Source organism: Biomphalaria glabrata, chromosome 7, assembly GCF_947242115.1.
Source record: "Biomphalaria glabrata chromosome 7, xgBioGlab47.1, whole genome shotgun sequence".
Classification (NCBI taxonomy): domain Eukaryota; kingdom Metazoa; phylum Mollusca; class Gastropoda; family Planorbidae; genus Biomphalaria; species Biomphalaria glabrata.
The window spans coordinates 24,520,434-24,592,117 of record NC_074717.1 but is presented as its reverse complement, the minus strand read 5'-3'; the positions used below and the strand labels follow the sequence as shown (position 1 = coordinate 24,592,117).

The 71,684-nt window shown below is 36.8% G+C and overlaps 2 protein-coding genes across 3 annotated transcripts; one reads left to right on the top strand and one right to left on the bottom strand.

Annotated features, from left to right (window-relative positions):
• Window positions 1–11,294: 11,294 nt before the first annotated feature.
• On the bottom strand, window positions 11,295–18,302 carry LOC106071552 (uncharacterized). Of its 2 annotated transcripts, XM_056034462.1 has the most exons (6): window positions 18,008–18,302; window positions 16,640–16,847; window positions 16,242–16,468; window positions 14,749–14,940; window positions 14,008–14,122; window positions 11,295–13,357 (listed from the first exon to the last, which is right to left on the bottom strand). In XM_056034462.1, exons 3-6 carry the CDS (start codon window positions 16,373–16,375, stop codon window positions 12,818–12,820), a joined length of 981 nt encoding a protein of 326 aa, XP_055890437.1. In that variant the 5' UTR covers window positions 16,376–16,468; window positions 16,640–16,847; window positions 18,008–18,302; the 3' UTR covers window positions 11,295–12,817. The 2 variants fall into 2 exon arrangements, with proteins under 2 accessions (XP_055890437.1, XP_055890436.1); XM_056034461.1 differs by lacking the exon at window positions 16,640–16,847.
• Window positions 18,303–29,029: 10,727 nt separating this feature from the next.
• LOC106071551 (uncharacterized) lies at window positions 29,030–39,477 on the top strand. Its single transcript, XM_056034463.1, has 4 exons — window positions 29,030–29,882; window positions 34,416–34,508; window positions 35,443–35,633; window positions 38,314–39,477. The coding sequence occupies exons 1-4, from the start codon at window positions 29,546–29,548 to the stop codon at window positions 38,392–38,394; spliced, it is 702 nt and encodes a 233-aa protein (XP_055890438.1). The 5' UTR covers window positions 29,030–29,545; the 3' UTR covers window positions 38,395–39,477.
• Window positions 39,478–71,684: the final 32,207 nt, after the last annotated feature.

Below are 71,684 nucleotides of genomic sequence, written 5' to 3'. Positions count from 1 at the left end.
GTTTTGGCGTCCCTATCGCTCCGGAGACCTGGATGGCTGATTTGACCTCCCTTCCCTCGATACGCCACTGGATAGGTATGGTATGACCTTCTTCAGTCATCTCGTGGAAACGTGATAAATGCCTGGACAGTAGCTTTGACCGGAGCTATGTCACCCACATAGCAGTTCTCTCCCTCCCTCTCTCTCTCTCTCTCCACGCAGCTGAAGTATTCAAACCAACTGCCGATACATCAGTGGCACCGCAGGTTCTGCCAGGGTGTAACACTATGTGCTGCAAACTGCCTAAGGGTCGCCAGCTCATGATTTTTGCTCAGGGTTGACTCCAGAAGCCTTTCCCATATTTGGGTATAGCTGAAAGGCAGCAGAGGTTCGAATTCAAAATTCTCCTTCTCCTAGGTAGGTAGCCAGCCACGGCTAACGAGACCCTCCTGGATAAGTATTTCAGTTGCAATAAGTATTATGATTTAAATAAGAAAGATGTTTGGAGTTAAGACTAGAGTTGTGATTAGTATTAAAGTATGGATAAATATCATGGTTGGGATAGGGATTACGCTTCAATGCATAACATAGCCTTTCATATATCCATATAAATAATGATGTAATAATAGTTGCTCGCTTGTTCTTACAGAAAAAACAACTAATTTTGGTGTGAAGGTCAATAAAACCATTCCGTTGTTACATATGCGAAAATTGTAGTTTCATTTTTTGTCATCATAGGTAGAGTCATGTATCAATCAGTCTGAGATAATATGTTTGAGATAATATATATAAACAATGACACGAGGAGGTCGGTTCTTTGACCAATTAGTAAAACTGTTCATGAATTAAGCAACCCAAAATAGTCTGAATGCTTTAGGATACAAGGCTAAATGAAGACTGAGATTTAGATTTTGACTGAGACTGATTTAGTAAAATAAACTTAAGTCTGACATCTAACTATAAAAAGTCTTCTAAATCTACAGGAAGCAGCTCTAGGATAAAAGAGCAAGGATAAAACAAAGTTAATGGATGTATTGTTGCTAGGGTTCATATAGTATTAATGTCCCTGTAGTATTAGGATCCATGTAGTATTAGGGTCCATGGAGTATTAGGGTCCAAAAGTATTATGGCCCATAGAGTATTTGGATCCATGGAGTTTGGTATTCATGCAAGAGAACATTAAATAACTTTCCATGCACGTTGGTGACGTCACCGTGGCTACAAAATAATTGGTCACGTAATCCTCGTGTTTTGTTGAGTGTGGCAAAGAGAGATTTCGGTCACGTGACCCGGAGGTCACAACACAAAAACTCCTGCGTCATAAATCTCTATTAAATTCCAGCGTCCCCGCAGCCTGGGACCCTTGTAGTGCAACACAAGTGATCTGGAAATCTAACTCTTTCCAACACGCTCACGTGCCCTCGCTCACGCTGGAATGAGTGAAGGGAGAGAAATGGAAAAGGAGGTGGGGGCGAGAAGAGATGGGAACCTTGGACTCTGGTCATAATAAAAAAAAAAAAAAAGAAATTGTGATAGTTTGGAGAAAAGGGGGGGGGGGAGATAAGAGTGGGCGGGAGAAGAGATCACATCGGCGTAAGGAGCCCAGGCCACGCGCCCGCTATTCATATCGTTTTGCCCTACTCGCGCTAAATGGGGCGCGTGCCGGGAGGGCGCGGTGGCGGACGAGCCGGGAGTGCTAGGTACTCCTAGCTGCACGCGAGTTGGCGTTTAACTAAGGCTGAGTCCATTATCATCAGTCAAGCTAGTTGTCCTCAAGTGCAAACCAAGCGTGAACAATCTTTTCTGTAATCCGCACTCACCCACACAGCGCCGCCGCCACTGCAAGGTGCCTTTCTACAGTTACCCCCCGCCCCATCTCCCCTTTCCCAGAGCAAAAGAAGAAAAAAAAACTTCCACAGCCGTCGCGCCTCCCTTCGTTGCACTATTACTGTTAAGACTGATTCGAACCCCCCAGCTTCCCATTTCCTAGTTCAAAGTTTATAGCCTATCCACTAAGAGCTAATCAATCACTGAGTTGGAATGGATTTGTTTTTAATATGAGATCGTTAGAGCTACCTTAGACCTTTAACTGGAGTCCTGATTGGTTGAATGCTACTGTACGTACGCTGGACAAGGTTGGTGATTCACGTGAGTAAGTATGCTGGACCACTGCTGGTCAATAGGATTGTCAAGTCCATAAATTCTCTTTATCCCAGAGGCCGTGTAAAAAACAAACAAAACAAACGAACAACCAAGACAATCTTTAATAAAGACGTTTTTAATGTAACAAAAACAATTCGATTAGCTACACTGTTACATGGATACACTGCTACATGGTTACATGGTTACACTGCTACATGGTTACACTGTTACATTGTTACATGGTTATATTGTTACATTGTTACACTGTTACATGGTTACACTGTTACATGGTTACACTGTTACATGGTTACACTGCTACATGGTAACACTGTTACACGGTTACATTGTTACATGGTTACATTGATACATGGTTACACTGTTACACGGTTACACTGCTACATGGTTACACTTTTACACGGTTACATTGTTACATGGTTACACTGATACATGGTTACACTGTTACACGGTTACATTGTTACATGGTTACATTGTTACATGGTTACACTGCTATATGGTTACACTGTTCCATGGTTACACTGTTACACGGTTACATTGTTACATGGTTACACTGTTACACGGTTACATTGTTACATGGTTACACTGTTACACGGTTACATTGTTACATGGTTATACTAATACATGGTTACACTGTTACACGGTTACATTGTTACATGGTTACACTGTTACATGGTTACACTGCTACATGGTTACACTGTTACACGGTTACACTGATACATAGTTACACTGATACATGGTTACACTGTTACATGGTTACATTGGATTAGGATTAAAGTTAGGATATCGTTGAAGTCTCATGAATGACTAGAGGATACAGAATGGTAGTTTGGGTTTATGTAGACTCTTACAAATCTTACTCCAACTGTCTCACTCTTTACCTATTTCCATGGTACACTGTTAAACCCCACCCCCTCCTGTAACACTGTCACACTTTTAGACTGTCAGACTTCAACATTATCACTCTGTCATACTGTTAACCCCTCCACCCCACCCCACCTGGTCAAACTGTCAAACAGGTCCTTGTACTGTGAGACTTTTACACTATCACGATTGTACACTGTTACATTATCGTACTGCTAGAGCCTCAGACATCTCTTTGATATAGTTAGACAGTTCAAGCAAAGTCGTGTACCAAGTTATTTTGTTGAGAGAAGACAGTGAAGAGAGAAACTCTCTAGAGAAAACTGATTTTGTTGTAAAAAAAAAAGTTCCCCTTTCAGCCTTTATATAAGGCAGATGATGTAAGTATCATCTGTTTCTGTGGCCCACGGTTAAACGAGGATGTCATGTGGCTAGCACAACGACTAACATTCTTTACTTTCCCCCAACTAATGTCAGGTACCCATTAGAGCAGGGTGGACTCAGAAGAGTCCAAGAATCCTGAGTTCTCAACAGGATTCAAACCCGGGATTCCCGGGCACTTTGACTAGCGGTTTGGTTATAGATTTATTTCTGCCAGCATTACGATGGCTTTGTTCGTTTGTTAATACACTCACAATGTTTGTGCATATAGAAATAGTTATATTTTATTTATTGCAACTAAAAACAAGATGTCAGTTTGTATGTAATAAAGGAAATACTTGTATTGTTTTTTATTATAATATATAATTAAAACATAAAAAAACTTAGCATATTTTCATTGGCAAAAAACAAACCCCATTTGGATAGCTGTTTGAGACAAACATCCTTAAAAAAGCTAAAAAGATTCTAGAAATAAAAAAAATCACCCTTTTGGCCAGGATTTTGTCATTTTACCAGCACAAAGGATATAGGGGACACCATAGCAAAGACAAACAGACACAAACACTCTTTTGTTCCCCTGGCAATCAAATTATTAAATACAAACAATCTTTCACATGTCAATTATGAGTGAGTCTGGTGTGAATGTGCATTTTGGTTTTTAATAGTTATAATGTTTTGTTTGGTGTAATGCACAAATTGTAAGACTAGTTTCCTTACGGACAATAAAGATTATTATTATTATTATAAATTCTAACAAGTTAAAGATTTTATTTGAATTTTTGTTTAAATTCACTGTCACATACCAATTTGATATTATTGGTCATAGTAATTATGCACCAAATAATGATTCTTTATCAAAACCAATTTTTATCTTTCAAGATTACAACCTCCTTCTAGACACTAAAATTTGCTACAAAAATTACATTTTAAAATGCGTCTAAAATGTTTACATTTGGTCTTTGATTATCTGAATATATTTTTTACGTGCAGCACAAAAAACAAATAGAGCATTCAGAGGACTAGAGAAAAGCAACAGTAAGTTATTATATATTTTCAACTCAAGTCTATGACAGTAGCGCCTATTCGGTAGTTGTCGTATTAACCCACCCTTTGTTCTTTTTAACAACCCCACACACACAGACAGACACACGCACACACACACATACCTATCGTTTGGTCCCTTGGATCAAAGTATTTTGTTCTCTTTCCTTCTCCGGTAATGGTTACTTGTATTTGGTACATCGTGTGGTAAGCGCTATGATGTAGTCATCCTCAATGCCCGCGGCCCCGCTCTCTGTCGGGAGGTTTGGTCTAAGATGTAGTCATCCTCAATGCCCGCGGCCCCGCTCTCTGTCGGGAGGTTTGGTCTAAGATGTAGTCATCCTCAATGCCCGCGGCCCCGCTCTCTGTCGGGAGGTTTGGGCCAAGATGTAGTCATCCTCAATGCCCGCTGCCCCGCTCTCTGTCGGGAGGTTTGGTCTAAGATGTAGTCATCCTCAATGCCCGCGACCCCGCTCTCTGTCGGGAGGTTTGGTCTAAGATGTAGTCATCCTCAATGCCCGCGGCCCCGCTCTCTGTCGGGAGGTTTGGTCTAAGATGTAGTCATCCTCAATGCCCGCGACCCCGCTCTCTGTCGGGAGGTTTGGTCTAAGATGTAGTCATCCTCAATGCCCGCGGCCCCGCTCTCTGTCGGGAGGTTTGGGCCAAAATGTAGTCATCCTCAATGCCCGCGGCCCGGCTCTCTGTCGGGAGGTTTGGTCTAAGATGTAGTCATCCTCAATGCCCGCGGCCCCGCTCTCTGTCGGGAGGTTTGGTCTAAGATGTAGTCATCCTCAATGCCCGCGACCCCGCTCTCTGTCGGGAGGTTTGGTCTAAGATGTAGTCATCCTCAATGCCCGCGACCCCGCTCTCTGTCGGGAGGTTTGGTCTAAGATGTAGTCATCCTCAATGCCCGCGGCCCCGCTCTCTGTCGGGAGGTTTGGTCTAAGATGTAGTCATCCTCAATGCCCGCGACCCCGCTCTCTGTCGGGAGGTTTGGTCTAAGATGTAGTCATCCTCAATGCCCGCTGCCCCGCTCTCTGTCGGGAGGTTTGGGCCAAAATGTAGTCATCCTCAATGCCCGCGGCCCGGCTCTCTGTCGGGAGGTTTGGGCCAAGATGTAGTCATCCTCAATGCCCGCGGCCCCGCTCTCTGTCGGGAGGTTTGGGCCAAGATGTAGTCATCCTCAATTCGGAATAAAATAATCGAAACGTAAAAGCCTAGGCCGACTCGTGTTTATACACAGTGTTACTGGCTTGTAAAATCTTTGACATATTTTGGATGTTCCTTCAGAGTTCCTCTAGTTCCTCCTAGTCAAAGCCTCCCGCAGGACGACGTGGGTCTCAGCGGGCAGGATATGAACTCTGGACCAACGAGACAATAGTCCAGCACACATAGCTCTTGACCAGGTTGCCATTAATTATTCAAGGACAACAATTCATTCTGTCTCAAATTCCATTAGAGTAATCAAGGTAGGCTTTAGGTTAACCTCTACTCCCCCTCCCCCCAAAGAAAGCAAAACTTTATTGACCAAATTCTACGATGGTATCCATGGTGGTCGACGCTCAATCACTCTTCACAATTAAAAAGCCGGTGGGCTCGATTAATAAACTAAATCTACGATACTTTAAGCAACAGTCTGAGAAACACTAAAGCAAATTTCAGTTACCAGATTCTAGGGGGTAAAATTCAACCCCTCCCTATAAAAACTAGATTCCATCTAAAGAAAAAATTGTTTTTCTTTTGTTTAAAATATGGTGCTCATTTGTTCACTTACTAAACAGCCTCCCGTGTTTGTTACTATTAATAGTTAATAGTTGTAAAAATGGTGTATTTTTATGTAAAACTGCTTGCATAGTTGATTTAAAAATTTAATTTTTCACTGTCAGAAAAGAAAAAAGTAGCCGTTGCATCAGAACTTTAAAAGGTCTAAAATATTATGATGTTGGATTTTCCTTATCTTTTCTAGTTTTCAAGATCTAAACGGGACGGACGGACAGACCACACAAAACCAATAGCATCTATTCCCCTTTCGGGGGCAGCTAATAATACGCCCATGCTGGAAAGAAATATGAAGTAATTTCTAGAAGATATATTGTGTTTCTTACTTACATTTTTAACATCGTTTCGTCATTACGCATCGACTAATGTGAAGGTCATACACTTGGATTGTGGGTTATGTTCACGCACCCAACATTAAAATTTCCTAAAAGTAATTGATTCAATATTCTAGCCCAGGGGTGGGCAAATTACGGTCCGCGGGCCACATGTGGCTGGCAGGAGTGTTTTATGCGGCCCGCGAACACCTACAGAAATCAGGGATGACCACAGATTATACATATGAAAAATGCAAATGTTATACAAATAAATAATTTTAAATATCTATATAAATAGATGAAACTTCTGATTCTTATCACTTATGATGAAGAGGCTAAAGAAACATTGTTCCAGCATGTCATTCGCAGAAGTTTAAAGACATTGAAGATTATTCTTATTAGCAATATTTTGAAACATTCACACAAAAAACGCAAAGTCAAGCCAGTATTTATTCAGTGCTATGAAGATCAGTGTTGAAAGTGTTGGGTTTGGCATGGAACAAGATGGTATGTGTAACAAGCCCGTGCTTTTGACTGAGAAAAAGTCTGTTTTAGTAAATTAAAGAACCATAAAATCTACACCAGAAAGTTTGCACACACTTGCATTGAATATTAAACATATTACTGAGCGAGTTATCTTAGTGATCGAACTTCACAGAGTTAAGGGCAGTTTCGAGAAGTACTTGAAGATTTGGAAACAAAACATTCCGATTTTCAGTGCCACAGTAGTATCCTCTGGCTTAGCATGGCTTAGCATGGGCAAGGTATTGAGAAGTATATGGTATCTGAAGGAAGAAATTATGTTTCTTGAAAGACATTGACTTTGACTTTGTTACTAATATTTCTAATGAAGAGTGGAAGACAGACTTCATGTTTTCCATGTGGAGTATTACAGTTAGTTGTTTGGACATGAAATGTAGGAACATGGGAACTCTTTTTAAACAAAACTTTCCAATTCCTCCAGGCAAGCAAGTGAAAACTGTTTTTGCCAATTTCCCTTTGTTGAAATGTGAAACTATTTCTAGTGTAATGGTAGAAAAGTTCAGACTTATTCAGATTCCTTGTTTGTGGAATTTGAAAGCAAATTTTAAGACGTCAGTTTTCAATCATGATTGACCATTTAGAGCAGCAGCTCCAGAGGAGTTAGGTCCATAGTTTCGGAACATTATGTACGAGTGTGAACAGGCAAATACTTCACATAAAGTACAACTGTACATGTGCACTTATGATGAAATGATGTCATCGAAAAGGACAATTACAAAAAAATGCGGCCCTCGATAGAAAAAGGTTGCCCACCTTTGTAATCTAACCGCATTGAGAGCACTAGATGACTAAACAAGTGAGTTATACGTATTAGACATATATTTTAGCCCTCACAATGTTGCTGTGTAAGCCTCCTGTCAATCAGTTCAACCTTTGGAGTGTTTGAAATATTCTTCATCGTAAAAAAATTCTTTTAGAATTATTTTGCAGGATATTCTAGTATTCGAATTCAAATGTGTGTTTTTGTGACGTGTAAGTATTAGCATCTAGCTCAGAATATTATGTCCTAATCAAACTTCTGCAGGACATCGAAACAACATCGCGAACAAGGGTAAGGTATCGAAGCCATCGCGCAAAAAAAAAAAAAAAACCAAAGTAAAAACAGTGTCAAGCAGTCATGCGTAATTAAATATGCAATTATTTTTTTTGATGGATTCATGTTTTGTTAGGGACAACGAGTAATTGTGCAAAGTTTCAACTTGATCCGAGACTGGGAAGTGGGAGACATAACGTGTACAAACATTTGTACCAGACACACAGACATAATCTATGTACAAATATATTCTTTCAATGTATAAAATGTCATCATCATGTACACTTCTATCTTTATGTTTGTTTAAGGTCGCCATGGTAACGTTTCCTCTAGTATCCTACGTTTATTTTTATCAGAATTATGTTGAAGAAAAAAGATTTGTTGGGTTGGGAGGGTTGTGTTCTTGGAGGAGGGGAGAGGCGGATGTATTAGAGAGACAAAAAGACAACAACGGAAGCATGGGAAATGTGACAGCACGACGCCAAGAGAGGGCCGCATGTACGGCTCTTGTGTTCGGGAGCGACACCCCCACACACGGACATCACGCCGCCCAGCGGAGCGCCCTTCTCCTAGCTAACGACGCGTAATTTTTTTGTCTTGTTTCATGCACTGGGGCCGGCGGGCGCCGCACGGCCTCCTCCTTGCCTCAAAGGCCCCGTGGGCTAGATAATGTTTGGGATATTCCCTTAACGAACCACCGTATTGTCGGCTACCACGGTGGTGATAATGAAAATAATGATAGCCTATTATCGCCCTACTTCTTGTTAATTTGACACAATTATTGCTGCCATAGGCGGAGTACGAGCTGGGGCAATTACAGCGCTCGTTCACCCATTTATGGCTGCAAGCCATACCTTTGTCATGAGCAAATAGCTGTGGATGGCTCCAGACGACCTGGAGGGTTGACAATCGGCGGTCAAGATGACCCGCTAATGATTCCATCTCCCAAACAATAAGTACAACATTTCCTCCATGTCCAGTGTTTTAACAACTAGAGAGAAATACGACAGACAGTACACCATTAGAAACATTTTAAAACTTTATCAAGTCCTTAACATTTATTGTGGAACATTTCCAATGAACTCTCTATTTGCTAAAATTAATGTTATTCTTTACAAATTAATTGGAAAATATCTAAAGAAAACAAATTATAACATTTGCTTAAAATGTAAAATAGAAATTAAAAAGTTCCATTAAAATTACCTCCATAAGTCGGTCCTTTAAACAATACGTTTATTTATATTACAAAATAGCACAAGCCACTTAATTTATGATGCAAATTTTATAAATATTAAGACGTGATTTATTATGGTGCCAGGGACATATGCTACTACATTTACATTTGTGATAGTCGTTTGGCCGACACCACCTGAGACTGTGGATCCACTGCTTATCGCCCGCTTTTTAACGATTTAAATTATTTTATTATAAGGGCTCGAGGATCGTTGTTACCGAGACCAATGGTTATACAAGGCCTAAACACTGACCTGCAACGTTACAGCCTGTGGGCAGCTTAGATCAATAGCTCGTTGCCACATCACAAGTCTGTACGCCGTGGAATCTCAAAAAAAAAGTTTCATTAACCACATCTATCTTGGTCATACTATGTACCAATCAGCAGAAGTTCATTAGAAAAAAGGTTAATACAAAAAGCAGGTTGCCTGATGACTGCCTGGGCTTATGGTACGAGCTCCGGACTGTCGTAACGATTATTTCGGATTTGAGCCCAGCCCATCGCCAAAGTTGCAAAAGTAAATAAATAACCATACTGTTGTTAAAATTTGGTAGACCTCAGATACAGTACAATAAAGTAATAGCAGTTTATGAATCATCTTAGAGAATTACTGTAATGTCGGCCTAATAGCAAATATTCTTGGTATTTTACTTCATGTGTTGCTGTATAGTTTTGAGATGTTCAGGTCAATAGGAATGTCTGACAAGGTACGAAAGCTTGGTGTGAGTTTTTTAACAATACTCTAATATAAAGACTTAAACCAGACTTAAATCTCTTCCAAGTTACTCTGCAAGAAACTATCCTCTACTTATTTAAGTATATCACTCAAGTAATAACAAATACTTGAAGTACAACAATTGAAAAAACTGGTTGCCCCCGCCCTTCGATATGTGTGGGTGTATTTAAACGGAATCTCAAAGCAGTGAAGACTGATGTTTACTACTGGGAAGACATAGCCCAGACAGTAACTCTGTTATGTTGAGAGACATGGTGACAAAGTAAGCTATGGACAACGAAAAACATGGCCTTAGGTCTGGAAGAAAAAACATGCCAAACGAAAGAGTGTCTCCTCTACCACCAAAGCGAAAGCCATCTTAACCTGTGCTATATGTGGACGTGAGTGTCTCTCCAGGGCTCCACAGCCACATGAAAAAGTGTTTTACGAGATGACCCATAATCGTTCTACGCTTGAAGGAGGTTAACAATAATTAGTTACAGACCTTCCGTCAGAAATAAATAATTTTTGTCCAGGTCCAAACCTTCTGAAGGATGTCAGTCAGGGGATGGGGCGGGGGCAGTTCGAACTTAGCTTCATCGCAACGTAAGTCCAAAGCGCATACCACACGAGTAGGCAGACATAAATATCCTTTAGAACACTAATTTTTCGACCAATTTAGTAATTGAGTGATTTGAACATAGAAATTGTGATTGATGAATTCTCTGCCCTAGAAGTATACATAATATTGGACAATTTTTATGATGCTATAGCATACTAGGAATCTGAAATTTTCTTTCTTTATAGCTATAACCTTTTGAAACAAAAATAATATGTGTATCACAACGAATAGTGATAGTCCAAACTATTATCTACAGCAGCAAAAGGTTTCCTAATTTTTTATAGACAATTTTGCATTGAGCGTTAAATTGCAATCATAACATTAGGATAAGTCAGTCGAGTTAACACAATTTTGGTCTTCCTTCAAAGTTTACGCGTTAGAGGGCAAAGGGATGCAACTGCTGAAAATAATTGCTTCTGTCTTTTTCTTCCCTTTTCAAGACCTAATATAACTTTTTATTTTTAAACTTCTCAGTGAATAAATGATGACAAAAGAATGTATTTGTAATTCATGAATATTTTACTACTTCTATTGCATAATACACATTATGTGCAATTTGTAACAGCCATATTTACACATACATTTTTAGTGATAAAATTTGTAGGTCTAGTATGAATAAGTATTGTATACAGTGTCGTTTTCACCCACAGTTTATTGAGAGCTGGATAATACCAAAAAATAAACACCTGTTACCTTTGACCTTTGACTATTTACTTTTTTTAAAATAGAGATTTGATAGTGAAAAAAATACGCACTCAAGATGACATCTATTCTTACTGTATATAAGTATGATAAACATTGTCTCAACCTTTGTGAAGTAGATATTGTAAGACATTGAGTCAGGACTGCACCAATCAAAAGTCTTCATCGTTGTATTGTCCCCTGTATGACAATCTCAATGTGATCAATGTCCGAAGCAAGAACAACATTTACAGAATATATAACAAGACAAATACCACCATTATTAAACTTCAACTCTAATTAAATAATAAACAAAAATAATAAACAAAAATGTTTTCCGTCTCTTGGAGCTCTGTCAGCTGCTAGAACAAACACATTTCTTGACTCGGCCATTGAGCAAGGTCAAACTGGTGTGGGATTATTTAGTGGTCAGTTCATTATATGGACATCTAGTGCTAACACTAGACCTGATGTTCTAATAGGGAACTTTTAAGATCTAGTCTATATCTTCTTCTAGATCTAGAATCTAAATGTGATTGTTATTAGATTGACATCAAACTATGAGCAACGCTTATAGACTTCAATAAACTTGAAACAACTTTCAATTGACTCAGTTATGGCATAACTACGGTAACACTGATAGCTACGCCATGTTGGCTCTAGACCTAGATAAAATTATCCAACCAAATTTACTTTTATTTGTTTTTTACTTTGAAAAATTATCACGGTCAAACTAGATTTGTTTTTCCCTTGTGGCTAACGAGCTAGTAATTCTTTTCTCAGCGATATACATCAATTATTACAATTCTAAGAACATTGTTAGAGGCGTTCTTGAGATCAGCTGTCCAGGTTTCTGGATCCAGATTTTTGGAAGGTTCCGTGAAGTTCTAGATTGAATGGAGGTATTTAAAAAAATATGAAAAACAAATATGCGGGTGCTGAGTGAATATTTGAAACCATTGTGTCACTGGACGGGAAGTCTAGAAGTAGCTATTATCTGGTGGCAGCTAAACAGAAAGGATCAATAAAGTTTGGAAGGTTTTCTCCAAATGACACTGTCCAAAAAGAGCCCACTTCGATAGGATCCGAGACAACTTCGATCCCAGCATCCCATATGTCAACATTGCTCTAAGGACAGCAAGGCGACAGTAGAGCACATCTTCAACGATTGCAAAGTGCTTAGAGACGATTTGAAAGAGATACAAGTCTTGAGAACGTTAGAACTGCTACATCCTTTAGAACTGATGCATCCCGAGGTCTTGCCCTGGACAGTGACAGGAAAACCCAGAAGGACACTGCCAGATACCTGGACCTTGCTACAAGAGAGTGAGCCTTAGTGAATGGAGACTTAAAAATGGTGGATGAAAGCTGCCTTTTATAAAAGAAAATATTTAAATATATGTAAATGTATGTATCACATGTCTTTAACTCATATAATCGAATTAGAATTGTAACAAATATATCACCAATGTTATTATATCACTGGGTGGTTGAGTTGCGCTTGGTTGATCCTATTTTTAGTTTTTAAATATCCAGACGAATATGTTCTTTCTTGATTTGTGTTCTTTTGTTGAAAAGTCACTATCGACTTCTCTGATGTAGTTACAGCAGCCGCCTCGCCCTCAGATTTGCTGGTTCTCGTGTCGCGTGGTAGCTGGGTTATGAACACAGAACCCATCGTCTTGGAACGTGATAGCCCTTGAGGTCTGTTGAACTCCTTAGCGGCCAATTTTTGAGGCGTGGGTTTGTGATGAAGGTGGCCTGCTTGAAGCTGGGCTATCTCCTGAGGGGTCAACCGCGTGGAGGGCTTGGCGATGCTCTTGAACTTGGGGGCCTCATCCAGCGCCTCGTCCCAGACGTTCTTCTTTTTCTTGCTCTCCGCGGTGAATGCCTCGATGGTTGTCAGGGTGGATGGGGTTTTGCTTCGGGAGCGAAGTGGCCTCATATAGCTGGGCAGTAGGGCTACTACAGGGTCGATCCCAAAGGATGACATGAAGGTAGCCCTGGTGACAGTCTGAAAAACAGATAGATATATTTGTATTGCTGGCTTAAATGCTGTTTAAATGTGTGACGATTAATTTTTACCTATTGCCATAAAACAGAACATTGATTTTAAAATATGAAGGTTTTTAAACATAACAGTGTTAGTGTTTCTGATGTAGCTAAGGGAAATGGTGGGCGGATGGTTTGGTTGTATAGGCTGAAGAGATTCTGATGAAACCAAAGGATGGTCTGTCGTAGTCTGTCTATGGCATTTTACGAGGAGTGATCTAGTGACTAAAGAGGCCAACCCTTGTTACATATCTGCGGTCACATCAGTAATCACCAGGCGCTTTTCTAACTATTTCTATTGCATAAGCCATCTGTAATCTAGGATCCTTCCTTTATGTTTGCTCTTCAGGTGGGCTTATCAAGTGCCTCTTTTACCCAATTGCTAGTGTCAACTTTGAAGAGCTTCATGTCGTGTTTGCTTATCAGTTGGTGTGTGAGAGTTGCAGACAGGAGACACAAGCGAGAGACGGACGTGATCTTGGATACATTATTTATTATTTTAACTTGTAATTTTGCATACAATTTATATTGAAGTTGAAAGATATGTATATGTATTGATAAATAAAAGTTCAGCTCTAGTGTAGAAAAAGAGAAGCGAATTGAAACCCTTACGTCCATTGTGGGAGCACGCTCGACTAATATCATCGGCTCTCTGGTCAGACACTGAGACTGTTGAAGAAATCTTTGTTTTGTCTGCTGCAGACTCTGTTCCCGCCTTGTCTGTTCTCTACATGTTAAAATGTGAGCGTTGTTTTATGTTCATTTGTCAGAAAAACCAAATTTCGTTAAACATACATACATAGATACAATATTCAAACATGCAGACAGAAAGGAACACAAATCTCAAAAACGTATCTACTAATAATGATATATACATACATTCTGAATATAAAAGTAACTGTACAATAACTATTATATATATATTTGAAAAGCTTCAGCAGATTTCATAAGAAATATTTTAATTCATCATGATCACGTGTTGTGTATCGGGACTGACAGCTATCAAGCGGCGGCACGTTTGACTGCCAAACATGATAGGGGTCAAAAGAAAACATTTTTTGAAAAAAAGGGGAGGGGAATCTTGTGATCTCATTTCCACCTGCCCTACATAGTTTTAATGTGGACTTTATCTCTCACAAAAACATCCACCTAGTTCTGAGTTTAGATGATTGTGGTGACAATATAATGTCTGCAGAATATTACTATAAGGACTTTATAAGGACAGTATAATAACTTCTATGACATTATAGTAATTCTGTAATGATAGTCTAATGACTGCAATGACAAGGCTATTTAACTAAACAGGACTTGTGACTGCGGCTAGAGCATTAGAAAAAATCAATGTCCACTGACCTTCCGATACGAGCCAGGCATGGCTTGAGACCTGGCTCATCTCGGAGGTGCACGTTCAATATACACTCGCCCATCTTTGAGTATTTGACATTTCGTGCTGTGGACACTGCCTTCTCCTTGTCCTTGGGGTTGAGTCTGTTGGTGTTCCGGATGGCTGTCCGCATCTCACTCATTACCAGGTGACGACGTTCTCTGGATAGAACAAAAGTCAAGTTCAACTGCTAAAGTAAATGTACATACACTGTGATACACATATCCTCTAGGCACTTGGTGAAAAAGGTAGGCCTTTGGTTTTAAAAAAAAAACAACAAATTCTTTTTACTGTCCTGGTTGAAATTATTGAAGTTTTAGAAGTAAGTAAAAGATAAAGTTAGACTTAGACTCCAGGCTTTGGGAGTAGCAATTTAAGGGAGGTAATGAGTATTACTAGAACCGTATACTATTTTCAGCATTTGTTTCCCTTCGCATAAGGTCGACATATTTTCAGATAAATGATTTTGGTCATTGAATTTTCCATGCTTTGATGTAATTTGGAATATAGAAGAACTAAGTCGAAACAAAAATACTTTCTAAAACATTTGTTGACACACTAGCAGCCAGCAGCAGCCGATCAAAAAGAAATTAGTTTTATTCATAAAAAGTGGTAACACACAAAAAATGTTTCTTTAAAATTTGGTCAAAAATAGAATAGATAAAGATCTATGTGTACTCGCGAGTTAGGTACTCTATGTGTACTCACGAGTTAGGTAATCTATGTGTACTCATGAGTTAGGTACTCTATGTGTACTCACGAGTTAGGTAATCTATGTGTACTCAGGAGTTAGGTACCCTATGTATACTCACGAGTTAGGTAATCTATGTGTACTCACGAGTTAGGTAATCTATGTGTACTCACGAGTTAGGTACTCTATGTGTACTCACGAGTTAGGTACTCTATGTGTACTCACGAGTTAGGTAATCTATGTGTACTCACGAGTTATGTACTCTATGTGTACTCACGAGTTAGGTAATCTATGTGTACTCAGGAGTTAGGTACCCTATGTATACTCACGAGTTAGGTAATCTATGTGTACTCACGAGTTAGGTAATCTATGTGTACTCACGAGTTAGGTACTCTATGTATACTCACGAGTTAGGTAATCTATGTGTACTCATCAGTTAGGTAATCTATGTGTACTCACAAGTTAGGTACTCTATGTGTACTCATGAGTTAAATAATCTATGTGTACTCACGAGTTAGGTAATCTAAGTGTACTCACGAGTTAGGTAATCTATGTGTACTCATGAGTTAGGTAATCTATGTGTACTCACAAGTTAGGTAATCTATGTGTACTCACGAGTTAGGTAATCTATCTGTACTCACGAGTTAGGTAATCTATGTGTACTCACGAGTTAGGTAATCTATGTGTACTCACGAGTTAGGTAATCTATCTGTACTCACGAGTTAGGTAATCTATGTGTACTCACGAGTTAGGTAATCTATGTGTACTCACGAGTTAGGTAATCTATGCCTCCAAGGAACAGGTTGAGTGTCTCTGTCATCATTCTTAATGAGTCCCAGTCTGTTGATGGCGAGTATGTCCTTAGGTGAGCAGAACTCTGCCAATATTGTCCTGACTTTGGTCATGGTGCGAGGTAAAAGTAAACACACACCTGGCCGCGGTTTGGGGGAGGTGGGCGTTAACTTGTACACTGAATATCACATTAGGGCGCCATGACCCTGTGTATGAGACAGAAATAAGAACAACATGAACAATACAAAACAAAAACAAAACAAAACAAAACAATTTATAATAAGTGTAATTGTATGAATTAGTTTGGATCTGTCGTGTAATTATATGTAGTATCAACCCAGATATAATAAATCTGTGAGATGAGAAATATTTTTTACCAATTATTTTGGTTTAGCTTTGACCATTCTTAATGCTCTCTGATCCTGTCACTTGTCTGGACCAGAGTGAACGGGGGAATGAAGAAATTGGTATCTTGGTGAATGTTGGAATGATCTTTTTTTTTTAAATGCTTACTCAGGTCTTAAGAGTCCTCAAGGAGATTAATTCAACTAATACCACCACATCTGTCAAGTGCGTTTTGTTTCCCTTGTTCAAGATACCAAACACAAAAAAATATAAATAGTTAATTTACGAATTCATTAAAAAACATTTTTTTCATTGATTCTCATGTTGTCAGGTAAAGAAATAGTAGTGCCAAATGTCAGCTTAATCCGAGATTTGGTGAAGTAGAAATCTCGTGCACAAACTTTTTACCAGACAGACAGACAGACAGACAGACATAGAGAGCTGATATAATTTGATATAAGCTTTGTTAAAAAAAAAGATTTGTATATTGTATGATTAATATTAGAGTACAATACTTATAGTAAAAACGAGGTTACGAGTAAGTTAGTGCTGGCTCAATATAGCATATTAAATTGTTAACAATGAGCCTTCTGTACAGATTTTAATTATTTCTGCCAATTACTAAACATATTATTTATTTCTGCTAAATAAAAATAAAATCTATGTATTATCTATTTCTTCACGTACGATCCATAGGGCACATGATGTAAAGGTCATCTGTTTCTGTGGCCCACGGTGAATAAGCGTGCCATGTAGCCAGCTCAACGACCAACCGTCTGTACTTTTCAGATACCCATTAAAGTGGGGCGGTCTCAGGGGCCCCATACAAATGCCAAAATTCAAAATCTTGGTCATCATAGTAATTGGGCCTACCGTCCTAAGTGCAAGCGCTTTGCTACAGCCACGACGCCCCAATGATGGAGATTTTTATGAAAAACTAGGCCTTGTCAAGGAAGTTCGATTAATTTGTATTGTTGTTTAAATTAATGTAAAGAATATTATTGTATCAAATTTCCCTTTTTCCAATATATAGTTGCCCAGGTTTTCTTTTAATAAGCCATAGTTTAGAATTTTGACAGTTTCGCTAAACAAAATTATTTTAACTTATGAACAGAAGAGTTTAGAATATTTGATTCCTATATCATTCAAAACCCATATTTTACATACACACTACCTTATTTTGTACAACGGATACAACAGAACAATACAACCCATTGATAGATTTTCCGCCATAAACGAATATCTCCAATATAAACATAGAAAATGGTCTGTGATAAATCCTTGTAAAAATAGTAACCTTTGAATGAACATTGACAACGATCCTCAATAACAACAACCAGTTGTAAATAGCAACATTTTTGTGCTTGATTTTCTATAGTAAAACATGTTATTGTACTTACCATGATATTGGGTGCTAGATCTGTCAAACTAATCCACGGAATTGAAGTCACTTCTCGTCACTCTCCACAAGATAACTTCCAGTACTTCACACAGAGAAAGGAAACACTGATACTCCTCTCTCTCTCTCTCTCTCTCTCTCTCTCTCTCTTATTTCCACCACGCAATCACCCACATGAGATACAGACCTAGATCTATACAAATCCAGTGTTTTGCCAAAGTTTATAACCGGCTCTATAGGAGCCACTTCTCTCCTCTCACACAATCACTGCAGACACACACACACACACACACTACCTGACTTTGAAAGGAAAGCAGGCACAATAGCCAGGAGTCCCAGGGACTAAATATAGCAGTGATTGCCAGGCGGGCTCTAAGAGATTATAAATCAAAGCCTGGCTATTAGCTGGAACGTTTACGGACGATTAAAGTCATTTCCTAGCACACAAATAGGAGTGGAATGATTTTTAAGAGGCCACCCGGCGTATATTTCAATTACTCGCTTACTGTAATCTAGATATGGTGAAAATATTAAGGACTTCTGATAACCCTTGTTACAAGAATACTGTTAAGATATGCTAACAGACCCAGGAGGTCTAACACCTTGGCAATGATGTAAGATATGCTAACAGACCCAGGAGGTCTAACACCTTGGCAATGATGTAAGATATGCTAACAGACCCAGGAGGTCTAACACCTTGGCAATGATGTAAGATATGCTAACAGACCCAGGAGGTCTAACACCTTGGCAATGATGTAAGATATGCTAACAGACCCAGGAGGTCTAACACCTTGGCAATGATGTAAGATATGCTAACAGACCCAGGAGGTCTAACACCTTGGCAATGATGTAAGATATGCTAACAGACCCAGGAGGTCTAACACCTTGGCAATGATGTAAGATATGCTAACAGACCCAGGAGGTCTAACACCTTGGCAATGATGTAAGATATGCTAACAGACCCAGGAGGTCTAACACCTTGGCAATGATGTAAGATATGCTAACAGACCCAGGAGGTCTAACACCTTGGCAATGATGTAAGATATGCTAACAGACCCAGGAGGTCTAACACCTTGGCAATGATGTAAGATATGCTAACAGACCCAGGAGGTCTAACACCTTGGCAATGATGTAAGATATGCTAACAGACCCAGGAGGTCTAACACCTTGGCAATGATGTAAGATATGCTAACAGACCCAGGAGGTCTAACACCTTGGCAATGATGTAAGATATGCTAACAGACCCAGGAGGTCTAACACCTTGGCAATGATGTAAGATATGCTAACAGACCCAGGAGGTCTAACACCTTGGCAATGATGCAAGCCAACTTCACGTGTAAAATTTAAATGCAAAAAATAAAAAAAATTGTTTGCTATCGTTGTAATGTCTTGTTATTTTGTATGTGTAATGTAAAGTTATAAGACACATTGGCTAAAATATAGTAAGGATATAGTATTTTCATCACTATCATTATTACAGAAATAAACTAAATTTTCATTTACTATTATTATTATTACAATTATTATTATTATTATTATGTTAGACACGAACGAGTATTCATTCATTCTGCCAGGGTCGAGTTTCGTTAAAGGGAAACAAAATTCATCGTAGTCCCTTTAACAGTTTCCACTGAGGAATTTTCTGGTGATGTGGCAGGTCTGCAGCAGTACCGCCCTCTGACAGGCAACGAGGATGTTCCTAGGAATGTTAAGTGCCTTGAAGATATCTGTAAGGTCAGTTGTTATTATCCCCTCGGTTGATATAACAATGGGGTATATTGTTATTTGGATAATTTCCATAGATGCTTAATCTCCAAGCCTAGGTTCCCATATTTTCTTTGTTTTTCTATCTCAGTTTTTCTTAAATTATGAGACAGTGGTACGACGATGTCGATAATGGTAGCGTTTTTCTGTTTTGTCGGTCAGAATTGACCTATCCCAGTACAGCAGATGGTCAGTAAACACGAAAATCTCTTGTTGCGAGTATTTATAATAAGAAGTATCCATACCGATCAAATTGTGTGTCAAAGCCAAGTGTTGGTGTATTAGCTTTGCAACTTGGTTATGGCGACCTAGGTAGGCAGATTCTGATAGGGTTGGACATCCTGCCATAATCTGTTCAATCGATTCTTCTTCTTCCTATTATTATTACAAAACTGTTTTCTCTCTTGAATTTAGATTGAGATTAAATTAATTTATTAAACTTATATTAAGCAGCTACATTTTTACTATATGCGTGTAAATTTGCATCTGTAGGTCTAATATGGTTGGGTTGGGGGGGGGGGCAGACAATTAAACACAATGTACAATCTAGCTGTGTGCTAACTATTAAAGAATGCTGTGTGTTGGCTAACGTGTGACATGCTCAGCTCCTGACATCATCTGACAATATCTAAACAAATTCTTAAATGATCAGACTTAAGGAAATGTTTAGGTCTCATGTGTAGACAGGAAGCCATATCCAATAGTTGTTAAATTAAGTAATATATTTTTACTTACAAAAAATAAATATTTATTTTATTTTCTAGATATTGTTACGTAAAGACATGACACCACACACGGACAAACCAAACAAAAATAGAAATGAAGTTAACTATTGTAACAAAATACGCACACTTCTAGCCATACCAAATACATCTTAGAGTCCAACATTGGGGTGAAAAACAAAATGTATTTCAAACTCAGCTCTAAAATCATTTTGAATTTTATATGTTTCGGTAACCCAAGACCTTCATAGCCTAAGCTTTGTAGAATTCATTCGCATTTGATACCTGCTCCAACCAGGAAACGCCGCTGTAAATCAATACATCCTTTGTAGATAGCGGCAGTGCCAATCGACAAATGGAGAAGAAATCAATAGTCGTTATTTTCTTCACTTGCTCCCCCCACTCGGTCCGCCCTTACCCCCACAACACGCCACTAACTCTTACATGTAAGGGTCTATAGTCTAAGTCATGTGACACGTGTGTCTGCTACACGCTAAATGACAAGTACACGGCCATAGGTTTGGTTGTCTCCATAGCATGACATTATTCTCCAATGATTGAATTACACTATACAATTACTAGAGTCTATATGGATTGTTATTTTTCATTGTACATGTTCTAAATTACTTAACGCTTTCTAAAACACTGGCACAATCTATTTAGTGATCTCCCTTTTTCAAGTATCTCCCCTTGTCTAAATTTATCTCGTGCAGTTCTATCACATTCATGTCCAGACGTGGCGAGCATACACACACACACAAAACTGTGGCCCGGACAAAAAGGGAGGACTATTTGAAACAGAAAAAAAAGCTCGTTGTATTTAACTATAAATCTATTGTTGACTATAAATCTATTGTTGACTATAAATATATAGTTGACTGTAAATATATAGTTTTGTTTGATATGCACAAATTGTAAGACAAATTTCCTTACGGACAATAAACATTATTATTATTATTATTATTATATTATAAATCTAAAGCTGACAATAAATCAGGTGAAAACTATTTAGTGCAAATGTTTGAAAAATGAAAACATAAAACATAACGTCATTTAGTATGACCTCTCGTTCGGTTTTAGCAAGAAACGTCTGCATCAAGATGAAGATATTTTATTAAATCTTTGCCAGTGTGATTTTAGAGTTTGTAAAAAAAAGTTTTACTTTTTTAGGATCTTCCTTCAGACTTGAAAATAATCTACTTCCTAGTCCAAACCTCCCGCAGGACGACGAGGGGAGGCAGCGGGCAGGGTATGAGCCCTGGACCATCGAGATAGTCTAGAGCGCACAACGCACGACCAGGTAAAACTTTCTTACGAGTAAAAGTCATTTGTGAAATAAGAGCCAACTACAAGACGTCTTTGTGAGCACGAGAATTGTTAGCACATGATAGAACCCACTGGGTACTGAAATCTGGATTAAATCAGGATATAATTTATACTCACCAAATATGAGAAATAAAAAATGTTTTGCATATGATAAATTACAAATTGAGATTTCTACATAAAAAAAAGGTTTTATGTAACTTACAATCCTACTTGCTAAATCAAATTACACAAATTGACTTTGACAAAAACTAAATAAATTAATAAAAAATACGTAGAATAAGTGCGATAACTAAGCATTCAGCTACATATGTTTACTATGTAAAGTTGTTTCCCTTGCATCATTATTATTATTTATTTTTTTACTTTTAAATATCAGAATAAAATAATACACCTCTTAAATCAAAGATACTTTACAAGACATTAGTTCTAATTACGAAAAAACAAATTACACAGCATTTGCGTTGATTTTGAACACATAAAGACTCAACGAGAAAGCAAAAGTAGTGTATTAGAACCACATTGTGTTTACGACTATGGTTTGATTTGTGATGAGAGAAATTAGCAGCACAGTAGGCATACTCTAGGATTTGGTCGAGCATTTTAGAATTTTGTTTTTGTTGTTGTTGTTCTTAAATCAAGGAAATATACAATATATTTTAACCTGTTATACATCCCCTTTTAGAAAGATAAAAGATTGGATTGTAGATTAGAGATATACACCAACTAACATCAGAAATACCCGCAACTTTCCAACATGCCTAAATGTGAATATGAGGCAGTGTGGTCCATGTGTAAACAAAACAAATAGTGCGAATCATAGTTTTAAAAAAATTAAATAATAGAAGAAAATAAAAAAGCGTTAAATAAAACGCCAAACTATTTCACTAGGTCATCTAGCTTTACACTAAGATATCTAGAATGTAAAAACCATGAACTTTATCTAGTCTGTAACCTTGAACCTGAGACTGATAATTAAAAAAAAAATTAAAGCCTAACGTGATAGTCAGTAACTGAAACTCCATTGGCGGCTCTTTGTTAAAGAGAGACCACAAAGTTAGTGTCCCTCTTCTAAGATTGTAGTCTCAAAGAATTCCATTAGTTTTTAGTTTTTGATATTGTTAAGTTATAAATTGTTCTTATCAATGTTATATGTTCTACAGTGGTTGTGATCGCAAGATATACTCAAGTTAAAGAATGGTGGCACTATGACAACTAAATATCCTTTTATTTAAACCATTTCAATTCTTAAATTATATTCAAATGATCAAGTCACCAACTAAGTATTGAGACTTTCATTGTCATTGGAAAGTTCCGTCCATCTTTGGACTATCAAGAAAGTGAAAGCTAAAAGTTTAAATTGAATAACATTGTGAGTTTAACATTGTAGTCTTCATCACGTGGTGCAGCAGATCAACAATGTCTGAGTTTATCAAGTGGAATATTGTTTCTCATTGAAAAGTCTCCTCATAAATCTATTATTCTCTAGGTCAGTGTTTCCTACACTTTTTCTGTAACGGAGCACTTTGTACATTCGGAGAATTGAGCAGAACACTTTGCTTAGTTTTTTTTTTATGGTTGGATTATTTCCTCTTTGTTTAAACACAAAAAAAAATATAATTTAGATTCTATTCTAAATTTAGCATTTATTATTTATTTTAAAGTATAAATCTATATTAAAAACAGACCAAAGAATTAGAAAAAAGAAGGATTAATAACATTAATGGTAGGCTATTGTTTCTTACAAGATCATAACTTCTTAACATTACAAATGGTAGTGGTAAGCTGAATTCTAATAGAGGCTGTGGCGTCTAGTCTGTTACAATTTCTTGCTCTTTAAAAAAAACACTAAGAGAATCTTTGCACAGATCGATTGTAGGATACGAAACTACAATGAGAATAGTTTGTTTTAGAAGATTGGGGAACTCTTCCTTGTTTCTTTGTTTCAAATAAGGGTCAAATCTAGAGCAGGTCAAAGTTCATGGTGATGTTGCTAGTGAAGAGCCAATACAATCAATGTTTCTGTTCTGCATTGACTACATACATGTAGGTCTACTAGTTCATTCCTCCAATGTTTTATGGAACATCTATTCAGGCCTCGGGGAACCCAAGTGTTTGAGAAACACTTCTCTAGGTCTACTAGTTCATTCCTCCAATGTTTTATGGAACATCTATTCAGGCCTCGAGGAACCCAAGTGTTTGAGAAACACTTCTCTAGGTCTACTAGTTCATTCCTCCAATGTTTTATGGAACATCTATTCAGGCCTCGAGGAACCCAAGTGTTTGAGAAACACTTCTCTAGGTCTACTAGTTCATTCCTCCAATGTTTTATGGAACATCTATTCAGGCCTCGAGGAACCCAAGTGTTTGAGAAACACTTCTCTAGGTCTACTAGTTCATTCCTCCAATGTTTTATGGAACATCTATTCAGGCCTCGAGGAACCCAAGTGTTTGAGAAACACTTCTCTAGGTCTACTAGTTCATTCCTCCAATGTTTTATGGAACATCTATTCAGGCCTCGGGGAACCCAAGTGTTTGAGAAACACTTCTCTAGGTCTACTAGTTCATTCCTCCAATGTTTTATGGAACATCTATTCAGGCCTCGGGGAACCCAAGTGTTTGAGAAACACTTCTCTAGGTCTATGTAGTTCTGTCATAGTTACATTTTCCGCCTTAGTCACGCCTGTTGTGGTGATTGTGGTGACGTCACACTGGAGACCTTAATACTTAACATTATCAGGTATGCATGTGGTCACTAGAGAGTGACTAAAGTCACCTACTGCACTGAGCTTGGAGATAGGAACACAGACTCACTATCAGTGAGAAACTCTGTACACAATAGCCAGATATCGCAGTGTTATCAGACACACACACACACAGTGACACACACACTTATATAGAGCTATTTGTAGTTATACGAGCATATTCGTCATACCTTGGGCATTAAAGCGCTGATGTAAATAAAATGTCTCTTTCGATGTATTGCTACCTAGCTCCTGAGTAACATAGAGCTACCTAATTCCTGAGTAACAAAGAGCTACCTAACTCCTGAGTAATATAGAGCTACCTAACACATTTATTATAGAGCTACTCATCCTAATCATCACTCAATTATCCTCATATCTATCTGACATACATGACATTCAGAAAACTCTGAATCCAAACCTCCACTGCCTTGAGGCTATACCCAAACCTCCACTGCCTTGAGGCTATACCCAAACACGGGAAAGGCTTCGGGCTACAACCCTGAGAAAAAAATCAGAAGCTGGTGACCCTTATGCAGATTGTGGCACACTGTGCTACAGCCTGGCAGAACCTGCGGCGCTACGGACCCGAAACTGTATCGAATATTCCGTTCCTTTGGTCACATCCCAGACGAATATAAAGTAAAAACGAATAAAACCCTGAAATATATAGCATCATATCCCTCATATAAATAGTATCATATCTATACATTATATTCCTGATATAAATCATATCATATCTATACATTATATTCCTGATATAAATCATATCATATCTATACATTATATTCCTGATATAAATCATATCATATCTATACATTATATTCCTGATATAAATCATATCATATCTATACATTATATTCCTGATATAAATCATATCATACACCTAAAATTTATAATATCTTATCCCTCTAGTAAATAGCATCATATCCCTGACATAAATTAAATAATATCGCTGACTTAAATAATATCCAAACCCTGAAATACATAATATCATATCCCTCATATTAAAGAAATATAATATCCCTGAGCTAAATATTTATCTTGTTTGATCTGTGTATGCTGCACAGCATATATAGCTCATCACTGACCTAGACAAGCTGTGAAGGAGTCAACTGTCCGTCTCGTTCTTGTCTCACTAAGCTTACTGAGTGTTCCACTGACCTACATGTCACAAAACTGTTATGTCAGCATCACCATCGCTGTCACCATTGTGCTACTAACTTTTGAACTTTAGTACTGAATGATACAGTATCAGTACCCAATCTGACACACAGTGGCTATATCTGAGTGTGCATTGAACAAAGACACTCAAGACTAAAAAGAAAGACAATCCAGACTAAGATGTAACTGGATAGACAACAGACAGAAGAATGAAAGCGCTTAATGGATTAATAGTCACATTTAGGTCAAAGTTTTACATTTAAGTCAATATCAACGTTGTTTTATACTTAAGTCAATTTCAAAGTTTTACATTTAGGTCAATATTAAAATTAAAAGCGATAAATGAAAGTGCAATTATTCCAAAATTATTTGGAAATCTTTTTACAATACCTCTATCCAAGTCAGAACTTCACAGAAAGTGGGTGGACAAAACAAGAAAGCTGATCTCAAAAACGGCTCTAATGATTTTTTCTTTTTTTTTCTTTGAGGGAAGCAATCTGACAATTTTTCAAAGTCTAAAACTGTGTTGACACTTTTTTTTTCCTTCGCAACGCTAAAACCTTGATCCGCCTTTGCCTGGTCAAGACATTGTTTATTTCTCCCTGTAACACAATGCTTACGTTTTTGTCGCTAATTTCAGCGCTTTGATTGCGAATTTATCTAAACCACTTCGTAGCAGATCATGTAAGATGAAAGGCGAACCCGCATTCCAAATTCCAATCACATCCGATCAGCGCTTCTAGAGATCTCGTGATGGATGAATAAGTAAATGAGTGGTTTACCAACTCATTTATTCTATACAAAACCTGATGAGAGAGAGAGAGAGAAAGAGAGAGAGAGAGAGAGAGAGAGATTACTGAAACATGTTTAATATAGAAACTTTTCAATTGAGTTGTTGACAACTTTTTACAAGTTAATTTTAAACTAAGACAACATTTAAAAGTTTCTATGCGTGTTAAAAATAGGATAGATAGTTTCAGAAATATAGGGAAGATGTAGATTGTAGAGACTATATAAGAAGATGAAGTAACTGTTTCAGGACCTCACTGACTTGTAAATATATTGAAATTAAGTTGTATTGTTTATTCATGAAGTTTTTTTTTATCCTCATAGTGATTGCAAGTTCTAGACTAAATGTTTTAGTTTGGATCAGACTCTAGTATCACCGGCATTGTCGCATGCTGTTTGAGTGTTCAAACCTTGTCTTTCTGGATACATATTTATAATAAATTAAAACATAATAATCCTAAGCTTAATCTAAGCAATCGCATAGTATGAACTACACACACTCACAGTAACAACTATATAGAAGTGCGAGAGTTTGGATGGCTGCTAATTAATAATTGAATTGAATTTCGAGTTTTAATATTTTTTTCCATCACAGTTCATGAAATACACCAAGTGAGATTGGATTAAGTTTTCTGAAGCTATATCATATTGTATACAGAACAACACCAGGACCTATACACACACATACCATCTGTCCCCACACTTGGCTTGTTGACTTCTGCTGCTCAGATTAGTTAAAAGTACATTGTAGAACATTGCCGCCAACACGAGATCTCTCATAGATTCGTTAATGCCGCTAGCCATCTTCTAACCCATCGAACAGAGCAATAACTCAATTCTTAAAGTACAGTGATTACCAACAGTAGAGCCTAAGGTCCAGTGGCGTAGCAACCATGGCTCGATGGGGTACATTGCGCCCGGGCACACGACCACTAGGGGCCCAAACGGGCTTAAGTAAGGGAATGAGTTGACTATAAGGGTTTAAATGCATCACATTATTGCATTATTTTAATTAAATCATGTTTATTTTTCTTCAATTCTATTTCTGGTGTCCGAGCAAAAAAACATAGTAATCTATGGAAGGAAGGTAACTCTTAAATTGTCAGTAGAGAGTTTCATTTCAATCTAACGTGTTAGATTTATTAGAATAATAATAATAATAACAATAGTCGTGTAAGCCTACTCATTGTGAAAGTGTTCTATAGGATGAATTCTATTTGCCGTTATTTTGGTTCAAGTGTTATTTATTTCTTTAATATTACAATACCTATTGACTAATTGAAATACTTGAATTAATTGTATCAGTAAACAGTAGATGTGATTTAGTTAATACCCATAAATACTCCGGATAGTTATTCAAACGCATATCTCGTTAGAATGACTGTATTAATTCTTATCTAAATATAGTAATACACGAATCACCTACATATATGGACGATCTTTCAATTCTTTCAAGTAATAAACATTTGTGCATGGAAAGCGAGCTTGAAACCAGAATGGACTTTCTACTCAGTAGGTTGCACATTGATTTCTTGACCAAGGTGCTAAATGATTGACCAATGACATTGACCCTTCCAATGATCTGTGGTGGCCTAGTTGAGTTTAGCGATTATGTTAGATTCGTAAACAAATATATTGTGCATTGTTTTTAATATTTAGCGACGTTAAAAGTAATGACGTAGTCAGACAGACGAATGACGTTACAGAATACGGCACTACATGATAGGAGAAGAATATGGCTAGGGTATGTAGAAAGAAGTATAGTGAATAGACCACCAATTAAAAAGACGGATCACCCCCATCTGTAAATAAACATCAGTTGAAGTCTTCACAAGTTTGATCAAGTATGTTATAGATAGTTGTTGTGTCCCTTGGATGTGTTTGGACTCACATTAGTATAAGTGAAGTAGTGTAAGACAATACACACAATCCAAGACAGGACAAGACACACAATCCAAGACAGGACAAGACACACAATCCAAGACAGACACAGATCCAAAGCTTGAGGAAATTGTTCTCCTTTACCCCGTGAAGATCAGGTGTAACTTGTGTACTGTCTGGCGTAGAAGTCTGCTTTCATTGACATGTACTCTCTCATTAGATGCGGTAGAGCCTAGTTTGGGTTCAGTCACACTTAACTTATAGGAGGGGGCCCAACTTCGCATTCCTGAACCCGGGCCCATGGGTACCTTGCTACGCCACTGCCAGGGTCACAATGTAAAGATAATTTTTTCTATTGCAGTAGGAGCAATATATAAGTAGTAATTGCAGTAGGGCCAATATATAAGCAGTAATTATAAATAAACTTTTTCAATAAAAAGGTGTAACCATTAAACTCACTGAAAAAAAAATTTTAGTAGACATCACTGAGTATGCAAATCATGTAGGTCAAGGTTAGCCATATTTGTGACTCTATCGATACCCCTATGTTATCTGATAACGTGGGTTATAGTATCTAATTGGTATCGTCTCTCTTTCCCATAAAGAGACAATGAAGGGGTCTCTGTGTTTGTGTGTGTGTGTTTGTGCATATACGTGTGTGTAGTGCACTGATGACTCTGTGTTATTATTAGCTGCACGTGTCGAGTCAGATCAAGTGAGAGGTGAGACATTCAGCTGAGACATCTCGTGTCAGATGGATGATATTAACTTCAGACAATCAACTTTTTCTTTCTACCCCATGTGACTGCTAATGCTCTAGGAGGATCAGAAAAAGAACAACTTGTTTTGGATATCAACCCCATAGTCATCGCTTTCTTTAGCGTTTCAACAAAGACATCTCAAAGTGTCTAGGAAGAATCTAGATCTTAAACTAACAACAACATGAATTCCACCTGAAGATGTGTGTAACGTGACAGCGTTTTGTTTCACTCGAGTGTCGTTGGATGTGAAATTCTAACAGAAAGAATTCAATTCAAATTTCCAATCTTGCTTGACATCCAAATAATTGGCCAAATTATGAGTTGTGTCAAAGTGGAGTTCACTGCTCATTAGACCAATTTGTTGACAAGATTTGTCCTCTAACTCGCAATCATGTCGCCGCTGGCTTTACGGGTGACCAAGTTGGTCATATTTGCCATAATCACGGCATCGGTGGCGATCATTTATTTGAAATTGTTCAAACGTCCGCCCGTAGACGTCCTCATGAAAATGAACAAAAAGAGTAAATTTAATCACGACTTTGGCGCCGAAAGTTTTAGGACAGTTCATCCAGTCCTGGAGGAAAACGAGAAAGGCCCATTAGATGAATTAAGTGACACAGAAGAGAACGACGTTTCAGAGGATGACATTGAAGACTCGGACACTTATTGGAGACAATTTATTGAAAAGAATCATTTCATCCCTATAGGAGGAGTTTATAATAAATGTGGTGAGTTGAATTGAAGACAGAAATACATTGGAAACTTTAAATATGAATTCAATAAATAGTTAGACATTTTGTAGGATACACTTGAATTTACTTAATTAGCACTAGTATTATAGAAAAGAACTAGTCTTGTATACCCAAAGCCTGTTCAATTATCGGTGCAAAATCTCACATCAGATTCTTATGATTAATATTATTATTATTACTGCCTGAACCCTAAAGGTAATAAGGGTACCCATTTCGGACCTAGCGATATTTGGGGGCAGACGATGTAAAGCTTAACAAAGAATTCGAACTCGAGAATCATCGGTTCGATGGCCAAGCGCTTTACCAATAGGCCACCACGCCGCTACAATTATCGGGTTATAGTGTCACATCATTGGCGGTCAACTGCACATGATTTAATCCTACTACTTCAGAAAAGCATTGACCTGTAACGTGGCAACGAACTATTGGTCTCCACTGACCACAATTTGTCACGTCAGAGGTCCGTTGTCAGGCCTACTATGACGACTGAAATCAACTCGATACCTAAATCTGATAATTTCAAAGTATTAGACTGGTTAAATCTTGCACATACAGAAAATATAGAACCACTGCTCTATGGAGCTTCTAAATTCATGGGGATTATGACTTGGAAGGACAAGGTTCTTGAAAACGGCTGTAACGATTTTCCTAGAAATTTGAAAGTTGATGTATATCTTTGAGAAAAGAATTACTAAATAATTGGCCACACTAGGAAAACTTTTGTTTAACCGTGATAATTTTTTTAAATATATTGTCATTTAAATTTGGTCTTGAAAATCTTTATCTTGAACAGATACGTCAGCGTGTTTTTTCCGCAGGTAGGTTGTATTCATTAAACAGTTGAATAAACAATACAATTTCAAAAAAAATTTTGAATTCTGGATGTATGGGCTATGAATTTTATAAGCTCGGAGTTGATTTAAATTGGCTAAACAATTTGAACATTTTAGCCGGGTCTAGGTGGGTGGGGAATAGGGTCTGGAAAAATGTGCCACGTTTTACAAAGCTTATATCAACTCACTCTGTCTGTCTGTCTGTCTGTTCAAAAGTTTGTGCACTTCATTTCTACTACACCCAATCTCGAATCAAGCTGAAATTTTGCTGCACAGTTATTTCTTTGACCTGACAAAGCCAAAAACTAATAAATAAAAATTAAACAACAATTTAATTAATTATTTGTTAATAATTATTTGGTTTGGCATCGAGCAAGGGAAAGAAATTGTACTTGACTGATATGGTCGTATAATTTGAATAAGCCTCATTTATATTGTGTAGGTCGCTGCTTTTAATCTAACAATAGCTAACTATGAAACCTTCTATTTTCATAAGCAATTCGCTGGTACAGTGGTTAGTGTGTAGGCTTGAGTTCTCGAGTTCGAATTCATCTCTTTCATTTTCTTTCTTTATTTTATAAATGCATCTAAAAAGTGATCACGACAACATTTACAAAGATATTCCCTTTCTTTCTCCCCCTCCCACTTTCCCAACTGGTCCAGAGAAGTGATAGAATCCTAGCATGTTGAGAAGCTACAAATAGCACTAAAAAAACAATTGTTGTTGGTGTAGATCTGTTACAAATTTAATTACATGACTGATCCAAACTAATTGATACAACTACGATTAATATTAACTGGTTTATTTGAAAAAGTATTATTATAAAAAATTTCTTGTTTAAATGTATCATTCATTAATTGTTAGAGCAAAATAATCGTTCTTACAAATTGTTGGTCAGTTTTATAAAGTTTTCAAAAAAAAAAAAAAAGGATATTAAAAAAAAAAGTACTTGCTTATTAAGAATTTAATACTCGTGTCTCGGTTGATAGTCTTTGTTTACTAAATAGCTGCTTATAACGATCCTCTCTAGTACACTAGTTCATTTAACCCTTCAATAGAATAATCATTCTAAATCGTTTTCTCAATGGAAATAATATCCTTTTATTGGTAGCAAATTAACTGCAAATTTAAGTTCATAGATTAGTATATTGGTAGTAGACAGTTACAGGTAACAAGCAAAATCTTAAAAATCCTTTAAACAAAACAATGCTTGTTTAAGGGAAAGAACTCCGCAATTACAACTACATATCTAAATAACGTAGAAGTTATTTCCCTTATTCGATATCAAAGAAAATAATATATTACCAATGACTAATTGGTTAGTTTTAATTGATTTATGTTTCTTAGGTAAAATAAAAAATTATTTAGAGTTTCAACTTGATCTGAGATTGGGTGTGAGAGAAATAAAGTATTTAATTAACCCAGGGGACAATACCCTACATATTTAGTCGTATCTGTGTATACTGAAAGTCTCATTTCCATTGTTAGTCTTAAACTAATTAATTAATTACCAGTAGTTAAATGACATTTTTTTTTAAAAATCTCTATTGTTGGTCAATGTCTTGTCTATGCCAATGAATTGTGCAAAGTTTTAACTTGATCCGAGAATGGGTGTCGGAGAAATAACGTGCAGAAACTTCTCATGGTGTATCTAGGAGGGGGGGGGGGCACCTCTAGTGGTCAGGCAGTCGAAGCCTTACTTTTGGTCCCCACTCAGTGTCCAAGTCTCCGCTGTGGTTCCTGGTAGCTCTAGCATGCGCAGTGGTCAAACCTCGGAATTGGCTTTGACTTGCCGGCTAAATCAGGTAGAGGGTATCTGAGGTGTCCGTGACATTCAGTACACTGAGGTTCTGTCAAACCTAGCATGTGAAGTCTGGACTTGGCGGCCTGCGGCCTGTGTGAAATGTCAAAATAACTAGACATATAGTTCAGAAAGGCAACTACCAGCACAGCGCTGTGGAGCACGCAATAGCTGTTCAAGACACACATAAGTTCTCTGGTCATCCACTGCAACTCGTCTCCAGACGTCTTGACCAAATCTTGCTTTTGGAAAAGGATGGCTGCAGGACGAGAGAGTGAGGTCGATGTGTTGCGCGAATACACCTCACTTTAATCAGCGCAAGTCACTTACTCATCTCCCCTACAAAGTACAAGCTTCTTCTCAGACAGAGTGAGTTGATATAAGCTTTCTAAAAAGCAGCTCAGTGAATATGCGATTAGGATTGAGTTTGCGCCCATTTCTGACCATTTGACCAACAAGAAGGATCTTACTCTGAGGCCAGGAATGAGCGAGTCTTCACCGAAACCTTTGTCGGCGGTCCGCAATCAACAAGATGATCATTTAGTAACCACATCAGTGTTCATGAGACATAACTCCTTGGCATTGAGCCAACGTCATTACTTCGTCATTAGTAATAAGGTATATGTACCATAAGGACTAACAAAATCTAAAGTAATAAATAAAATGTAAACGTAACGTTGTCTGATCGAAACGCTTGAAGATGTTCAGTAGTTAACCATTATACTAGTGTAAACCAGTGACTGTAGGCATACGCTTACAATTCTTATCTGCACATTAAGGTCAACACATAGTGACACACACACACACACTTGTTCACTTTAGCCTTTCTTTCTGCCTCCCGGCGTGCGTGTGTTGTGACTTACACGAGACTTGAGGTTTTAAACTTAAACAAAACAAAACCGTTAGACCAAAATGGTGAAGTGTTGAACATGTTAAGGCTTTCATTGAAATATCTTATTAAAAACCCCAAGATTTTAGAGTTGGTTGAACCCAATGTAGATTTATCAGCAAGTTCAGCGTGAAATTATGAGGGACAAACAAGGGTGAAAAATGGGTAATATAAAAGTGGTGATTTAATGGTGAACATAGGGTGATGTAAAGGTGATCCAGGGTGATATAATGGTGAACCAGGAGGGATATAACAGTAAACCAAGGGTGATGTAATAGTGAGCCAAGGGTGATATAAAGGTTCACAAAGCGTGATATAATGGTGAACAGAGGTTGACATAATGGTGAGCTAAGGGTGATATAATTCTGAAACAAAGGTGATATAATGGTGAACAAAGGGTGATTTAATACATAAACAAGGGTATTATAATACTTAAACATGGATGATATAATGCTTAAAAAAGGGTGATATGATACTAAAACAAGGATGATTTGATATTTTAACAAGGGTGATATAATACTTAAACAAGGGTGATATGATACTAAAACAAGGATGATTTGATACTTTAACAAGGGTGATATAATACTTTAATAAGGGTGATATAATACTTAAACAAGGGTGATTTCATACTTTAACAAGGGTGATATAATACTTAAACAAGGGTGATATAATACTTAAACAAGGGTGATACAATGCTTAAACAAGGGTGATAGAATGGTGATTTAAGGGTATGTAATAGTGAATAAAGGTGTGATTTAACGGTAAACAAAGGGTGCTATAAGTATAGGCAAAGTGTTTGATAGACATGGAGCACCATTACCACGAGCTGCACGGGGCTCCACCAAGTGTCACAGTAACGCAGAAATCTTTCACTCAATCCTATGGATCAACCTAACATTAAGTTTTATCTCTATTATTTGATAACACCATAGAGCAAACTAATTAGACCAGTACTTATGTAAACTTAATTTCACTGTCTACTCAGAGGGTACAAAGTTACAGCTTGGGAGTGTGATACTGATAGAGAACAAGGAAGATGGAAGTCTCCTGGCCAGGACCTTCGTCAACTTCACCCTACGTAAGTTCTGACATTGACCTTCTACAACTTTGTTGAGGTCCAAAGGTGAATCTTGAGTGCCCTGTGACCCCACGTTGTGTCCAATGATCACTTTCTCTATCTCAAGAGGATAAGATCGAAACGAACACTACACTCTGTCTTGAAATGTTTATGTATTTAATGAGTCAATTCGAGTGGACCATGTTTTCTGAACTTTTAACTTCATCAACGTGACAGACTTTTTACTTCAGTTTGTATTGGGAAAGTCGTGAACTTTTTAAAGTACAAAGAAATGACTTTTTAAAGTACAAAAGACATGAACTTTTAAAATACAAAGACATGAAGATTTTAAAATACAAAGAGTTGAACATTTTAAAGTACCAAGACATGATGACATTATTATTTCGACATTAGATAACCCAAATTATTCGTGGTCTGACTTATTCTATTCTAAAAATATGTTTGAATAATACACGAGAACAATTTTGAAACTTTTACAATATTTGTTGACCGAAAAAAAAAAGGTTACTGTTTAGATTTGTTTTGAAATGTTCAAGATGCTACTCTTTCGAATGCACTATAAAAAGGCGTCTATACTAAACGTACACGTGGATCCGAGTCTTCACAAAATTGAGACTTCTATTGTTTTCAATATAACAGTTGAACTGTCGGGTTTTGAATCCCAATCTGGACATGAAACAATGAATCTTTTTTGTTTTCCTAAACCCATGAGACATTAGATATAAAAGTGTTATATGGTCATTTCAATATTCATGGCATTTAAAACATAAATAAAAGGTCAATAATATCTTTCAAATATAGGACAAGGAGAGATGTCACGTGGTACGAGGTGTTCATTTTGTTTTCTTGAACGTTTCCCCAAAGTCCTTCACATCTATATCGTTAGATTCCAACTATTTATATTTCTTACAGTTCTAAACCTTCTGATCCGCAGACGACAATGTGACCTCAGGAACGTTCTCCATCAAGGTCAAGTACAACAGCAAAGATTTATTTGAGTACAGCTGGGAGCTGTGCGAGTTAGAAGATGACATTCCGGAAGTGAACAGGACATTCACGTGTCCAATCCAGGCCGGCAAGTTCAGCAAAGTAAAAGATAAAACAATACCTGGCTATTTACCTGCCGTAAGTGATTCATATCGTAACGTAAGGGATTCGCGCAACACGTTGACCTCGCGTCTTTCTGGACATCTCTATTGATTGTTAAAGAGTTCCTTGGAAGTTGGCTAATCAGAGAAACTAGTTTTCTAGTTATCTTATACAAAAGGGTGTCGAGATGAAAAGATCCAATATTATGTAGAGCTATAGTGCTGTTTAAAGATCTAGATTTATATAGAACACCATAAATGGTTCCATAGCAATCAAACGCTCTAGTGCTATGTTAAGAAATATGAATAGTTCCAGATTAAGAGATCTTGTCTTCTATAAAATTCTTTGTAGAGATTTAATGATGTGAAAAGATCTATTAAAATATTCATTAAGGGATTAAGTGATGTGAAAAGATCTTTGAAAAGATCTTGTGCTATGAAAATATGAATGAAAAGATCTAGTGCTATGAAAATATGAATGAAAAGATCTAGTGCTATGAAAATATGAATGAAAAGATCTTGTGCTATGAAAAGATAAAATGCTGTGACGGGATACACAGCCCAGCGTTAACGTGGCAACCGGGGGGAAACGGACATAGGAGGAAATAACTAGGGCAAAAGGGTGTTTTAAAAAAGTCTCCCACAGGGACGCCTAAAAACAGTTTGAGAGCACTTTCATTACATGGGTAGGGGACTGAAGGACATCCCCTGCAACCTTGTCACGTGTCTACACTTCGTTCCTCAATATCGAGTCCCAAACGGTTAGCGTGGAAAAGAGAAGGAAAATAGTGTGTGTGTGTGTGTGGGGGGGTGTTCCCTGTGTACTCAACCTTCGGCCTCGTGTCTAGTACGAGCGTTACAGGAAATACAGGAGGAAAACAGGCATCTTTTTGGACCTCTCCCAAACAGAAGACCAATTCAGACAGGCCGCCGAAATGCTGCTTTTTTTTCTGACATGACGTCTGTATTTTATAAGATAAGATAAGAGTTTCAAGAGCATTCGGCTCAACTCTTAGAGACAATTTTTAAAAAACCTGGGAAAAGAGTTTTAGTGCGACAAGGTACAAGGATCTCAATTTCTCAAATATCTTGTCATATTATTATCAAAGTTTCTGTAAAGTCATCAGCTACATCAGTGGTTCCCAAACTTTTTTGTCTCGTAGACCCCTTGCCATGTTTTCTGCTTTTCGGTAGACCCCTTGCTTAACTTATATTGCTTTTTTTTTTTGCAATTTATTTTAAAACTAATTTTTAATTTTAAAGATTTGAAGAGTGAAAATGCAATTTGAAAATACATATAAAGTATTAAATAATAACTCATTTTTATTGATAAAATTCAAATTTAACCAATTAAATATGTATTGCTGGAATCATCAAACACACTGGAAATGTTTTTTTACCCAGGCTTATCATCTGCTCCTATGGATGTCATGTTTCATACATTCTATGAAGAAGACATTCAAACAATAAATATTAATTAATTAATTTGTTTTAAGTATCATTGTAAAAGTTTTCGCAAAGAGTTTCTCGTGTATCTTTCACGTGTCCGCCGAACTGTTTTCACTAAAGGAGAAGGGGCGAAGGCGAGTAACTGGCGCCTTAGCCAGTAGGCTTCAAGCAGGAAGAGCTCATTAGCCACATAGCAGAAGAAAAACTGAATTTAAAAATCTGCTGCCTTGCAACTATTCCCAAACATGGGAAAGCTGTCGTGGGTCAACCCTGAGGAAAAATAAGGAGCTGGCGACCCCTAGGCAGTTTACAGCACACAGCGCTACACCCCATCAGAGCCTGTGACGCCACTGGTCCCAAACTGATCCCAAACTGTATATATTTCCTTTGCAAAAAATCACATAAGAAGCTTTTAATTTGATAACTCATGCCACCGATGTGCCCTTGAACTGTATTTTTGCTTAAAGAAATTCTTTTAATAATATCAGATGTAGGTGTGTGTAAAACAGTTTTCACAACTACAACGGCTGGTAAAATCAATGTTTTACCTATGTTTCCGTATTTTGCTATAAGTAAAGAGATATTGTAAGATGCTCACAAACCAACATCTTCTCTATATATATATGATGTTGAAGTGAGATTGTGTGGGTCTATTCTTAACTTTATCTTTGAGTGCTAGAAAATTTTTAAATCTTTATCTATTTTGTCAGGGTGACATTGTCTCAGATGATCCTCTAGCAATTGGTTTCGTATCATTATTTTAAAAAAGTCACTTAGGCAACCGCTTGTTTGACAAGGAAGGAATGAATACCAGTTTTAAATAATCAACGCTGGACAGTGTACATTTCTTTTTGTTAAACATTTGTTACATGTTGACAAAATTAAAATTTTTAAATAAGTATTCAGACAATTCTTTGGTTTGATTAGCAGGATATATATTTAAATGATTTACCAAGATAAAAATCATATATTACTGTATAAAATAATTACATTAAATGAATGTAAAAATTAAAATGATCTGCTTTAAATGAAATCTATTATCGTAGACCCCCGTGGACCTCTCATAGACCCCCAATTTATTTTTTCACTTTCGTAGACCCCCTGGAAGTCTTCGTAGACCCCTGGGGGTCTATATAGACCACTTTGGGAATCACTGAGCTACATCTATGATTCATTGCAGCTTACACTTAGTTTTAAATGTTGAACATTTATCTATAGGCGTATACTAAAGCAATTAACTTTGTTATATCAATGCCATTTCTCAACAGGGCAGATATCAAACTAAAGCTTGGATTGTGGATGAGCACAAGAAGACATTACTTTGTGGATACTCAGACTTCAGCCTCTAACGTTCTAGCGTGCATTGGATAGTCCTAAAGGAAGGGGGGCGCCATGGCGCTGTTAGTCATGTGCATTATGTACTGTTTATTTTCTATTTCTGTTCTCCATCAATATTCTCTGTACTTGCACTATACTTCAGTAATTGAAGTAGGTTCAAAAATATGGTAAAGTTTTAAGCTTAAAGGAGTTGGTTCTTAGTTAAAACGTTATTTAACATTTTTTAAAAATTGTTTGAGATGTATTATGAACGCCCGGCAAACGCAGTTCCATGTGTATAAATGCTTAATGCTGTATGTGGAAGATGACGACTTCTAGAAGTATACCTGTGTTAGAATGAAAACTTCCGGTACATATAACCTTGTGGGCTATGGCTGTTAAAAATTACACCATGTTGTATTGACAATATCACATATCTTTGCACATTTGAAACAGAATTCGTTGATTATTATTATTATTACAGAAAGCAATGTTTCGATATAAAACCGACAGTGGTGTGAAAACATTGTCGACTGGGGCCATACATATTTAGGACACGCCTTCTCATCTCTCGGAATTTTATAATGCTATTGAAGCAGAAGTTTTGATGGGCCCAAAAGCACATAACGGGCCGGATATGGCTCGCGGGCCGCAGTTTGGACATCAATATAGAGTATATTTTATTCTACACATTTAATAAGAGTTTTTGTTATTTAATGTGAAACTTTGTTTCTGAGTCAATATATACATGTCAATGTTTCCTGTCACACTGTTATGCGTTAACTAACTTTATTTGTAAAACGAGGCTTTTTTCTTTTTTTTTCTTTTACATTTTTTCAACGCTCTTTCCTTCCTACCTCATAGAAGAGTTTCATCCCTTTTCATGTCGTATATTTAAACGGGTTTATTTACCTTAGGCTTGTAGAGCGCATTTTATTTATGGAACAAGAGAGAGAGAGAGAGAGAGAGAGAGAGAGAGAGAGTATTCTGTTTTAATTTTTTTTTTGAAACCTAAAGGAAGTAATCTTAAATTATTTTGTTGACCTAATTTATTTTCACTTTCCACAAAAGGTATCAGGGCGCTATGAAATACAATATCTTTCATTTATTTATCACTACTTGTGTTTTTAGTCTGCTTCTTATTGTTGTTTGTTTTAAATATTATCATTCTTACCAATGAGAAGAGTAGCTTTCAAGTCTACAAAATGCTACCAAATATATCAACTTCACGATTCAATAACGTACATTGTCACATTAGGTAAATTATAATAAATTAGCCAAATATTCAAATCTCTCATACATACATACATTTGTTTATTAAATGACAAAATGAATACTCAGCACTTGACATTGATGTCACAAGTACCACAAACATTCATGATCTGTAGACACTTTATGTCAACCTGACATATATTTCTGGCCAGTGGCGTTGCAAGGTCAACTCTTCCCCCGGTTTAAGAATATAATTATGCCTGACATCCTAGAAGACCTCCTACTATATGCATCAGTACATTGACAAGAAAATTTTTCATTGTACCTACTACATTTGACCAGTAATAGTGTACATTGACAAGAAGGTGTTTCATTGTACCTACTACATTTGGACCAGTAATAGTGTACATTGAAAAGAAGGTGTTTCATTGTACCTACTACATTTGACCAGTAATAGTGTACATTGACAAGAAGATGTTTCATTGTACCTACTACATTTGACCAGTAATAGTGTACATTGACAAGAAGGTGTTTCATTGTACCTACTACATTTGACCAGTAATAGTGTACATTGACAAGAAGGTGTTTCATTGTACCTACTACATTTGACCAGTAATAGTGTACATTGACAAGAAGGTGTTTCATTGTACCTACTACATTTGGACCAGTAATAGTGTACATTGACAAGAAGGTGTTTCATTGTACCTACTACATTTGGACCAGTAATAGTGTACATTGACAAGAAGGTGTTTCATTGTACCTACTACATTTGGACCAGTAATAGTGTACATTGACAAGAAGGTGTTTCATTGTACCTACTACATTTGGACCAGTAATAGTGTACATTGACAAGAAGGTGTTTCATTGTACCTACTACATTTGACCAGTAATAGTGTACATTGACAAGAAGGTGTTTCATTGTACCTACTACATTTGACCAGTAATAGTGTACATTGACAAGAAGGTGTTTCATTGTACCTACTACATTTGACCAGTAATAGTGTACATTGACAAGAAGGTGTTTCATTGTACCTACTACATTTGGACCAGTAATAGTGTACATTGACAAGAAGGTGTTTCATTGTACCTACTACATTTGGACCAGTAATAGTGTACATTGACAAGAAGGTGTTTCATTGTACCTACTACATTTGGACCAGTAATAGTGTACATTGACAAGAAGGTGTTTCATTGTACCTACTACATTTGGACCAGTAATAGTGTACCTACATTGAACTCAGTAACGACCTTTGTTAAGTTAGTGTGTCATAACATCCTGAGCATTTATATTCTCTTAGAAGTAACAAACGATAGTCATACCTAGACCCCTGTTGGAGCCTTATTAGTCAATAACCCGGGAGCAATGAACCCCAATTAGAGGCCATGTTCCTGCGCCATTGTATGGTACCACTTACATGAAAAAAATACATTTTGATATTTTGTAAACACTAACCTCAAAAAAAGCGTGTCTACTCGTTCTACTCTAAGGTCTGGGTCACAGTTAAGGCGATCGCCTCAAAATCCAATTTTAGATTTAAGGAGAAATATTACAAGGCGATTAAATCCTAACTAATGCATGTAATAGTTTTGCGATGTAAGGGTGAATATAATATCAGGGTTAATACTTTGAACTCTACTGGGTTAGATCTAAAAGTCCATGGAGACAAATTTATTTTAGTTGGCGACAATTACCAGGCAGGACACAGACAGGACGCAGACTGGACGCTAGCAGAACGCTGGCAGGGTATCAGGAGAAATAAATGCGTTGGAATGGTCTGAATCCTGTCATATTTTACCGAATTCTGACGACTACTAACCGAGAGAAATAGACAGTCTACACCAGTCAAGGCAAAGGTCAAATTAGGAGGATGTTTGTATACATACTTGTAAGTTCAAGGTCGTGGAAGGATGTAAGTGGGAAGCTGGAGAAGCGATTGGGGAGTGGGGGGAGAGGTCAATTGTACCGTACACTATGTTCAAGGGCAGATAACTGAGAAATTTAAAGATTGATTTGTCAATTTAACAAAGTTACCTCCTCTTCACCAAGGAAGTTGAGTCTCAGTAGATGTAACGAAAGCTTTTAAAATGCAATTAACATAGTGAGATAAAATAGTGAGATAAAATAGTGAGATAAAATAGTAAGATTGGGTCTAAAAATAAAAAATATTTATAAAAAAAACTTGTAAAGAGACAAAGCTTATATTCAGTACAATGTATCAATTATTTTGAATGAATTTTGTATGACAGATCTAAGATAGCAAGAATACATTTCAGAGAAAGGAAGTATTCTTATCAATATACAATTTTCCTGCTCTGACCATGTTCAGTGCTCAGTGGTCCAATCACATTTGTTGTAGGCTTGTGGACGGAGAAAACCACAAAGCTTATCACTCCTTTCTTTGTAATGTCTCCAGGACCGTATTGAAGGGAGGGCAAACGAGTCCAGGGATCGCTACAAATAATTGGGCCCCCACAATAGAGAAAAAAACAAACATTTACGACGGAACAGCAACGTTATGTTTTTTAGATAAACATTTTTTTTTTTTAGTATTTTTCCCGAGAATACTCAAAATTGTACAGTTGGCAACACTGTCGTGCATAAAAGTTTTACCGCTTATAAGTGTGGCTCGTAATAAATAACAATAGCTCAGGAGTCACATTTTTTGTTACTAAATATACGTAATAATTTAATAATAAAATCTTTTTTTAAACGAAGGAAGATTCAATTTAATGTATAATTACTTTCCTTCTTCTAATACATTGGCATGCTTTTGGATATCAGTATTTGTATGAAAAAGTGGATTTTTAAAATTAAAGTTCAAACTTTCGAAAACGTGTTTGGGCCTCCACAAAAAATCCATCCCGGAGGCCTCAACATACTTAAATCCGGCCCTGGTTACCTCCACATACTTAAATCCGGTCCTGGTTGCTTCCACATACTTAAATCCGGCCCTGGTTACCTCCACATACTTAAATCCGTCCCTGGTTACCTCTATATAAAATAAAATTAATTACAAATAATTCATAAAATAATTGGTGAATATTTCGATCTATTTTTCTGTTCTAATCGACTGTTCACATTGACTATTAATATTGTGCAAAGTTTCAACTTGATCCGAGAATGGGAAGTGGGAGAAATAATGTGTACACGATTCCAGACAGACAAACAGACAGACAGACGGAGTAAGTTAATATAAAGTAAAGTTCAGACCTTGTATGGGGCAGAATATGTAGTAGTCATGTGTTCATGTGGCCCACGGTTTACAGGGGTGTCATGCACAACGACAAACCACCTTTCATGTACCTATTAGAGTCGGGTGGATTCAGATGCCCCCCCCCCCTAAACAAATAAAAAGATCATAATCTTCACAAGGATTCGAATCAGAAGCACCTCGGTTCGGAAGCCAAGCGCTTTACCACTCAACCACCGAGCCTCTGGAGTTAATATAAGGTTTGTAATAACAAAAAAATGAAATAAAATGACTAAATGACTGAATTCATTGAAATGAGGCTTTACGTTCAGTGAACATTTATTAAGTAATCAAAGATTGTATAGGATCAAAGAACCTCTTACTGAGCACCGATCTAATCACTTGGTAAAAACTACTTTTGATTTCATACTTTATTGGAGCTATCCTAACTTAGAACAGGTTTTCTTTCATGAGTTTTTTTTTTTATTTTATCCTTAACATAGCACGATTACAGCAGCCTCTGCGAAATAAAGTCTTGAAGGAACAAGTTGAATTTTAACATAGCACGATTACAGCAGCCTCTGCGAAATAAAGTCTTGAAGGAACAAGTTAAATTTTAACATAGCACGATTACAGCAGCCTCTGCGAAATAAAGTCTTGAAGGAACAAGTTAAATTTTAACAAAGCACGATTACAGCCGCCTCTGCGAAATAAAGTTTTGAAGGAACAAGTTAAATTTTAACATAGCACGATTACAGCAGCCTCTGCGAAATAAAGTTTTGAAGGAACAAGTTAAATTTTAACATAGCACGATTACAGCAGCCTCTGCGAAATAAAGTTTTGAAGGAACAAGTTAAATTTTAACATAGCACGATTACAGCCGCCTCTGCGAAATAAAGTCTTGAAGGAACAAGTTAAATTTTAACATAGCACGATTACAGCCGCCTCTGCGAAATAAAGTTTTGAAGGAACAAGTTAAATTTTAACATAGCACGATTACAGCAGCCTCTGCGAAATAAAGTCTTGAAGGAACAAGTTAAATTTTAACATAGCACGATTACAGCCGCCTCTGCGAAATAAAGTTTTGAAGGAACAAGTTAAATTTTAACATAGCACGATTACAGCAGCCTCTGCGAAATAAAGTTTTGAAGGAACAAGTTAAATTTTAACATAGCACGATTACAGCAGCCTCTGCGAAATAAAGTTTTTTAGGAACAAGTTAAATTTTAACATAGCACGATTACAGCAGCCTCTGCGAAATAAAGTCTTGAAGGAACAAGTTAAATTTTAACATAGCACGATTACAGCAGCCTCTGCGAAATAAAGTTTTGAAGGAACAAGTTAAATTTTAACATAGCACGATTACAGCAGCCTCTGCGAAATAAAGTCTTGAAGGAACAAGTTAAATTTTAACATAGCACGATTACAGCAGCCTCTGCGAAATAAAGTTTTGAAGGAACAAGTTAAATTTTAACATAGCACGATTACAGCAGCCTCTGCGAAATAAAGTCTTGAAGGAACAAGTTAAATTTTAACATAGCACGATTACAGCAGCCTCTGCGAAATAAAGTCTTGAAGGAACAAGTTAAATTTTAACATAGCACGATTACAGCAGCCTCTGCGAAATAAAGTCTTGAAGGAACAAGTTAAATTTTAACATAGCACGATTACAGCAGCCTCTGCGAAATAAAGTCTTGAAGGAACAAGTTAAATTTTAACATAGCACGATTACAGCAGCCTCTGCGAAATAAAGTCTTGAAGGAACAAGTTAAATTTTAACATAGCACGATTACAGCAGCCTCTGCGAAATAAAGTCTTGAAGGAACAAGTTAAATTTTAACATAGCACGATTACAGCAGCCTCTGCGAAATAAAGTCTTGAAGGAACAAGTTAAATTTTAACATAGCACGATTACAGCAGCCTCTGCGAAATAAAGTTTTGAAGGAACAAGTTAAATTTTAACATAGCACGATTACAGCAGCCTCTGCGAAATAAAGTCTTGAAGGAACAAGTTAAATTTTAACATAGCACGATTACAGCAGCCTCTGCGAAATAAAGTTTTGAAGGAACAAGTTAAATTTTAACATAGCACGATTACAGCAGCCTCTGCGAAATAAAGTTTTGAAGGAACAAGTTAAATTTTAACATAGCACGATTACAGCAGCCTCTGCGAAATAAAGTCTTGAAGGAACAAGTTAAACTTTTGGACTATTACTTGGTATTGATAAAAGTGGAGGGAGGGTCTCGAAGTGTTCACTACTATGTCAATGCTCTTGATCAAATGATATTTATGATCAGAGAACAGGCAGGGTAGCCCACCAACCTTCAGACATGGGCCGGTTCAGCAGTAGTTAAGTTGTGAATTGATTTGCTAAGGTGTCATTCAACCTAATTTCAATCCAAATATCAACCAATTAATTAATGAATTAGTTGAAATTTATCCGCGTTACTACACAATAATGATGTGTAGAAAAATTATTCTTTTGTAGAGAATTAGAAATAGAAAGCTAATGGGAGATAAGCGTGTTGTAGACATTTACAGAATAAGAAATGAAAGAGAGCCAGAGTAAAATAAAATAATTAATTGTAAATATAAAAATTATATCAAAGACTTTTGTATATCAATCCATCATAAAGTAAACTTCCTACTAGCTTTGTTTCTTATCATTGTCTATATCACCATTTCCACAAATGATATTTGTTCTACAAAAATACACTGACTTGCAATTAACTGTGGTAATCAGAGACTATGAATCGAAGACAAGTAATAAGCGTTAAAAGGGCTAAAATAATAGTAAACAGGAGAAGAACCTCAAAATCAATGCCATATATCTCAATGCTGCTTGTTATTCATATTAAACAAAATCCACTTGATCTTAATAGGTATAAAATGTACTAAAGGACTAACTTCATATATATATTTTAAGTTTCAATATCACTGCCTGGTATGGCAATCTGAGCATTAAATATAAAAATAAACTTAATAGAATCCTAAATGCTACTGGCAAAATCATTGGCAAAAAACAAACCCCATTTGGGCAGCTGTTTGAGACAAACATCTATAAAAAAGCTAACAAGATCCTCGAAATAAAGAACCACCCTTTGTGTCAGGATTTTGTGATTTTAACATCACAAAAGAGATACAAGACACCGATAGCAAAGACAAACAGACACAAACACTCTTTTGTTCCCCTGGCAATCAAATCATTAAATAAGAACAATCTGGTATAAACTTTGTCACATGTAAATTATGAGTGAGTCTGGTGTGAATGTACACTTTGGTTTCTTATAGTTATTATGTTTTTTGTTTGGTGTAATGCACAAATTGTAAGACAAATTTTCTTACGGATAATAAAGATTATTATTATTATTATTATTATTATATACGATGGATTTGGAAGAAATGGCGTGTACAAATTAGCACCAGACAGAGAGACAGGGTGAGTTGGTATAGGCGTTGTAAAAATAAAATTAAAACAACACTTACATTAAAACACAATAAACAAGGTTACAAAGACAGTTTGTGTGGAAACACAAACTCAAAATCGGCCCCCGAAGTGATCCACCCAGGCAGGAAAAAAATGCAGGTTTCAATATTTTCAGAAGAATATCGGTATTAAATTATATCAGAAGTGGTCCACCCAGGCAGGTAAAAAGGCAAGTTTCAATATTTTCAGAAAGAATATCATAGTGAAATTTTATCAAAGGCAAATGACAGAAAAGAATGGAGAAAGAAGGTTGACAGTTCCTGTGTGGTGCCCCAATGGTCCAGCAGACCAAGGGATAGCTGAAAGTGAATGTGAAGTTAGATGTGAACCTGGCCTACCTGATTTCTTATAATGAGTATCTAATTCATCTAATTGTTTTGTAATCTCTTATTCAAAGCCTCAAGGAAAAAACATTTCTTAAAAAAAAAATTCTTTAGTTTTGTGTTTCATGGTGATGTGGATGCTCTGTAGTTCACGCGATAATATGAAAAACTACTTATTAATTGATGTTTTAAATTATGTCCAACTTATTTGCATAGTAAATAGATTATTACTCTTTAAAAGTTAATAATTATTTTTGTAAATGTAGTATTAAGTATGACAGCACTTACCTAGCTTAGTAATACAATTGTAAAAGATAATATATATTGATCAAAAATCTAAAACCATTTGCATAAATGTGTTAAAAATGTGTATATACCTATCCCCCTTACTAAAAAGCCTCAAGTGTTTGGTACTATGAATAGTGAATAGTTGTAAAAATGGTGTATTTTTATTTTTAAAAAATACTGCTTGCATAATTGATTTTAAAAATTAGATTTTTCGCTTTCAGAAAAGAAAAAAAGTAGTCGTTGCATCAGAACTTTGAATGATCTAAAATATCATAATGTCCGATTTTCAATTTCTCTTCTAGTTTCTGAAATCTAAACGGGACGGACGGATGGACAGACGGACAGACAAAACTAATAGCGTCTTTTCCCCTTTCGGGGGGCCGCTAAAAAGTAAACCAAAAAAAGCAGTGTGAGGTGTTCATTTTATTTTTACTCCTATTTTACACACAACCAACACTTTTGTTTCGCTCAATATATGCAAGGCAGTACCGTGGAATATGTTGTAATAACTTTGGGAGCATCCCTGCTTGCGTGTGGACAAGAATATGAATCTCCAAGTTGGGTTAGATCACTAGAAGGGCTCCGAATGCTTGGATTACATAAAGCTAACTGGCCAGTCGCAATGTCATAATGAAGCATTGGAGGAAATGAAAAGATTACAATCTCTTCAACAGAATTGAAAAAATAGAGTAAAATAAAATAATTCAATGTTAATGTAAAGATTATATCAAAGACTGTATTCATTCTAATCAATTAAAAATAAAAGCTGTTAATGGATTTCGTAATGGACATTGTCACAATGGCTTTCTTCACAAATGATTTTTCCTTGTACTGAAATCCTATTAAATTAAGAAGTTAAATCTTGGACTCTATCAATGAATTACATAAGTGGTTATAAGAATGTAAGACTAGACAAGAGAAAATGAAAACAAATGTAGATCTCTACGGCTGGACTGGTCATTAGTAAAATTTCACTAAAAAGTACAAAAGATTATTTTTAAAACGCGTTGGCGTGAATTTCACTAAGGTTTTTTTTTTTAAATATTATTACTTTTTAGTGTGTTTTATTAAATCATTTTTTACATTTTTTACTTTTTTATTTTATTTTTTTTTCTTCTCTGTATCGAATGTATCGAATGTATTCGAGTTTGATCAATTAGAAATGACTGTAGAAAAAAATTACTTCCCTTGTTAATCCTGTCGCTAAACTTGACGGTATGCCTACATTCGAGCAAGGTTTTGGTTTGAGATATTGATGTTCTCAAGGATTTTCCATTGGAAAGATTGATAAAAGCAATCTATTTAGAAATAAACTAAAATCATATTACGCATTAAGGTATCGCGATAAACATTTCTTAAGTTACAAGGCAGTGCAAATAGTTTGGACTAGAGTATGTCTATCTATCTATCTATCTATCTATCTATCTATCTATCTATCTAGCTATCTATCTATCTGTCCTAACTGTCTGTCTGTCTGTCTGTCTGCCCGTCTGTCTGTCTGTCTGTTTGTCTGTCTGCTGTTTGTCTGTCTCTATCTAGTTATGATATCCTCAGTTTCCTGTTGACCATACTCCGCGTGTGTGTAAATTAAGTGGATCCTCTTAAATGGGATCACTTTTCAACTGTAAATTTTTAAAATGTTTTATAACATTTTTTTGTGTCGAGAACATTTATTTATACAGTACAAACCACGCATATGAATGCAGCACAATTACACAATTCCTTAATCGAATACTATTTCTACAGATCCTGTTAGAGCCGACGTTCAGCTCATAATGTTTTGCCTAGTTATCACATTCGAAGGACTGCAATGCACTCAACTGTTCCACTGAGCATAAATCTTTTCAAATATCCTTTGGTCAAAGAGTCAATACTTGTCTTTTGTTGGCTGTAAGAAGGCAACACAGAAGCTGAAAGAGACACAGGGATAGGAAGATAGAACATGAGAAATAGAAACAAAAAAAGAAAGAGAAAGAAAGAAAGAAAGAGAGAGAGAGAGATAAGGGTGGGGGATATAATTTCGCCTGAAATGGATTACAGTATGCCCTTGAGTTCAAATGAACAACAAATATACTATACAACTTTCTAGTACAATGTCAAGTACCTAGATATTTTAATTCATTAACCCTTAAAGTGCTGAGCTGTTTTACAATGAGTGCATACAAAATGGAATTACAATGCTGATGATTGGAGGCTAACCTACCACACGCGCCTAAAGGTTTAATACAGTCTAAATGTATTCTTAATTCCAAACCAGTTTTTGTAAACGATTTTTGAAACTCAATTAATTGTATTTGTTGTTTTTTATTTGATAGATTTTGTTGTGTTCAATTTTGTACTTCCATGATATCAACAACACGCACACAGACATACACACACAGACACGCAAACACACAGACACATACAGTCACACACACGCAGACACACATGGACACACATAGACACACACAGACACGCAAACACACAGACACACACTATTAATACCTAATGATACTAAATGGTAATTTCCTAAGTGACTCTAATCACGTGGTTCTATAATATTTTCCAAATGATACCACACATTACAAAACACGCACACAAAGAACAAGATTTGAATCCACACTAATAAGAAGAAAACTAAACAATACTCATACACTCACACTCGATACACACACACACTAACACACACACACACACACAGTTCGCTGGCTTTGTTAACAAACTAACATTACCTGATGTTGTGCAGATCAATGCCAAAATTATTATTTGTCAAATTCCTGGTAATTCTCTTGGTCTGGCTAGGTCCTTTTCTTTCTCTCTCTCTCTCTCTCTGTCTCTCTCCGTCTCTCTCTGCCTCTCTCTGCCTCTCTTTCTCTTCATTTTCTTTCGCAACGTCCGCCCATAGATCCTGAATGCAAACACCGATACCAAATCAAATAAGGTTAGAAAATCAATATGGCCGCCGCAGTCTTTTGTCGACTCCGCCATAACCAATGACGTAAACAGGTTTTAGCGGCCAGTAAATCTGTTAGTTTAAGGCGTGATTTTACAAGTAATTAATGGATTCTACCCAGTCGAACTTCTAGAACATACAATCCTGGGAGAGGGAAAAAAACAATAACAAAAAGGATTAGAGCTATGGTGAAATAAATGTAAAATAGTTTTCATTAGAAAATTACAGAATTTTAAAAAATTTAAAACAAAAGTGCAAGAGATTTATGTTACAATATGTTCTAGTTGGTTGAAATATCAACAATAGGACTCCATTACAACAATACGAAATTAGCAAAACATTTTTAAAATTTCAACGAGTTAACAAAATTATCTACTGAATGGACCTCATTCACCGAAAAGAACGGTCACGTGATACTATTGATAAAACAAACAAAAAAATGGTCACGTGATAACCATTGTTGATTATAATTAGATCAGTGTTGTTTGTTTGCGATTGGTGAATGAAGTCCATTAGAAGACTTGAAGAAATACATCTACATCTGAAAGTCATCATCAGCATTTTCTTCAATTTATCCACTAGATGCCAACAGCAGTGCAACAAGCTTGTTACGATTGTCAATATGCTCAGTTTTGTTTTTCTTAATAAAAAATTAAAGGTTTTAAAATGTAAACAATCGTTTTTATTTTTTTTTTATTGTTTGTGGTTGAAACTCACTCTCACGTGCATGTGTTGTCTCATAATCGACTCATCGCGAGCTATTCAAGCGGTATAGGGTTTAAATCTCAGTAAGATTGACTCACCACTGACATGCATATGTCTTCTGTATTGGTTTCAGCTCAACTTTTGGATGGGAAAAATTGTCTGCTCATTTTGTTTTGTAAACTTGAATGTGGCAAATTAAATCAAACATAACCGTTTTAAACAAACGCTGTTACTATGGTGACATATGTACAGCATAACAACCAAACGACCAGTAACTTTATGAAAGAGATAAAACTGAAACTTTTTAAAATCTTGGAATGATCATTTACAAATTTAGAAGAGAGATGGAACAAACTCAGACTGTTGATCCATCTGGCTGTAGTTGAAGTGAGGAAAGAAAAGAACAACATGTAATGTAGACAAAGGTAACTATCTCAACATGTAATGTAGACAAAGGTAACTATCTCAACATGTAATGTAGACAAAGGTAACTATCTCAACATGTAATATAGACAAAGGTAACTATCTCAACATGTAATGTAGACAAAGGTAACTATCTCAACATGTAATGTAGACAAAGGTAACTATCTCAACATGTAATGTAGACAAAGGTAACTATCTCAACATGTAATGTAGACAAAGGTAACTATCTCAACACGTAATGTAGACAAAGGTAACTATCTCAACATATAATGTAGACAAAGGAAACTATCTCAACATGTAATGTAGACAAAGGTAACTATCTCAACATGTAATGTAGACAAAGGAAACTATCTCAACATGTAATGTAGACAAAGGTAACTATCTCAACATGTAATGTAGACAAAGGTAACTATCTCAACATGTAATGTAGACAAAGGTAACTATCTCAACAGGTAATGTAGACAAAGGTAACTATCTCAACATGTAATGTAGACAAAGGTAACTATCTCAACATGTAATGTAGACAAAGGAAACTATCTCAACATGTAATGTAGACAAAGGAAACTATCTCAACATGTAATGTAGACAAAGGTAACTATCTCAACATGTAATGTAGACAAAGGTAACTATCTCAACATGTAATGTAGACAAAGGTAACTATCTCAACATGTAATGTAGACAAAGGTAACTATCTCAACATGTAATGTAGACAAAGGTAACTATCTCAACATGTAATGTAGATAAAGGTAACTATCTCAACATGTAATGTAGACAAAGGTAACTATCTCAACATGTAATGTAGACAAAGGTAACTATCTCAACACGTAATGTAGACAAAGGTAACTATCTCAACATGTAATGTAGACAAAGGTAACTATCTCAACATATAATGTAGACAAATGTAACTATCTCAACACGTAATGTAGACAAAGGTAACTATCTCAACATGTAATGTAGACAAAGGTAACTATCTCAACATGTAATGTAGACAAAGGTAACTATCTCAACACGTAATGTAGACAAAGGTAACTATCTCAACACGTAATGTAGACAAAGGTAACTATCTCAACATGTAATGTAGACAAAGGTAACTATCTCAACATGTAATGTAGACAAAGGTAACTATCTCAACATGTAATGTAGACAAAGGTAACTATCTCAACACGTAATATAGACAAAGGTAACAATCTCAACTTGTAATGTAGACAAAACATTTTCTTCGTACATGTACACAGAGCTGAGAAATAGCTCTAGTCATGTTCCATAAGGTGGTAATAGATATAAGCACCAAACTACCTATGAACTATCAAATATTTCCACTGCGTCTCAAATAGCCTCTGACAACCAGTTCCACTCACGAGCGTACAAGACATCCAGTCCGGCTGCGTTGTTATCAATGACAAGAGAAGGGGCAAAGGCGAGCGACTAGCGCCTAAACTAGTAAGGCTGAGAGAGAAGGGGCTCAACTATGCTCACTAAGGACTCTTAAATCCAGTACTCCTGCTTTGCATCTATTCCCCAACAAGGGGAGGGCTTCGTGAATGTCAACCTCGTGAAAAAATCAGGCGACCCTTGGGCAGTTCCAGCACACAGCACTATATCCTGGAAGAACCTGTGACGCCGCTAATCCTAAACTGTATCGGATGCCAGCCGTTTCTTTGGACACATCAATGCCTGGAGAGGTGGATTTTCGATGTGGGCATAATCTTTCCGACCATAGTAAATACCCAGGCTTTCATCTTATTTCTTTGAGACAAATTCTAGTAGATCTACGACTAAAGGAGGCAATCAAACAAAATAAAAAACGTGCTTACAATTGTATTAACAATTTTTTTAATCTCCTTATTCAAAAGGTATGTTTACTGGGTTTAAAGAGAACTGTTCCATATTAGATCTTTAGCTGGGCTTTACTCCATTCTATCTACAACCATTTATTCTGTCTTTCAAATGACTAATGGTCAGACTGGCCTGCCTTAAGAAGAAGAAGAAAACGGGAAAATCCGTAAGAAAAAAAACCAACGAATCTCTGTCCGTCTATATCTGGGGTGATACATTACATCACGGCTAGGTTTTTTTTTTTATTTCTATATTTTGGTTGTTGTTTAAATACGCCCGTTTGACCCCCACAGAAAGTCTGGCTTTATTTAGAGCTCCCCAGGGAAATAACTCGTGTCTGTCAGATCGAGGGACTTAACTGACCAAGGGAAAAAAAAAACATTCGTTTTTGGTTGCTAGCTCATGCATTCTGGACAGAGGCTAGCTGAAAATGGAAAGGAGTGGATTTTTCTTTTCTTTTTGTGTAAACAGCTGTGAACTTAAAGTGGCATCCGTAATCAGGACCAACCTGCCCCAACCTGCCCCAAATTAGACTTGAGACGGAAATAAAACATTGCTATAATGCTATTGAGCGAGATCCATCGTTATAGTACGCCTAAAAACTGATATGCGACGTCGCAACCTGTGGGCAGTCTAGACCAATAGCTTGTTGCCACGTCACAGGCTTTGACGTCACGAGCTACGACGTGGCAACGGGCTATAGTCTAAACTGTCCACAGGTTGCGACCTCGCAGGTCAGTTTTGAGGTCTACTTTAATAATTGGTTTCGAATGGACACACTTGAAAGTACTTAGATAAATAGATAGATAGATAGATAGATAGATAGATAGATAGATAGATAGATAGATAGATAGATAGATAGATAGATAGATAGATAGATAGATAAATAGATAGATAGATAGATAAATAGATAGATAAATAGATAGATCGATAGATAGATATAGATAGATAGATAGATCGATAGATCGATAGAAAGATAAATAGATAGATAGATAGATAGATAGATAGATAGATAGATAGATAGATAGATAGATAGATAGATAGATAGATAGATAGATAGATAGATAGATAGATAGATAGAGATAGATAGATAGACAGATTGATAGATAGATAGATAGATAGATAGATAGATAGATAGATAGATAGATAGATAGATAGATAGATAGATAGATCTAGTAATCCATTCCTTAAAATTTCATTACTGATACATTCACAGATTGAATGATTCTGTATAGGTAACATAGCGTTCTGATCTATCCAACCATCTGGTTACTATTTACTGGGTCAGGAAGTCAGTCAGTCAGTCAGTCTACAGCCCCGGGCGAGTTGGGAAATTAAATTTCAAGAAAACACTTCAGATTGTCTTTTTCTCTCTTTATCTTTTCCCGCTTAACTTATTGATTACTTCCGGGTCAAGTGTCGGAGGTATACTGGAGAATATTAGGGGGAAAAAAAAAGCTTAAGAAAGATGAATGAATTGAATATGTGCATGATATTGGTTAAAATACTTTGAACTTTATTGGGACCGTCAGTTAATAATTTACCTTCTTTTCCCGAGAGTTAATTTGTTACTCCTGGAATGCTGAACGACCTTCTGTTTCCACTGGCAGATCTGGGGCGGTCGGTAGGGGCGATACCCCTCCCACTCACTCGACCTTAGGTGAGTTAATATAAGCTTTGCAATAATGTAATGTTGAGAACCGCTGCATTAGACAGTTTATTTGAGTGTAATATTAGATTATTACTAGAGTTTTAGACAGTTTATAATTTTCTGTAAGCAAATTGTCAATTAAATATAATCTAAATTTAAATTGGTAAAATTTGTATGAAATAAAGTAGCGGAAAGTAGACACACTGGTTCCGTGAGCTTAACTTCTGAAATGTTTCTACTGTATAACAAAAGACATAACTAAGAACAAATTCGGCATTTCTAAACATCCTGTTTCTCCAACATTCAATCCAACTCTGTTTCTTCTTCTCATTTTCTAATCCGTAGCTCACGTTATTTTATGTATTCTATTGATGACAGTTAAGTAACAGTAAATTTTTTTTTAATTTTATATTTATAAGAAATAAGAGTAGACAGTGCCTGTATGGTCCCATAATCTGGACATGTTCGGAACCAACTTTAGGTCTATCCCTATGAGATTGCAATGAAAAGTTGCTGCACTGTATTACCTTCAAGCGAGGTGGCTGTTTAAAGGCGGAGTGAATGCTGTCAGAAGGTGAAGCGGTTAATAGAATGATTCACATTAGAACTTCTTTTATCTAACGTGTTGATTAACTTCTGTTCCCCCCCCCTCCCAAATATTATTTAGAAGTCTAATATGTATTTGGGGACGAGAGGGGGGTACCATCCCAAGAACAATACGCCAGGATACAAACTCCCTATTTTTTAGAGCTTCTTTATCCCTCAGATTAACTGTACACGCCCCTGGGGGCTCTCGTGTTCCCCGTGAAGTATCTGGGAACACCAGCTGGGAAGGGGGCGATATGGTCTTGGATATAACTGTTGCTGGTAACGCAAGACACCTCGCTAAGACGATAAGAGGTCAGGTCAGCAAATAGCTCATCTTGTCCATCCCGTCCTTTATCTGACCAAACCAATTTAGACATATTGAAGTGATCTTTTCGGAAAACATTTCATGGGAGGAGTGCATTGTGGGATTGGTGGAAACAAAATCAAACATTTAGACTTCCATTTTGTTTGTCAAGTAGATGCAATGAGCTGCAGAGTTGTTCTGCTGTACAAAAAGAAATGTTGCTAAACTGGACAAGCCGAAGGCGTTAGGGGCGAGGGGGGAAGACAAAGTATTCGTGTTGTCCATCCATCGTTAGATTTTGATAAGTATAAATACCAACCATTACAGTTGGAAGACGGAATATAAATACCAACCATTACAGTTGGAAGACGGAATATAAATACCAACCATTAGAGTTGGAAGACGGAATATAAATACCAACCATTACAATTGGGAGACGGAATATAAATACCAACCATTACAATTGGGAGACGGAATATAAATACCAACCATTAGAGTTGGGAGACGGAATATAAATACCAACCATTACAGTTGGAAGACGGAATATAAATACCAACCATTAGAGTTGGGAGACGGAATATAAATACCAACCATTACAATTGGGAGACGGAATATAAATACCAACCATTACAATTGGGAGACGGAATATAAATACCAACCATTAGAGTTGGAAGACGGAATATAAATACCAACCATTAGAGTTGGAAGACGGAATATAAATACCAACCATTACAATTGGGAGACGGAATATAAATACCAACCATTACAGTTGGAAGACGGAATATAAATACCAACCATTAGAGTTGGGAGACGGAATATAAATACCAACCATTACAGTTGGAAGACGGAATATAAATACCAACCATTAGAGTTGGAAGACGGAATATAAATACCAACCATTACAATTGGGAGACGGAATATAAATACCAACCATTACAATTGGGAGACGGAATATAAATACCAACCATTAGAGTTGGGAGACGGAATATAAATACCAACCATTACAGTTGGAAGACGGAATATAAATACCAACCATTAGAGTTGGGAGACGGAATATAAATACCAACCATTACAATTGGGAGACGGAATATAAATACCAACCATTAGAGTTGGAAGACGGAATATAAATACCAACCATTAGAGTTGGAAGACGGAATATAAATACCAACCATTACAATTGGGAGACGGAACCACTGCTTTGTAAAAAAAAAAAGAGAGAGAGACGAAGAGTCGTCCAGAAATATGTGAATGTCTCAATGAATTCATAGAAGATGTTGGAGTCTGGTCAAAATGACAACCCTAGTGTACTTCAGAGGAATTACTTTTATGTCTCTGTACATTCTGAAACAAAGTTGTTTTTTTATGTAGTTTATAAAATACTTTTATTTAGCGCACCCCGAAAGGGGAAAAGATGCTATTAGTTTTGTGTGACCTGTCTGTCCCTCTGTCCGTCCGTCCCGTTTAGATCTCAGAAACTAGAAGAAAAAATGAAAATCTGACATCATGCTATTTTAGATCATTCAAAGTTCTCATGCAACGGCTATTTTTTTTCCTTTCCGAAAGTGAATCATCTAATTTTCAAAATTATCTATGCAAGCATATAAAAAAAAACAACAACCACTTTTCAAAGAAAAACTTCAGGGAAGGTAAGTTTTTAAAAAGGTCACAGACTTCTTCATTAATAAATCAAGCTTCACTCATAGATTCGCGCATTGGTACAAAAATTTGCATCTAAGGTCACAATGGAAAAGTCTCAATGGATCATTATAAACTATACTTTCCATTTAATAACTAACTCGTGGAGTAGAATACTGATAGAAATGTCGTCTGTAAAAAATAATTTTAATACAAACTTCGTTTTAGTAGAAAGTTTAAAAAAACAACAACGAACTACTTTTATAGAACGTAGTTTTGACATATCCTCCTTATAGGCCTACACTTGACAACAATCTAAAGTAGACTCAATAGAGGCCAGATGTAGATCTGGATTTAGATGTAAACGTATTGAACAATTTGAACAAAATTTACATCTATAAATTGTTAAGGAAATAGTTTATCTTCTTACAGCTTAGGGTTAGGGGTGCAGATTTATTTATTATGTAATCAGTAGTATCACATTAAGAAGTGGATGTGATGCGAACAGCATAGTTCATTATTATCCAGTAATAGGCCAACTAATCCTCATCATAATATTGGCTTAACTCTAGAGATCTAGACCTAGTCTAGATGAGATCTAGACCTAGTCTAGATTCTAGGTCTAGATCTAGTCTAGATTCTAGATCTGGACCTAGTCTAGATTCTAGGTCTAGATCTAGTCTAGATTCTAGATCTAGACTTAGTCTTGATTCTAGATCTGGTATAGATTCTAGGTCTAGTCTAGCTCTAGATTCTAGATATATTCTATATTCTAGATCTAGTCTAGACCTATAAAGTAGATAGAGCGATTATGATCAGGATTAGTAGGCCTTCTAGTGGGAAATAGTGCGCTATTCTATTGGCAAGGGAAACCAGTTAGTTGTGCGGGCTAATTTTTTTTAAAATTTCCTAGCCCGTCTACTCCAATATATTTATCGAAATTGTTGGGGAGAGCTACGTATCTGTGAGCAGTAGCGTCACTAGGTTGTGCGAGGGGTGCGGTCGCACCGGGTGAAACCATTTTAGGGATGACAACCAAGTTGAAAAAATTTTAGCTTGGCAAAAGCAGACATATCGGAGAAGATCATTCTATTAAAATCTCCAGGATATCAGCCCAAACATGCCTAGACACGTCTAGATGGTAGTTTAAGTCAGAAGGACAAAGCACAACGTTATACCATTTCTGTCTTAAAGTATAAAAAAGGAAACCTGTTCAGGTGATGTTAAGTCTGTTTCTTATTATAATTAAATATCATTGTAAAATTTGCAATAAAATTATAATAAATGTCATAAACAGTTGGATTTTATAATAGAATTGACATTTATTTTACATTTGAGTAAAAATCCATAATATTATGTAATCAGCTTACTGTATTTGTTCTACAAAAAAGAACTAACTAGCAATAGTGTTTATTGGAATATATTTGAAGAAAGTTGGTTAGGAAGGGATGACACCTGAGTTACCGCACCAGATGCCACCGACACTGTCAGGGAAGTTTCCATTCTGTTTTAGGTGATCAGTAAAGACGAAGTGTTGTCCTGTTTGCTTTCATGTGAAAAAAAATAGCCAAATGTTTTTTTTTTACAATTTTATTAATTTAATCGATCAAAACAAGACAATGGCTTAAATATTCCTGGTCTATTGGTGACTTCAATGTGGGCCGCCTCTGAGTTTGTATGATTACACAAACTCTCTTTGTGATCTTGTTTTAAATCAGTTTGTGTAGACCTTGTATATGTATGTGTATACTGTTTCTGTAAAAAAGTTCTTGCTATTTAACGAACTCTTAGGCTCGGGTCATGATGATTTCTAGTATGCATTTATTACAAAGATTATATCAACTCACTCTGTCTGTCTGTCTGTCTGTCTATCTGTCTGTCTGGTTAAAAGTGTGCACACGTTATTTTTTCCCACACCCATTCTCGGATCAATTTGAAACTTCGCGCAATTATTTATTGACATAGACAAGACATGAATCAATTTTTTTTTAAAAAGTAACAAATTAGACAATTAATTACAAGTAATTAATTATTTTGTTAAATAGCAACAAGAGAAACTAGTTCTTCAGAAGTTACAGATATGGCTAAAATTTGTTGGGTTTAGTCCCCTTAAATAAATGCTAACGCTATTCCTCCCTCACGCATTCTCATATCAAGTTAATACTTTACACAATTATTTATTGTACCTAACAAAACATGAATCAATAAACAAAAATACTCGATTAGTCAATTATTTATTAGTAATTAAATATTTTGTTTGATATCGAATAAGGGAAATAACTTGTACATTATTGGCAGTTATAATTTTAAAGACGAAGTTCTTCCCTTTTAGATAATTTTTTTTTAAATTTTACTTGTTTTAACGATAAAGAGAAAAGGTTTAAAATATACATGATGTAGAGAGGCAGGTATAACCTAAGCAAATATTAACTAAAAACTTTTCTTCGTCAATTCTTATATCAATGTCTATAAAAGTATTTATATACATAAAAGTTTAAATATAATACATAACTTTCAAAAAAAAAAAAAATATCTAGAACAAATTTTGAAAGATACAACACATAGTGATATAAATATGTAAGGACCTTTAACGCAATGCAATGCTCCAAAATGCATGCATAAAGCTTTAAAATGTAAAAATAAAATATTTATGTATGTTTTCCCACAGGATGTGAATCGTATACACCACAGAATCAATGTCTGCACTAATTACTTGTGGTGTTTCCTTGTCGTGAGATCACCAAGTTTCTGAGATCTTAAAGTACCTTGCTTCCTCTCACTCACAAAACTCGCAAACAAGGGGGCATAATTCATTATTTATGGCTGTCAACTCATGTATGCACATGAGCGTGTGTGTGTGTGTGTATAATCATGAGAGTGTGCGCATGACTGTGTCTGTGTGTGCACGCGACTGGTCTGTTTAGTAATAAACAATTTTCCGTGTTTTTTTGGTCTCGGCGCTAGCCACGCGACTTTATCGAGACGCTTGCTTCTTAAGATGAGGCGATAGAGCGATCGTTATCAGGCGTGCTCATTACCTATTGACAGAGTCTCAGTTTCCCAGCGTTGGTTTTATTTATTTTTTTTGGTGATGACGTCATTTTATTTATTGAAGTATGACCACGGCATTCGCTGGAACACACAAGAAGAAACAGAGAAGGGGGGGGGGGGGGGGCAGTCCTGTTTTTCGTATTACACGCCTCTAAATATTGATGGAATAGAATGATGGTAAAATGAACAGAAATAAGGCTATGGAAACAGGGGCGTAGCACCATGACTCGAAGGGGCTTCATACACTTGGGCTCATGACCAATTACCGACCACAAAGACCATTAAAAGATTGTCATTAGTTACTTTTGTAAACGTCGTGAGGTTACGGCACACTGAATTTGAAAAGTTGTCTGACAGAATTGTTGACTGACCCCTATGTGTGTGTGTGTATACTTTCTGACCTAATTGATTTCTATTGATAACCATTATTGACAGACTGTTACGATGGGATTGTGTGGTTAGATATAATGCTATGTATTCAGAACTATGTCCGATGATCCGAATTCCAACTGCCGGAGATACTTAATCAAGTCAAAAACTAACAGAAATCTTCTTTACGAAAAAAAAACACCACGTTTAGCATTCATTTAGAAAGAATGAAATATTGAACACATACTATGCTATATGAAGTAATCTAAATAGTAGATTCACAAAAGTAGACTTAGTATAAAATTATTTGATGTTGTCACTGGTCGTTGTCTTGTAACACCAAATTGCTGGTAGTCTGTTGAACAGTTGCAGGCGTATTATATCTCAACTAATAAAATAGAACTTTATTTATTTATAATACAGACAAAATCAACTTGCGATCAAATGAGATACATGTATTAGACTTTAGTTATAATATCTTCTAACAAAATCTAACTCATTACAATAACACAACCTTTCAGTTCCGCGTTCTGGAGTCGTCTCCCCTAAGACCTAATAACGACAACGACACCTATGTTGCATCATTCACAACCAATCGCTAACCTCTTCCCACAGTCACCATAGAAACACACACTCACACATATAACATTTGAACAGCATGATTTGTTAGTCTTATCTATATATATAATTCTCTTCATGGCTCAAGAGTTTGGACACACAAGAAGAAGTAAAGGAAAGATCACTCTTTTATTTATGCAGGTTGGACGAACTAGAGTTACCCTACGAAAAAAAAAGAGGGGGTGGTGAAAAACAAGTAGTATTCACCCGTCACAAAATAACCCTTGTGACCAAGAAGTCATGCAAAGATTACTCTTTTTTATTTCTACCCCACGTAGTTTTATTTCCATGAATTTTTCGTATATTTTGCAATTTCAGGAGATTTCCAAGAGCTCCTAGTAAATCAGGAGGCCGCGGGAAATCTGTTATAAGTTATAAAATGGTTTAATTGAATAATTTACACCTAGAATTAGCGCGGGTCCTTTGAAAGTGCGGGGCCCACTGTGGTCGCATATGTTGCATTGGCCTAAGGCCGGCCCTGCAAAATAATGGCGTATGCTATGCCGTGGGTCGACTAGTTCTTTATATCTGTGTAAGTAGTATCCCTAGAATCTCTATAAAGGTTTAAAGTGTGTGAAGAAAGTGAGTTGCTTGTAGATGCCTAATAATGACTTTTGAGTTATCTCACTGAGCTGCCGTGGGACGGAAGGGAGAGAACAAGAAAACAAGGGAAAGTATTTGTACAGAAGTGTCTTAAGAAAGCTCCTAGCAGCTGACTCTCTCTCTCTGTCTGTTTGGTAAAACGTTTGGACACGTTTAGTTCCCCCCCCCCCCGTTCTCGGATCAAGTGGAAGTTTTAAAAAATATTTATTGTACCTAAAAAACATAAATTAATTTTAAAATTAACCAATTAGTCAATTAGCTATTGGTAATTAATTACTTTGTTTGATAAAGAATAAGAGAAATAACTTCTACGTCACTGAGATATAAATTTACAAGTGCGAAGTTCTTCCAATTAGTCTTCGTTTTTTTCTTAAACTTTGTTTTATCATACACATCCTTTGAGATTCTTTGTGTGCGTCTGTGTGTTTGTTGGTGTGTGCATGTGTGTGCGTTTGTGTGTGTGTGCGTGTATGTGTGTGTGTGTGCGCGTATTTGTGTGTGCGTGTGTGTGTGTGTGTACGTGCTTGTGTGTGTGTGTGTGCGCGTGTGTGTGCGCTCGTGTGCGTGCGTGCGTGTGTGTGTGTGTGTGAGGGGAAAGGCCATCACATTCCTATTGAACTGGCACTCACGGCTACCTTGCTACGCCCCTGTATGGAAGGATATTGTGACTTCATGTATTTCACCGCCTTTTGTTTTGGTTGAGCTGTCAGACTGGTGCACGCTGGGACAGGAAATCCATTGAAACGAGACAGAGCTTCACTGAGCCAGGAACCCTTCCCCACGTCACGGGCCACTGGCCGCCAAAGACGTTGGACTACGGCCAGGGATGGAGTCAATTAGGCGCATCCTTGTCTACACTAAAACAACGCTGCAGGGATATCGGACGAATACGAACCTAGCATAGTCTTGTGTATCCATTACTATGTTAGAAGCAGATCCTTGATGTGTCCGCTCGAGATATTGCCATTCATAACATGTTCTATAATCGATAACGCTATGACATGACTGAAGGGAGGTAACTAAGTAAGACGCCAGGTTTCAATATATGTTTAATTATCATATCTTTTATTTTCTTTTTGAATTGTTTTGAGTATGTTCTTTGTATACTGTTATTACTCACAATGACTGCCTTTGTAACACTTATGGAAAAACAAATTAAATTGTTAATTGTTAAAAAAAAAGTTATATCAAAACTAATAATATGGGAAGATAGTTATTGGCCTTTGATCGAAATTTCCAAGGACTTTGATAGTGTTCGATTATATAGTTTGTTGTTGCCTTTAGATTATGTCAAATTTGTCTTCGTCAAAATTTCCCTATATCAAACTTGACTTTGTCAAATTTATTTTCTTATGTCGTTCTTTTAGGTTTCGCTGCCTACAAAAATTAAGGGCCTATAGGGTATGCAGATCTTTTTGTTATAAACCAGGGGTTCTCAACCTGTGGGTCACGACCCCTTTGACGATTTGCCAGGGGTCGCCTAAGACGATCTAAAATATGGATTGTTATTGTCTATAGTTCTATTGCTGTATGTGTGTGCGGGGAGGGGGTCGCGGCAGAGTGGGGGATTGTGAAAAGGGGTCGCCGAGCATAAAAGGTTGAGAGCTGCTGTTATAAACCATGTCAGAATGAATTTACAGCGATGGAAGAATCAAGTGCAGGAGAAACAAAGCCGACATCACAAATCAATTGACACCATCAAACAGCAACAACGTCTCATCAAAATTATCAACATCATCAAAACAAATCTACTAGATCAACATAGTCAACTTCATAAACTTTATCGACTTTTATCAATATTATCTACTTCATCAGAACCAACCAACATCATCATGATCAACATGATCAACATCATTTATCATCAACATCATATTTATCAAAGACCAACCTTTCTAAAATATTTTTTTAGCCAGATTATACTTTAACTTGAAAGATATTGAATCGAGACTTAACCTTCTATGGATAACTTACACGAATGAACGCATTCACATTAAAAACTTGAATATGTCTTTAGGTGTTAATGGCTGTCTAGCCAGACTCCCTACGGGTGGATGCCACACCAGCAATTTAAATATTCATTCGAGTGTCAAGTCAATAATTTTTCCATCCATAATATTGGCATAGGCTTGATTTCTTTAATGGAATCTTTGGAGCCATACACGAGGAATCTTTACACAATCGGAGCCATTACATTTTATTTCAATGTGTCGTTTCCTAACGAGCAGCTTTTAGCGAAGGTGGGGAACTGACTTCGGTCAACACCAACAAATGATGTCACTACTAGATTTATCTTTTTAACTCTTAAAATTTTTTATTTTTTTTTACAGTTTAAAAAAGAAATTACCCCTCCCCTTTCGATTTGGATCTCAATTTATATATGTGTATATTTAATTGATTTACAAGTTTTACTTTTGATTTTAAAGTTATAATTCGAAACATTAAGACATTGCATCTTATTGAATAATTCAAACAAAACAGAGTTACATTTAGGCAAGTGGCTGCAACAAGTTTAAGCAGAGCAGCATTGCTATATAAGTAGATTCCTAGACATCTATAGATATAGTTCTCATCATGGCTCAAGAGTTTGGACAAGAAGTAAAGGAAAGATTAAGTAATCTACTCTGTATTCACCAGTCAATAAATAGTAGGGCCGGACTCAACCGTTGTGGGGCCCTATGCGAAACGAATTTAGCGGGGCCAAGCTTGGGTAGGGATACGGATAATAATTGAAATTTAAGAGTTTGTATTAGAAAATAAATTCGTCTTTGCATTGTATTCATTCTTTACTACGTACAGAATTACTTTACGAGTCTTGCGTGTAGCGAAGTCGTACAGTATATCATAAAAATTTTATTTCCTACATAGATCACGCTCAATAGCGAGAATTACAAAATCTTTCAATCTCAAGTTATTCTTCATTAGTTTGAGGCGCGAGAAGCTTCTTTCACCAGATTCCACAATTAGGGGTATTGCATAATGCCGTTTTTTTTTTCATCTTGCTTAGGATTGGCGTTTTCCATATTGAATGACACCCCAAAATGACAATTTTCTGTCTATATATTTCAGGAGATTTTTTGAGTTTTCAAAAGATTTTAATAATTTCCGGAGATTTCAATGACGTTTTCGTATATTTTGCAATTTCAGGAGATTTCAAGGTCGCATAGGTTGCATTGGCCTTAGGTCGGCCCTGCAAAATAGTAGCGTATGCTACGACCTGGGTCTAGTAAGTAATAAGACAGAACAACATCCAGACTACACCAATACATTTTGATACTTCTGAGACAAGTCAAAAACTCGCTGTCAGAGTCACTCAAATTTATCACAGCATTAATTATTATTTTTCATTATTTATTTATTTTATTTTAATTATTTCCCCATCCTACCCCCAAATTCTTCACCCGCGCCACCTTTTCCGCTCCAGGCTAGACTTAGTTGACCACATGGGAGATAGCTAGGCCACGTCTTTCGATTTATCTTCCCTTGACCGGGGCAAAGATACGCACAGACTCTTTGATCTTGTCGGCAGGATGTCTGACAGCCGCAGCGGACACCACCTTGTGTGGAATGCAAGTCACTCTCCCCCCCCTACTCGGGTCAACCCACCGCGTGATACTCCAAGGTGCGACTCTTGTCGGACTTCACCCACGTGTATGATAATTCTTAAGCCTAGGACATTTCCTGTTTCCGCCCACATTTTCCAGGCCTTTATATAAAGTGAATTAAATCAGGCCAGACTCTCTTTCATTTCTCATTCGAGCTGAGCTATCGAGTCTGGACTGCTTCATATATTCTTTTTCCTAGAGGAATACCTGGTGGTAAGTGGAACTTAATCACAAGTTCCATCTTAATTACTTTTGTGCTATTTCCACTGGATATTATCATGTGTAGTTTATTATTTCATTTATATTTAATTAGTGCATTGTGTATTTCTCACTGGCGTAAGTAGAAAACATAAACATGTCCTATGTATGTATTTATTTGTTTATTGCACTACTCTATTAATGCTACGTTGCTCAATTGATCGTTGATGCAACCATGTATATATTTGTACATCTTATTTTATTCCCTTTATCTCGGCTGATCGCCTTGATAATTTTACTATCGCACTAATACTGCGCTTAGAAAGGAGATATGAGTTATCTCCCCTGTAGCCATTTCACTCTAACGAGAGTTGCGCCGCTTGAACGGACACCCTCTCCATTCAAGCGCGCTCCATTGTTCTCGATCGACGGTCATATGTAAACATACCGTCAGGGTCGCTGACCACCGCCAAATTCAACCCCCCCCCCATTTTCTTTCTCTATCCACCTCTGTTGTTTCTTTCAGATTATTATTTCCCCTTCTATGTACATTTTATATTATTACTTTCCCTTTTATGTACATTTTTATATTGCTACTATCAGCCATCTGTTTTCCAAATGCAATTTGTCATCATCTCCCCTTTGTGCTCAAAAGCAATCTTACCAATCTGACGAATGCACCTCAGTCGAGGGCATCGATAAGATGCATGAGAGACATGTCCTAACTTGTCTTTATCTATCCGCAGCCTCCCTCAGGTGTCTGCCTATTTGTTTGATATCAAGAATCACCTACTATCTTTGTGCTTAGTGCTATTCAGCACTGCACTGGCTCACTGACCTGCCTATGTATGTGCTTAGTGCTATTCAGCACTGCCTTTGCCTACTGAGATCTACTCAACTCTATTACTTGGCGCTATCGGCATTGCCCGCCTATTCGACAGCCCACCTGCCCAGCTATTATGTGCGACGTCCCTATAGATTCAGATCTGTGCGAGACGTCATAGCTACGCCAACCCTCTGCAACTCACTGGACATATCCTGTTCACTACACTGCCCGCAGTACACTTGTGCCCACGGTAGCCGGCCACCTGCCCTACTGTGCCCACTGCAGATATTAGATTTTGGGATTGAAACTCCACAAGAACTATATCACCGGCGTCCCTCTATCCGCTAGAGCGCCACCTCCAGCTGCAGAACCTCAAGCCAGGACACAGCCAGCTGCGACATCAACAGGACAACCAGCTAAGTCAGAGGACAAAGTGACATACTCTCTTATTAAATGCAAGAGTGATGATTAAAGCTAGTATTATTTAGAGATAGAAGCAAACCCTCCCCCTTTTTATTCTTATATGTATATTTATGTAAATAAATATTCTTCATTTTTAACTTTTGTATCTATCTTTCATTGCTTTGTCTTGTTGCGTGTCTGCTCCCGATTCATATGCTGATAGGTTGGTGTGTGATAGCTTTAAAAATAATCATCCCCTAGACATTAAACGCGCCAAACACACGTCACATTCCCCCACCTGTCACAACTTCATTGAAACAACATGTATGCAGGGTCGGATTTACCTATAATCAACACAAGCAATAGCTTTGGGCCCCTACGAAATATTTATAACTGACAAATAATATCTGGACTAAAATAAATGGCCCCATTTCTCATATAGCCATTTTAAAGCCTAATTACAGCAGTGCAGATATAAATATTTTAGATGTAGCTATAGATATAAGAAGAGAACTATTCCAATGTTTGTACAAATGTTGTTACAACGCAACAAATGTTGTTACAACGCAACAAATGTTGTTACAACGCAACAAATGTTGTTACAACGCAACAAATGCTAAGGGTTACTTAGATGTGTGTTTCTTAGTCCTTAATCTCTCGGTTCTGACTCCCAGAATTCAGCGGGACAAAGTCAAGGCGCTGATATGAAGACTAATCGTTTTCCCGCTGCTATTGATCTTTCACGGCAGACGTGACCTCTGTTCAACATCAACCTTGACTTCAGGGGTCATTGTGCTGTCCTGATTGGTCTGTTCAAAAACAAGAAATTAAGACTCGTGAAAAGAAAAAAAAAACAGTTTTGGTACTTTAGAAAGTCGCTGTCAGTCTTTGTGGAAACTTGTAACAGTGCCATTAGTCTAATACAGACTAGTCTAGTACAGTCTAGTCTAGTACAGTCTAGTCTAGTCTAGTCTAGTAAAGTTTAGTTTAGTACAGTCTAGTCTAGTACAGTCTAGTCTAGACTAGTACAGTTTAGTTTAGTACAGTCTAGTCTAACACAATCAATTCTAATACAGTCTTGTCTAATTCAGTCTTGTCTAATACAGTCTTGTCTAATCACTGGCGGATCCAGGGGGGGGGGGGGGCGGTAGGGGCGAATTATAGTATAGAATTCACACAATTTGTATACGAATTTATTACTTATGTTAATAATATATACTAATTATTTCTATATCAGCTTATATTTAGATTATTTCGCCCCCTCCCTTTCTAGTATTTTGGCCGATTTGGTAGGGTCGGGAGGGGGCGATGGCATCAATCCGCCCCCCCCCACACCATAAACTTTCGAGTGGGGGGGGGGCGGTCCTATTTATTGGTAGAAATAACAGCTTGCTAACAGAATCAATTAAATATCTATATGTTTAAAACTTGTTATTGGTATTTTAACCGGTCTTTATATTATGTCGTTCACCTGTTGGCCGATTGGAAGAAGAGGAGCGAATACCTCTACTGCCCTTCCCATCTAAACCCTTTGAGTGGGGGGTTGGGGGGGCGGTCCTACTTTAATGGAGAAATCATATTATGTGAACAAAATTAGTCGAATATCTATATAATACAAACAGGTGGAAGTGCGATACATGCAATCACCTTCCCCCCATCGGACAAACCAATACTTTTTCTTTTTGTATTATAGTAAGAAATTACAAAATTTAAAAAAATCTGTCACTAATATAATTTATATATGATATAAAGTAAATTCTTATATCGAGTCGCCCAACCCCTATTCTTTAATGCAAAATGCAATTATTAGCAGAAATTATAAAAAGGAGCGAGGATTAATCGTTTTCATTTTACCGCCCTTCCCCTTTCCAGACAGAGTTTGTGTAATTTCATATGAATTTATCATAACTATTTTAAGAAAGACTTTGCTTTGGAAAAGTTATAATTCAAACGAAATTTTTCAATATAACAGTCACGGTTGAGATGAGTTCAAAAGCCAGATAATCTTTTCTTAGTTGCCTTTTTCCAACCTTTACTCTCTCATATTTTTCTAGTTAAATAAATTTAGGACTATAACTCACAATTTATGCTTGAATTTTATTAATATTATTTATCGAATATTTTTTTTCTCGGCGGCGATCCTCAAAGCCTTAATATAAATATGTTGGGTATCTTATCTTTTCAAAGAACAAATCGCTTGTATTTGCAATGTATTAAGGGACTATAAATTCATATTAGAATATTTTTCCACATTTTTACTTTATAATAGAATGAATAATGAGCTGTAGGTCAGGAGAATGCGTTACTGCAGTGAAGAATGCCAGAAAACGCTTTTAGCGTCGAGGCTTCGCCCCGAATCTCACTGATGAAAAATGAGCTGTAGATGTCAGGAGAATGCGTTTCTGCATTGAAAAATTCAAGAAAATGCTTTTGGCGTCGAGGCTTCGCCCCGAACCCCACTGATAAATAATGAGCTGTAGATGTCAGGAAAATGGGTTTCAACCGCGAAAATGCAAGAAAACGCTTTTGGCGTAGGGGCTTCGCCCCGAATCCCACTAATAAATAATGAGCTGTAGATGTCAGGAGAATGGGTTTCTGCAGTGAAAAATGCGAGAAAACGCTTTTGGCGTCGGGGCTTTGCCACGAACCCCACTGATAAATAATGAGCTGTACATATCAGGAGAATACGTTTCTGCAGTGAAAAATGCAAGAAAACGCTTTTGGCGTCGAACCCCACTGATAAATAATGAGCTGTAGATGTCAGGAGAATACGTTTCTGCAGTGAAAAATGCAAGAAAACGCTTTTGGCTTCGGGGCTTCGCCCCGAACCCCACTGATAAATAATGAGCTGTAGATGTCAGGAGAATGCGTTTCTGCAGTGAAAAATGCAAGAAAACGCTTTTGGATGTCGGGGCTTCGCCCCGAACTCCACTGAGGAAGTTTACAGCGCTCTCCCAGACCCCCAAGCTTGCAAGAGAAAGGCCTCAACATGACTGTTGTTTTTTCTGTTTTTTTTTTCGCCGAAGATTGAGAAACAGTCTTATTTTTTTCTCATATATCGAATATAGATATATATATATATATATATATATATATATATATATATATATATATATATATATATATATATATATATATATATATATATATATGCTGTACGCACGTTTATGCATAGGGTTAGGGTTTACTGGGCCTTAGGGTTAGGGTTTGGAAAAAAATCGCCCCCCCCCACTCCAAAGTTCTGGATCCGCCAGTGTGTCTAATACAGTCTTGTCTTGTATAGTCCAGTCATTAATAAATCAGACCATTAAAGTAAGAAAAGTTAAGTTTACTGTTGAACTGACAAATTTGACCAATACGTCGAGGTAAGATTTATATTATATATTTACAAAGGAACTTATTCATTCACTGCTTCACCTATCATTAATTGTCCAGCTTGTAGTGAGTAATATGCGTAAATTTTACTGTTTTAACTTATATCTATGCAGGTAATTGCTGTCGTCAAATTGGTAAAACGTGGTCAAAGTTACCATATAGGATTTTATTCGCAATTTAGACCCAATATGATTTTGAAAGACGAGACAATACAACATTTGCACTTCCTTTTTGTGATAGCTAAAAATTTCCACTTCCTGTTCGCTCCAGGCCTAATTTTAATTCTACACATTTTCTTTAAAAAAAAACAATATATACCAAGACAAGAAGTCTTCAACAGCAGAAGAACAATTTTATTATGGACACATTCTGTTAAAAGGAACGTCTGTAATTTATAATAAAAGATTAGATGGACATTTACCATAAATTTAAAACTAAAAATCCAACAGTCTCACAGTAAATACGAGCATATTAATCTAGATCTAAACTTTTTTTATAGAGATGTTCTGGGGACAGGTGTTTATTGATTAGTTTGCCTAAAAAAATACATAAAGTCTATACATAAATATAATAAATATAAAAGTAATAATAATATAAATTTATAGCACTGACCAAGAAGTCGAAGAATAGTTAGATACTTTTCTTTTTGGGGTGGGGGGGTGAGCGTTTTTTTTTATTATTATGTTATTGTCAAGCATCTTATTTAGGTATGGCTGGGTAAAGGAATAGATAGTCCTTGAGAAGATTGATGAGAATAAAGTGGCTCTGGAAAGATGACCGGGGGGGGGGGGGGGCAAGGACCATGGACCATCGAGTCAACGGGGGGGGGGGGGGAGGGGCAAGGACCATGGACTATCGAGTCAAAGGGCGGGCGGGGGGGGGGAGAAAAGTGACAGCTGAATCAAATGGCCAAAATTAGAAGTGTGGAGGGGGAGCCGTGTAAAATTGGATCATTCCAATGGAATTTAACAAATGCTACAAAATATATACCAAAAATATATTTGGGAAGCGACAATGCCCTGGCCGTTTCATTGGAAACGATAAAAGAGAGGGGGGTGTAGCTGCCAGAAAACTGTGTGGGAAAGTGGAAAGATGTATAAGATGAAAAATAGGGGGGGGGGTTCCTACCTATATTTGACAACAATTAGATAAGTGAAGAGGGTTTACTGGTTAAAATAAAACAATATATCCCAATTAAAAAAAAATCAACGCGCGTGCCCGGAGTTGTGTGCTAGTAAATATCTAAAAGGACTGAATCTACTGATTTAACTCTTATGTAATTCTGTCGTCTTAACATTCAGAACAAACATTATCGGAAAGAAGCAACAAAATAGAATCTTTGTTTAAAAGTCCAAAACATTTCATTCATTGAAAAGATTTTCACAGAAAAAAAAAACAACAAGAAAATGTTAAAATGTACACGGAACTTTAAACCTGGAACCAAACTAGCCTTGAGCTGATTAATTAATTTTAGTTCCATCACAAGTCGATGAACCTTGAAAAAAGACGAAGCTGTAAAAAAAAAAATCGATTTGTGTGTGTGTGTGTCGTCTGCTCCATGTACAATGGCCCATGTGACTGGACACTGCAGGCCGAGCCACAGCAATGAGGTCGAGCTACTGACCTGTTCTTAAGGATGTTTGTGACAAGGGCTGGGAGTGTTTTGGGGAGGGGGGGGTGATTAAAAGGAAGGCGACGAATT

What these genes read in the sequence shown, in the direction of transcription:
- LOC106071551 (XM_056034463.1), top strand. Translation starts at nt 29,546, where the DNA reads ATGTCGCCGCTGGCTTTACGGGTGACCAAGTTGGTCATATTTGCCATA. An exon ending in AGGAGTTTATAATAAATGTG is followed by an intron (nt 29,883 to 34,415) that starts GTGAGTTGAATT and finishes CTGTCTACTCAG; the next exon opens with AGGGTACAAAGTTACAGCTT. An exon ending in CTTCGTCAACTTCACCCTAC is followed by an intron (nt 34,509 to 35,442) that starts GTAAGTTCTGAC and finishes TCTGATCCGCAG; the next exon opens with ACGACAATGTGACCTCAGGA.
- LOC106071552 (XM_056034462.1), bottom strand. Translation starts at nt 16,375, where the DNA reads ATGACCAAAGTCAGGACAATATTGGCAGAGTTCTGCTCACCTAAGGAC. An exon ending in TGCCTGGCTCGTATCGGAAG is followed by an intron (nt 14,123 to 14,748) that starts GTCAGTGGACAT and finishes TTTAACATGTAG; the next exon opens with AGAACAGACAAGGCGGGAAC. An exon ending in AGCGTGCTCCCACAATGGAC is followed by an intron (nt 13,358 to 14,007) that starts GTAAGGGTTTCA and finishes TCTGTTTTTCAG; the next exon opens with ACTGTCACCAGGGCTACCTT.